The sequence below is a fragment of the Malania oleifera genome, chromosome 12, assembly GCF_029873635.1.
Source record: "Malania oleifera isolate guangnan ecotype guangnan chromosome 12, ASM2987363v1, whole genome shotgun sequence".
Taxonomy (NCBI): Eukaryota; Viridiplantae; Streptophyta; class Magnoliopsida; order Santalales; family Ximeniaceae; genus Malania; species Malania oleifera.
The window spans coordinates 87,344,770-87,409,588 of record NC_080428.1 but is presented as its reverse complement, the minus strand read 5'-3'; the positions used below and the strand labels follow the sequence as shown (position 1 = coordinate 87,409,588).

The 64,819-nt window shown below is 36.7% G+C and overlaps 5 protein-coding genes and 1 long non-coding RNA gene across 10 annotated transcripts; 2 read left to right on the top strand and 4 right to left on the bottom strand.

Annotated features, from left to right (window-relative positions):
* Positions 1 to 15,296: 15,296 nt before the first annotated feature.
* LOC131144056 (uncharacterized) lies at positions 15,297 to 15,991 on the bottom strand. The gene is made up of 2 exons (XM_058092402.1): positions 15,488 to 15,991; positions 15,297 to 15,404 (listed from the first exon to the last, which is right to left on the bottom strand). The coding sequence occupies exons 1-2, from the start codon at positions 15,989 to 15,991 to the stop codon at positions 15,297 to 15,299; spliced, it is 612 nt and encodes a 203-aa protein (XP_057948385.1).
* A 1,335-nt stretch (positions 15,992 to 17,326) lies between these two features.
* Positions 17,327 to 23,704, top strand: LOC131145159 (sterol 14-demethylase). 2 transcript variants are annotated; one of them, XM_058094267.1, is made up of 3 exons: positions 17,327 to 17,474; positions 17,847 to 18,329; positions 22,502 to 23,704. In XM_058094267.1, the coding sequence occupies exons 2-3, from the start codon at positions 17,859 to 17,861 to the stop codon at positions 23,498 to 23,500; spliced, it is 1,470 nt and encodes a 489-aa protein (XP_057950250.1). In that variant the 5' UTR covers positions 17,327 to 17,474; positions 17,847 to 17,858; the 3' UTR covers positions 23,501 to 23,704. The 2 variants fall into 2 exon arrangements, with proteins under 2 accessions (XP_057950250.1, XP_057950251.1); XM_058094268.1 differs by having other exon boundaries at positions 17,339 to 17,479.
* A 1,033-nt stretch (positions 23,705 to 24,737) lies between these two features.
* Positions 24,738 to 30,495, bottom strand: LOC131145058 (peptidyl-prolyl cis-trans isomerase FKBP19, chloroplastic). Of its 4 annotated transcripts, none has more exons than XM_058094105.1 (10): positions 30,341 to 30,495; positions 30,033 to 30,111; positions 29,508 to 29,636; positions 29,081 to 29,166; positions 28,926 to 28,976; positions 28,176 to 28,256; positions 28,050 to 28,094; positions 27,664 to 27,719; positions 25,411 to 25,486; positions 24,738 to 25,321 (listed from the first exon to the last, which is right to left on the bottom strand). In XM_058094105.1, exons 1-10 carry the CDS (start codon positions 30,413 to 30,415, stop codon positions 25,229 to 25,231), a joined length of 771 nt encoding a protein of 256 aa, XP_057950088.1. In that variant the 5' UTR covers positions 30,416 to 30,495; the 3' UTR covers positions 24,738 to 25,228. The 4 variants fall into 4 exon arrangements, 3 of the variants coding, with proteins under 3 accessions (XP_057950088.1, XP_057950090.1, XP_057950089.1); XM_058094107.1 differs by having other exon boundaries at positions 29,508 to 29,561; XR_009133957.1 differs by having other exon boundaries at positions 25,249 to 25,321; positions 25,411 to 25,494; positions 30,341 to 30,484.
* A 6,246-nt stretch (positions 30,496 to 36,741) lies between these two features.
* On the bottom strand, positions 36,742 to 38,276 carry LOC131145050 (uncharacterized). Its single transcript, XR_009133955.1, has 2 exons — positions 37,635 to 38,276; positions 36,742 to 37,058 (listed from the first exon to the last, which is right to left on the bottom strand). It is a non-coding gene; the product is annotated as an uncharacterized LOC131145050 (long non-coding RNA).
* Positions 38,277 to 41,801: 3,525 nt separating this feature from the next.
* Positions 41,802 to 44,858, top strand: LOC131145048 (laccase-11-like). Its single transcript, XM_058094089.1, has 6 exons — positions 41,802 to 42,307; positions 42,417 to 42,568; positions 42,876 to 43,120; positions 43,201 to 43,329; positions 43,461 to 44,384; positions 44,488 to 44,858. The coding sequence occupies exons 1-6, from the start codon at positions 42,143 to 42,145 to the stop codon at positions 44,616 to 44,618; spliced, it is 1,746 nt and encodes a 581-aa protein (XP_057950072.1). The 5' UTR covers positions 41,802 to 42,142; the 3' UTR covers positions 44,619 to 44,858.
* Positions 44,859 to 45,117: 259 nt separating this feature from the next.
* On the bottom strand, positions 45,118 to 59,659 carry LOC131145047 (syntaxin-112-like). Its single transcript, XM_058094088.1, has 2 exons — positions 59,322 to 59,659; positions 45,118 to 46,342 (listed from the first exon to the last, which is right to left on the bottom strand). Exon 2 carries the CDS (start codon positions 46,302 to 46,304, stop codon positions 45,780 to 45,782), a length of 525 nt encoding a protein of 174 aa, XP_057950071.1. The 5' UTR covers positions 46,305 to 46,342; positions 59,322 to 59,659; the 3' UTR covers positions 45,118 to 45,779.
* Between the last annotated feature and the right edge of the window lie 5,160 nt (positions 59,660 to 64,819).

The window sequence follows — 64,819 nt, the reverse complement described above, 5'->3', positions numbered from 1 at the left end:
TATAAAAATTGCCATCATATATGACTTTCTAATCACCAGTTATAAAAATAAATATCATGAAGACTTTAAAAAAAATTAAGGGTCTATTTAGTTATGGAAAATATTTTTAATTTTTATTTTTAGTTTAAAAATATATTTTAAAAATAGCTAATTTTTCATTTTTTAGAATTTTTTTTCTAAAATAAATTAACAGTATAAAAAATTTGACACTATTTTCTTGTAGAAATAGTTCTATTTTTTTTTATTTTTTAAATAATTAAAAATGGCGTTCTTTAATTTTTTAAAGTCATATAGAAAATGTAACAAATATTTTTTACTGTTTTTAGATTTCTAACTCTTATTTTGTTAATTAAGACTTGAGAGCATGCACTCATATATTAAATTTTGATTTGTGAATTTAAATCCAAAATTTGTGATAAAAAATATTAACTTATATAATTTAATTTTTTTTTAAAAATTACTTTAATAATTATTTAAAAATCTAAAAATTACAAATAAAAAATTATTTTGACTTTTTAAACAAAATATTTATTTTCTAACTATTTAATATGAATCTTAAAAACTAGAAAATCAAATAAAATTTTTATAATTTTTAAAAATAAAAATATTTTCCACAACTAAACTATGGTGGTGCTTGATAATTGAGACTATAGGAATTGAAATTGAAATAATTGATTCTCGTTCCTAATGTTTGTTTATTGAAAATCTCATTCCAATTCCGCTTGTACAATGAGACTTCCCCTTTTGTCTATATTTTGATTCCTACCTCTTACTCTGGAATCAAATTCTGATTCTTGAAAACACAATATTTATTATAATATGACAATTTATATATAATATATATTACATAAATTTTAAAAATAATATTAACATTATGATATCATTATTAATATTTTTATTATATATAATAATATTATAGCATATAAAAATTTATAGAAAGTATAATTCAATTTGAATGTGACTCCTGTCAATCAATGTTATTTTTGTTTCATTTCCTTTATGTACTAGTAATACCATTAACTAAATCCAGCAGACAAACTAACGCATTTTTACCCATGACTGATTGTGGCAAGCTAATGCGTAATAAATTCTTCTAATGGTATTTCTGGAATGACACGTGGCAAATCTCGCTACCATAAAAGAATTTATTTCCCACTTTATTACGCAAAAGAATTTATTACACAGAAGATTTATTTCTCGATTTATCATTTATTTAAAAAATATATTAAAAGAATTTATTTCTCGATTTATTACGCAAAAGAATTTATTTCCTGATTTATCATTTTTTAAAAAAAATATATTAAATAAAATCTTTTTTGGGAAAATAATTCCCGAATGACATGTGGCGAAGTAGCAAGACTTGCTTGTTTAAATCTCGCTGCTTCAAGTAGTGAGATTACGTCAGAGTTATTTAGAAAATTATTTTCCTAAAAAATGTATTTATTTAATATATATTTTTTTAAAAAAGGATAAATTTGGAAAAAACTCCTTAAGATTTAGTATTTATCATAACAATGGTTTGACTACTTTTACACCTTCATACATTCTTTTACATATTTCTAATGTTTATGTTAATGGTTATTAGTTGAATAACTCATCATTTAATGCACATAGACCCACAAATCTTACCATTTGGGCCTTAAGTAATGTCACCAATGTATGGTGAAGATGACATTAAAAATTTGTCCCTCGTAAAGAAAAATTCAGTGAAAGTTATTGTAAGCCAAATCTATTTCATATTGAAACTCTTTAGTATGGCTCAGCATATAAGAGAATTAATGGAATGCTCAAATTTGAAAGTAAAATCTCCCAATAATCTATGGTTATATATATGCTCAAACAGATAGTTATTGTATTCAATATCTTCTTTCTGGTAACATATTATGCGTAGTAGAATTAGGTTCTATAGTTTCTACCAATTACAAGTATCCTATAAGCTTCTCTTTCCTTTTGAATGCACAAAATCAAGTTAATTCATTTTAAAAGCCTGCATGGAGGTATTGACTCACTTATTTCCTACAGATTGCCGAGATGAATGAAGTTATAACAGACTTATTGTAAATTACGATCTTCATCCACTATTTAAGGCAAAGGGCAGCAATTTTGAGTCTGCAAAAAATTTAACTATTTATTAATTTTCTTTGTTCAAACTGAGAAGTGTTTTTCTTTTACTAATTAATTCATTTTTATGTCGTTCTTTATTTTTATTGTTTAGTTTATGGAGATAATTTATCATTTATTTTGGCCAAATGAGGGCACCTTTTTAGGAAAAAAATTGCTATTTTTTGTTCTCCTAAATATAAATGATAATTTAATTCATTTTTTTCATAACATGTTTTTTGGGTAAATTTTTTGTTGGGGCAAGTGAAATTTATTATGAGAAGTTCTATTGGGAGTAATCTTACTATAATTTTATTTTCAAAATGATCTTTCATCTTGAACATGCTAATTTGAAAGGGAAAAAAAAAAAAAAAAAAAAAACCCTTCTTAAGTGTCACCACAAAATTATAGTTTTTTATGAAATATTGTTTGTTTTTTGCTTTTTTAAATATCATAATTTTTACTTTACAAAAAAAGTATACTAATGGGTAGGGTTGTAAATGAACCGACTGCTCATGAGCTATATTAGTGCTTGACTCAAGAATTGCTTGCCTGAACTCATTTATTAATTTAAACAAGTTGAGCTTGAGTTCAAATTTTGACATCGTCAACTAAACGAGTCAAGCTCGAATTGGTTCATACTCGATTTGTTAGGCTCACAAGTCGATTCATTTAACAACTCGTTTATCAGTTTGTTAGTAACTCATGAACTAACCAGATATTAGACTCGTGAGCTGACTTGATATTAGACTCATAACAAACTCAATATTAATCACATTAGGTATTTAATTTTAATTTTTTTTAATTTTAAAAGTATTTTTATCAAAATGTATTTATTATTAATTAGGTTGGTTGCTTGATTTGTTTATTAGTTTAAAACGAGTTTCAATCGAATTGAGTTTGAGCTTAAACTCAAGTTCATCTCATTTATGTGTAAAATTTGTTTTAGCTCGAGTCAAGCTCGAATTTTTCATAACTTAACTCAACTCAGCTCGTTTGTAGCCTTATTAAATGGGTCATCAACATATATATTAGAACGACAGTGAACATGCACGGTGCCCTTTGTCGTGGTGAAGAGACTATGATCAACATTAGATTGACAAAAACCTGCCAAGGTAAGGATATGAGACAGTTTGGAGTGCCATTGGCGAGAGGCTTGCTTAAGACCATATAAAAATTTATGCAAGTGGCAGAATCGTTGCTTCCCCTGAGGATAATAATTGGGAGGTGGATGCATGTAGATATCTTCATCAAGATCACCATGAAGGAGGGCATTGTGAACATCCAATTGGTGTAAAAACCAACTTTTAGCTGCAACTATAGCAAAAAGACAACGAAGTGTAACAAGTTTAGCAGCAGGAGCAAAAATATTATGATAATCTAAACCTTTTATCTTGGTATAACCTTTAGCAACCAATCAAGCTTAATGACATTCGATGGATCCATTAGCCCTGAGTTTGGTTTTGTAAACCCACTTACAACCAATTACTTTTTTGTTGGGAGGAAGAGGTTCGAGAGTCCAAGTGCGGTTGGCTGCTAGGGCTTTGGTTTCATCAGTCATAGTAGCTTGCCAATAAGGAACCAAAATAGCTTTAGAATAAGAGTGAAGTTCATGAACATTTTTTGAAACAGAGGTGAGAAAAGCAAAGTGGTTAGGGCTAAAAAAACGATAAGAGAGAAAATTAGGTAAAGAAGGAACTGTACTTGAGAAAGTCTGTGGAGCGGGATTGGAACATGAAGACCTCGGGAGATATGAGCAAATATAGTCTTCAAGATAGGAGGGGCGAGTGATCTAATGGTGTGGCTGAGAAGAGACAGTTGGGGGGTTGGTTTCAACGGGTTCAAGAGAGAGACTATCGGTGAAACTATCTGTTGGACTGTCTTGGGTTGGGTTAGGAAAACGATCTTGGGAATGAGATTTAGTAAAGATAGGATTGGGGTCAATAGGGACAGTAAGGACAATGGGTGGAGTGTCTGTGACATTATAGGTTGTAGGGTCAGTATAAGGAAAGACAGTCTCAACAAACCGAACATCACATGAAGAAAAATTTTTCTTGGTCTCTATGCTATATACATGATAGGTGGAGTGACTGAGGGAATAACCAAGGAAGATGCAGGGTGATGCCTATGGTGAAAATTTGTCACGATGAACGTTCAAAGTATGTGTATAGTATAGACAACCAAAAACACGAAGATGCTTATAAGTAGGGGTTTTATGAAAAAGAAGTTTATACGGAGTTTGATGGTGTAGAGAGACTGACGGGGGTACGATTAATCAAATGTGTAGCTGTTAGGATACATTCACCCCAAAAAGAGATAGGTAAAGAAGCTTGAAAACGTAAATAATGAGCAACATTTAAGAGGTGACAATGTTTTCGTTCGACAACACCATTTTGTTAAAGAGTTTCAACACAAGTACACTAATGAATTACACCATGATCAGAAAAGATTTTTTGCCTGCGATGAGCTAAGAATTCCTGATCATTATTGATGCGAATTCGTTTTATGTCAAAATTGAATTGAGCTTTTATCATGGAAAAAAATTGGTGAGTCAGGAAAAAGTGCTTGATTTAAATTTCATGAGATAAGCCCAAGTGACACAAGAATAATCATCCACAATGGTAAGAAAATAATGTGCACAAGAATGAAAGGGTGTGGCATAGCCACCCCCATATATCACAATAAATACGATCAAAAGAACTAGCACTTTTATTCTCTACCAATGAAAAAGGTAAACGGTTATTTTTAGCACGAATACAAATATCACAATGAGCATCAAACGATTATTTTTAGCACAAACAAAAATATCACAATGAGCATCTTTATTCAAATGAGAAAAATCTTTCAGAGTACAAGGAAGGGATGGATGACCTAAACGAAAATGCCATAACGAGCTAATAGTAGAGTCGGTGTGGAGAGCAATGGGGCCTGGAGACCTCCACATTCCTCACCCATTCCAATTAGCTTCCTCGTGTGTTGGTTCTTGATATGCCCATAATAAATCACGCTAATAAGGGCAGGTCAACGCCTGCCCTTATACTTTCTCCAGGTTTGACTTTCTGACGAGTGATTAGCTTCAACCTAAAGGAGGAGCGATCCATGCCAACGCCCTTAATAACCGAGTAATAGGCGCACGCACTTATGGCTGGAGAGCAATTCACGCCCTCACGCAATAAATCCGAGCCAACCAGTGGTCAACTCAAGCCCCTATAAGAAGGGATTTGGAGTACAGGCAAAGGTAAGTCATAAGACACTACTCTACTGTTGCATTAAGCCTCCTTAAAAGCTTTCCTCTTACTTAGGCATCGGAGAGATCCCCCGGAGTACACCCCGGGTCCTTCAAGCCTCTCTTCTCTTCCTATTTCAGGTCAACGAGAGTCAAGGAGCATTCCAACCATTTTTTACCCCGCAACAGTTGGCGCCGTCTGTGGGAAGATAATTTTAGGAGGGGATATTATCTGGCTCTCGACTTTCAACATTCAAACAATGCCCACCTCACGCAATTCTACCTCTTTCCCTGATACCAAAGAACCATCCCAATCCATCCAATGGACCTCCGCCGACTCATCTGGTGTCAGTAGGGAGGAGTTCCTTGCCTTCCAGAAGGAAATGAAAGATATGCTCAACCAACTCTTACAACAGAAGAGTCAAGAAGGGCACGTCCTCCCCCAACCGCAAGAGAAACCCAGCGCAGACAAGCAAGCTAACGAAATAATGGAGAAAGAAGAGAAAACTCACCTCAATAAGAAGGTAGAAGATGCAAATAGCGTGGATGTCAACCAACAAAGATCCATCGAGCTCGAGGGAAGAATAAAGAAGATAGATTACATAGAGAAGATGATGAAAGAGGGTAGAGCCAGGCCCTACTATGCGGAAGCATCCCTAAAGCCCGCGGAGTCTCCGTTCAGCAAAGAGATCATGGAAGCTCCATTGCCCAGTAGATTCAAGATGCCTACCTTTGAGAGATACGAAGGTTTGTATGACCTCATTGATCACCTGGAAAATTTCAAAATGTTAATGCAGTTGCAAGGGGCTCCTGAAGCCATCATGTGCCGAGCGTTTGCTACCACCCTTAAGGGTACCGCCAAAGACTGGTATCGAACTCTTCGACCAGGATCTGTTGGTTCCTTCCAAGGGATGGAGCAAATGTTCATCGGCCACTTCCTTAGTAGCTAGAGAGTTTCTAAAACAACAGGCCATCTAATGAGTATGGTGCAAGGGGACCGGGAGACTTTAAAGAACTTCATGCACCGGTTCAACACAGCGACCCTAGAAATCCGCAGCTTAGATATGGGGGTAGCCTTGGCCGCCTTGACAATGGCTCTCCAACCAGGAAGTTTCTTATACTCCCTAGGGAAAAAATCGCCGGTGGATATGGGGGAGTTAATGATCCGAGCAGAGAAATACATAAACCTGGAGGAGATGATGGATACGAGAGGAAATCGTCTAGAGCGGAAAAGGGGAAACAATGGGAGAGAATCTGGAGACATGTATAGAGCTATAAAAAAACACCAAACTAGTGCGCTGCAAACAGGTCAAAAGACGAGAGGACAGCACAACAAGTTTTCCACCTACACACCTCTAAATGTACCGCGCTCAGAGTTGCTGATGCAGATCAAAAAGAAGGACTACGTCTCATGGCCTGAACCTATGCGAATGCCTCTACATAAGAGGAACATGTCTAAGTTTTGCGCATTCCATAAGGATCACGGCCACGACACAGAAGAATGCATTCAGCTGAAGAAAGAAATCGAAGTCCTAATAAGAAGGGGACATCTGTCAAGGTTTGTTAAGAAAGAAAATCCACAAAGGGAACCATTCGAGCAGAGGAGGCATGGCGCAAAAGAGAAGGAAGAGCAAGCTATTGGGGAAATTGCGGTGATCTTTGGAGGATCCGCCAGTGGAGGAGATAGTGGGAGTGCACGCAAAAGATATGCTAAACAGGTGCTGACGATGGAAAAAGGGGAAACCAGTAGCAAACGAAACAAGAAAGGTGACGCCATAACCTCTGACAGCGGAGATGAAGAGGGAGTGCAGCAACTGCATGACGACGCACTAGTGCTCTCCCTACTCATAGCCAATTACATGGTTAGACGTATACTGATAGACAACGGGAGCTCGGCCAACATCATGTTCTGGTCGATCTTGGTAGGGATGAAGATAGGCAAGGAACGATTGAAGCCCGTCTCGACCCCCTTGGTAGGATTTGGGGGAGACACTGTTCACCCCTTGGGAACAATCACGTTACTAGTGACAATAGAGACGACCCCGCAGCAGGTAACAACGTTGACAGAGTTCCTGGTGGTTGACCGACCTTCGGGTACAATGTCATCTTGGGTCGCCCTTTCCTTAACGCAATTCGGGCGGTAACATCAACTTACCACCTCAAAGTTAAATTCCCTACACCACAAGGGATAGGATATGCCAAAAGAGATCAGGCTGCTGCCCGGAGTTGCTATGTAATGGCCTTGAAAAGGAAGATGGAGGCTAAAGAAGCTCTAACGGTGGAAGACCTAGAAGTCAGAGGAGAGTATCCCCAGATTAGTACATTATACGGAGATATCAACCACATACCACTGCGAGGCCACCAGGAGAGAAGTATACAGATTGGGAATCACTTGCCCGACACCTTGAAAGCGGAGTTGACGGAACTTTTGGACGAATTCTCTAATTTGTTCGCATGGTCGGCAGGAGACATGCCCGGCATCGACCCTACTGTGATAGAGCACAGGTTGCAAGTCAACCCCAACCACCGACATGTGAAACAAAAAAAAAGGAGCTTCGCGATGGAGCGGATCAAAATAATTGACGAAGAGGTGACGAAACTGTTGCAATCCAACTTCATCCGAGAAGTGGACTACCCCGAGTGGCTGAGCAATGTGGTCTTGGTCAGGAAGCCCAATGGAAAATGGCACACCTGCATAGACTTCACGGACTTGAATAAAGCGTGCCCAAAGGACAACTTTCCTCTCCCTCGAATTGATCAGCTAGTGGATTCGACCTCGGGGCACGAGCTCCTCAGCTTCATGGATGCTTACTCTGGGTACAACCAAATCCCTATGAATCCAGCTGATGAAGAAAAAACTTCTTTTATCACCGAAAGGGGTCTATATTGTTATCGGGTGATGCCCTTCGGCTTAAAAAATGCGGGGGCCACATATCAGATATTAGTGAACAAGATTTTTAAAGAACAGCTCGGAAAAACAATGGAAGCATACGTGGACGATATGTTGGTGAAGAGCATGGAAGCAGGGCAACATTGTAAAGATCTGAGGGAAACGTTCGAGCTCCTCCGCCGGTACCACATGAGGTTGAATCCCTCCAAGTGCGTGTTCGGCGTTTCTACAGGTAAATTCCTGGGCTTTATGGTGACTCACAGAGGTATAGAAGCAAATCCGGATAAAATACGAGCGCTTTTGGAGATGGAGGCTCCAAGGACTAAAAAGGAGATCCAAGTTCTGACCGGGAGGATAGCCTCCCTCAGCAGGTTTATCTCCTGCTTAGGGGACAAAGGCTTACCTTTCTTTAGAGCACTACGGAAGAAGGGAGGATTCGAATGGGGGAAAGAGCAGGATGAAGCCTTCGAGCAGCTTAAGCAATACCTCGGATCCCCTCCTCTCTTGACAAAAGCAAGGAATGGGGAAGACCTCTATCTATATATAGCTTCCACAGAGAATGCCGTCAGCTCAGTCTTGGTCCGGGAAGAGGGTAGGAAGCATCAGCCTATATATTACACAAGTAAGGTGTTAAGTGGCGCCGAGAAGAACTATTGTATGGTGGAAAAAGCCGCCTTCTCCATCATCTGTGCAGCGCGGAAATTAAGACCCTATTTTCAAGCCCATAGGGTTGTCATGTTAACAAACCTGCCCATGAGACAAATTCTACAGCGACCGGAGAGTTCGAGAAGGATGACGAGGTGGTCGATAGAATTAAGTGAATTCGACATACAGTATCAACCGAGGCCCGTAGTCAAGGCTCAGGTACTCGCGGATTTTACAGCAGAAAGGCTCCCCGAGTCATCCACCAAGTCAGAGGAGTGGACATTGCACGTTGATGGGTCCTCTAATGCTGCTGGAGGGGGAGGCGGATTCATTCTTTCTGACCTTGAAGGCAATGAAACTCTCTTCGCCCTAAAACTGGAGTTCATAGCAACCAACAACGAGGTGGAGTATGAAGCCCTGTTAGCCGGCCTGCGCCTGGCGGAAGCATTAGGGGTGGCACAGATCAAAGTACTGAGTGATTCCCAGCTGGTGGTAGAGCAACTTAAAGGAGAATTCGAGACTAGGGATCCAAGAATGAAGAAATATCTCTCCAAGGCAAGAGAGTACATAGAGGCATTCGCCCAGTTCGACATAGAACACGTACCGAGAGCAGAGAATAAAAAGGCGGACGCACTCGCGAAGTTAGCCTCGGCAACCAGTTCGGAATGGAAAGACACTATCAATTTTGAACGCATAGGGAAACCCTCGTACGAGGAGGAAAGAATTAACTCAGTGGCGTCCGAATTCAGCAAGGACGATTAGAGGGCGTCCTTATTCCTATACCTCCAGGACGGATCCTTACCAGAAGATAATAAGGAGGCTCACAAGGTGAGGAGGAAAGCGGCAAGATATACGTTGATGGACCAGGAGCTCTACAGGCGATCCCTGACATTGCCCTACCTTCGATGTTTAAGCAAAGACGAAGGGGAATACATACTACGGGAAATCCACGAAGGAGTATGTGGAAACCACCTTGCCAGTAGGGCTCTAGCTCACAAAGCTATGCGACAGGGATTTTACTGGCCCACAATGAAGAAGGACGCAGTCAAGCTCGTCAAAAAATGTGACAGATGTCAAAGGTGCGCAGTGGTACCACACGCACCCTCTAGTCTACTCTCCCCTCTAACCAGTCCCTGTCCTTTTGCTCAGTGGGGGATAGATATCCTCGGACCTCTTCCATAGACAACTGGCTCGAAAAAATTCTTGTTGGTAGCAATAGATTATTTCACTAAGTGGGTAGAGGCCGAACCTCTAGCCACCATAACAGAGCAGAATATTACACGCTTCGTGTGGACCTCATTGGTTTGCTGCTATGGCATTCCCTCAGCGATAGTTACAGACCACGGGAAGCAGTTCGACAACGACCGCTTCAAAAAGTTCTGTTCGGACCTATCTATTAAGCTTCTCTTCGCGTCAGTGGCGCACCCCAAGAGCAATGGACAAGTAAAGAACATGAATCGGACGATTCTGCATGGACTGAGGACGCAACTCGAATCCTTGCAAGGTAGATGGACAGAGGAACTCCCTTCCCTTATGTGGGCGTACCACACCACCAAGAGAGCAGCAACAGGGGAAACCCCGTTCATGCTTGTCTTCGGTGCAGAAGCAGTCATCCCAGCAGAGGTAAGATTACCCTCTTGGCGAAGGCAATACTTTAACGAGCAGACCAATAGCGAGGAGCTCAGATCAGAAATACCTACTGGAAGAGAGACAGGATCAGGCGAGTGTAAAAGTTGCCGCGTACCAGCAGAGGGTAGCAAAGTACTACAACTACCTCGTGAAAGTACGGAATTTTCAGCCAGGAGACTTAGTCCTGAGGAAGAGGCGAAACAACCCGTCCGAGCTAGGGTCGCACAAGCTAAAGCCTAACTGGGAGGGCCCATACAAGGTCACCACAGAGATAAAACCCGGGACCTACAAGTTGGAAGAGGTAGGGGGGAAAGAAATCAAGAACACGTGGAATTCCGAAATGTTAAAGAAATATTATTCTTAAGAACCGCTTTTTGTAGCGCTGTAATAAAAGTGTATTTTACAAAAAGTTGCATTACAACAATAAAGGTTGAAAAATTCAAAATACATGTTCGGTTCCTACATACTAGTTTGCTTTACTCCCCTCTCCAACTTCCACCTCCTCCCCTTCTTCATCCTCCTCTAGGTCCTCCGCAGACTCGGGACTCTCGTCGCCATAACCATGAGAGCTTACACCGTCAAGAGGAATCTCAGTACTTCTTCACCGCAGTTCGAGGTGTCGATAACGAATTGGTTGGACTCTTTGTACTTCTTCACCGCAGTTCGAGAAACAGAAGTAGCAGCAACAGCCTCTCTGGAAGGAAGTTCCTCCCTACAAAGGTGATCGATCTCTGCTTGCAGAGCCCGCTCGCGGGCCTCGGCCTCGTGCAGTTCGTTCTGAGCAAGGACATATTTTTCTCGAGCATCGAGGGTCTGGCGGTACATCTCCGCGACCTTCTCCTCCTAGGCTAGAGCCATCGTCGCCAGCTGCAGAAAATACCAAGTAAGGAACAATTAGCAAGGCTATGCATAAGTCCACAAGTATAAAGCCCACTTTAAATAGACACCTGGTACGAAGTATGGCGGATTTTCTCCGAGAGGGCGTCAGGAAGGGTACACTGGGCCTGCACAAAATCCTCAGCATGCACAGCCTGACGGAGAGCAGAGGCAGAACGGGTCGGCTCGTGGAAGATGGCTTCAACTTGAGCCTGCGAGTTCGTAGGAGGAGCAGCATGGACCTCATTAGTAAGGGCGCCGGAATCCCCTACTGCGGGTGCATCCCTGTGAGAGGACTCTCCTTCGACCTCCCTTCTCTTCTTCCTGCTCCTGCTAACCCTTTGCTTTCTAGCCTCTCCCATTAGAGATTCATACTTGGTGAAGTCCATATCTGTAAGGATAAAAGAGTAAGAACACCAACAGCAAAGACGACAACCAAACATACACATATACATAATCAGGGGGGGAGAATGACTTGAGGAAACGGGGTTGATCCCCCACTGCACGAGGACACGCTCCTGGAGCAGCTCCTCGTGAGGGATAATCCCCTGTGCACCGAGGGCACGAAGTTCTTTAAGGATGGCCTGCTTTTCGGGGGAAAGTCTGGGGAGGAGATGGCGCACTCGAACTACAAAGGAAAAAGGGATGAAAGGAGAAAAGATGAGTTAGACGGATCACCTACGTGTAAGCCCTGCAAAAAAGGGTGCAAAAAGATAACCACGTTATCATCAAGAGGAGAAGACCAGACAAAGGAGCCTGTGTAATCCAGCTCTCCCGACGCAAAGAAGTAACGGGTCTTCCAGTTATGGATGGAAGAACTGCCTGGTGAGAAGAGTTTATAACCTGGTAGAGAGTTGAAATAATATAGCTCCTTCTTCGCAGAGTGAGATCGCATCTGGAAACAACTTCTGAAGAGGGGGACGGTAGGCTGATGGCCCAAGCGGAGCAGAAGCACGGCAAAACAGGTGAGCGAAAGATAAGAGTTCGGAACAAGTTGAGATGGTGCTATGCGATAAAAACGTAATACGTTAGAAACAAAGGAGGGAAAAGGGAGCCTAAGACCCAAATCTAGATAATCGGTGTAGAGGTAGAGCTCCTTGGATTTTTGGTCAAGGGCTGATTCGGAAGCAGTTGGTAACCTAACAGTGACATTGGATGGTATGACAAAAAAATAACGAACATTTTGCAGGTCGGAAGAGGTGAGCTCACAACGAGGGCTCCGAACTGTTGTAGGAACCCTTAATGGCTGTGAGGAGGTCTCCATAGAAAAAAAACAAGCCTGAAGGAAACATTACTTAAACCTAAGGGTCAAGCAAGCAAGCAACAGCAAAGATCAAGAAGAAAGGATACCAAGACAGATCAAGACAGTAAAATTTCACACAAACAACTAGGCAATCTTACAAGACAAGATCAAACATACAAAACTAGCGCAAGAACAATGAAGAACATGAAGAACAACAAGACAAAAATGCTATAGAGAGGGAAAGCATACCTAGCACCAAATAAGGGACTTGTGGAATGGAGAAGAGTAGAGAAGGAAGCAGTTCTCTTGGAATGAAGACGAGTGTGGAATGAAGGAGTCCACTGGCCTATATATAGAGAGGAGGGCACGAATCCCTATGGCGGGAATCTCAAGAATTTTCATTTACGAGAAGGATTGCGTCTCGAGGGAGGCAAAGGACACAAAAAATCTCTGACAAGTGCACAGACAAGGCTTCTCGAGGACAAACGCCACCTCGGAAACACCAAGTTGCCTCGGACACAACGTTGGACGGATGGCCATCAATAATGCTTTCCTCCAACCCACTTTCCGAGGTAGAACGCATTTAAAACCTGCTTTTATGTATCTCTCGCAGGACAGAAGCGTGCAACGATGCCTCGGGAAAGTGAGATAGACGCGAAGGACGACCCAACAGATGAGCACGACTCATCAGGCGGGACGGCCCAAAATGACGAGCACGACTCGTGAGGCCAGAGTAAACCAACAGATGAGCACGACTCATCTGGAGGATGGCCCAAACTGACGAGCACGACTCGTAAGGCCAGAACAACCCAACAGATGAGCACGACTCATCATGCGGACGGCCCAAAATGACGAGCACGACTCGTGAGGCCAGACCAAACCAACAGATGAGCACGACTCATTTGGAGGATGGCCCAAACTGACGAGCACGACTCGTAAGGCCAGAACAACCCAACAGATGAGCACCACTCATCACGCGGAATGCCCAAGCAACGAGCATTAGTTGTAATGCCACACAGCCGAGTAGGTTGGTTAGCTCAGCCAATCTCCCTCCATAGGACAGGTCGGACTAATTCCCCTAAAGAGTCGAACAGTTCGGCCTGATTATTCAAAAAGCTCAGAAGAAACAGCTCGGCCTGATTCTCTCTTCAAAGAGCTCGGCATTCTCATACAGCTCGGCACGAGTCACTCTTCAAAGAGCTCGGCATGAAGAGCTCGGCCCGAGTCTCTCTTCAAAGAGCTCGGCACGAAGAGCTCGGCACGAGTCACTCTCCAAAGAGCTCGGCATGAAGAGCTCGGCACGAGTCTCTCTTCAAAAAGCTCGGCACGAAGAGCTCGGCACGAGTCATTCTTTAAACAGCTCGGCTCGAGTCTCTCTTCAAAAATCTCGGCACGAAGAGCTCGGCATGAGTCATTCTTTAAACAGCTCGGCTCGAGTCTCTCTTCAAAAAGCTCGGCACGAGTCATTCTTTAAACAGCTCCGCACGAGTCACTCTTCAAAGAGCTCGGCATGAAAAGCTCGGCCCAAGTCTCTCTTCAAAGAGCTCGACACGAAGAACTCGGCACGAGTCTTTCACCAAGGAGCTCGGACAAAACTGCTCGGCACAAACAGCTCGGACAAAAACAGCTCGGGCAAAAGAGCTCGGCACAAACGGTTTGACACGAGCTGCTCAACTATTCTGCCCAAAATATATATATATATATATATATATATATATATATATATATACATATATTAAAAAAAAAAAAATTGGAGAAAAGAGAAACAAACACGATGGAGTGTTAAAGGGAAAGACGCAAACACAAACAATTATTCAAAATTCTATCCAGAAATTTGAAACTGAGGGGGGGACAACTGATATGCTCATAATAAAAATCACGCTAATAAGGGCAAGTCAACGCCTACCCTTATACTTTCTCTAGGTCTGACTTTCTGACGAGTGATTAGCTTCAACCTAAAGGAGGAGAGATCCACGCCAACGCCCTTAATAACCGAGTAATAGGCGCACGCACTTATGGCTGGAGAGCAATTCACGCCCTCACACAATAAATCCGAGCCAACCAGTGGTCAACTCAAGCCCCTATAAGAAGGGATTTGGAGTACAGGCAAAGGTAAGTCATAAGACACTACTCTACTGTTGCATTAAGCCTCCTTAAAAGCTTTCCTCTTACTTAGGCATCGAAGAGATCCCCCGGAGTACACCCTGGGTCCTCCAAGCCTCTCTTCTCTTCCTATTTCAGGTCAACGAGAGTTAAGGAGCATTCCAACCATTTTTTACCCCGCAACAGTTCTAAAAAATACAAAGAGATAAGAGTAAAAAAAACAAGACACGATGAGGCTTTAGTATGATGGCTGACAGAAATTAGATTGTATTTAAAATTAGGAACAAACAACACATTAGTGAGCTGGAAGGAGGGTGTTAATTGAAGATTTCCCACGTGAGTGACTTGAGTTGTGGCCCCTATGGGTAATATAAGAAGCTGCGAGTAAGTGGTGACATGGGTAGCATGTGGCAAAAATTTCATAGAGGCCACATGTGCTGAATCACCCGTGTCAATAACCCAAGGCAGAGAAGGCATAGAAGTAGTGAAAGATAAAATGGCAGAGATACCATAGAAATCATCCGCACGACTTGGCTGAAGAAGACCCATCAATTGCTGATATCGCTCAGTAGAGAGGCTAGGAATCACACTTGCAGTGGAAGGAGAAGACTCCCAAGAGACTGCATTGGCTGAGACGAGTGGAGCAATGGCAGCGGTGGTCTTCTATTTGGGCTTGGAGGCGTTCCAGTGGGCTGGGTACCCAATTATTTCATAGCAGCTCTCAATCATGTGAACTTCTTTCCCACATTTTACACATTTTGTTTTTGTTTCTTACTCTATTGAGGGTCTGATGGGAAGATCGAGTAACAACTACAGCAGTGTTGTCGGGTGTGGGTAGGAGTGGGAGATGAAGATGACGCCAGGACTCCTCTTGATGAACAGTAGCATAGGCTTTGGCGATGGAGGGTAAGGGATCCATAGCAAGAATTTGGCTCCTGATGTTGTGGAAGGAATCGTTGAGCCCAATGAGAAATTGGAATAAATGTTCTGTGTCTTCTCTTGCCGTGGCATTTTTTCGAGCACTGCATGTGCAAGAATTAGGCTCTTGTAGGGTCTGCAATTCGTCCCAGAGCCCTTTGATGGTGTTGTAGTAGGCTGTAACAGTCATGGAATTTTGATGGAGAGTAATGAGATCGCGCTTGAGGTGATACAATCGTGGGTGATTGCTTTGAGAGAATCGGTGATCTAAGTCTTTCCATACTTTAGAGGGATTCTGACAATAGAACAAGCCTTGCCTTAGAGATTTGTTGATGGAATTTAGCAACCATGAAAGGACCATGTCGCAACATCTCTCCTATAGTGTAGCAATGGAAAGATCTGTAGGTTTTGTTAGAGCGCCATCAACGAAAACAAGTTTATTTTTGGCGTTGAGAGCCATGTGCATGGAACGTCGTCGTAAGGGATAGTTGTCGCCGGTGAGGAGTTCTGGAACCAAGGTTGCTCTAGGATTGTCAGCAGCAGTAAGGAAATATGGTGAGGTGAGAATGAGATCACTAATTAATTGGGATGGAGTTTGGTTGGGTGGTGCACCCATGGTATTTGCGTAAGCGTTTAGAGATCTCAGAAGGAGCGGCTTTGATTCCATGATAAAACCGCAGAAGGAAGGGGAAAATTTTATATTGAACTGATTCATATTTTTACAAAATAATCACACTCTATTTGTAAGAGTAAAATGATGCTATATATGGAATGTTACGAGGCTTGATTTTCTATAATTGATCTTGATTGCTGCAATTAATTTTGATGAAATCCATTGTGCTTGATTTGAGACTTGATTGCTGCAATTTGATTGTTGTAATTGATCTCTGTAACTTTCAATATAAATTAATCTATTCTATTGTGAAGTTAATAAGGTGATGATATTAGATTCATTAGCTAATCATGTCATTTATATATATATATATATATATATATATATATATATATATATATATGCAATCTTGCTTTTTCCATCAACAACAAAGGAGAGGGTTGTTTTCTTTTTACTTAAAAAATAGGAGCAGTGACTATCTTTAGCAACCCGAAGAAAACTATTAGACGCTATTAGAGTAAGTACTATCTAGACACGAACACACCAAAAAAAAAAAATATTTGTGTTAATATAACACGAAAAAAATATAATAATCAATAAATATATACAATTACATTTAAATATATATTATGTATGATAAATACTGACTTTTTAATATAGTTGTAGCATTCTATAATATAAAAATGTTTTATTATATGGCCTTCATTTATAGTAAATACACACAACTAAGGGTTATTATTATAATTATTATAATTCACAATTAAAGGTTATTATTATTATTATTATTATTATTATTATTATTATTATTATTACAAGTGGGTCTTTTATTAAAACTGATTTTTCATACATACATACCGATAAATTTATTATTATTATTTTTATGTTCAAATTTGTCTTTTCAATTCATTATTGAGATTGGGGCCAACTCTTTATTTCTTTTTATGTTTTTTTAATTTTTAAATAATAATACATTATGATGTAAAGGTTGACGTCATATTATTGATCCAGATCGGTGGACCAAGGAACCGGAACCGGAACCGGTTGAGCTTCCGGTTCACCTATCAAACATCGATAAAAATCAAAACTAGGCGACACAAACACTAGCTGTACGTGTTCACTCCCCTCCTCACTTTCCATATCACTTTTTAAAATTCGGAGATGCTGTGCCTCCAGCCCCTTCGCACCATTCTCTGATCTCTCTCTTTCGTCTCCGTTCATCGCCGAATCTGAGGTAAGGTTCGATACTCAATTGTGCTCTATTGTTTGTTTGATCTCAATTTCTAGGGCATTTTTCTTTGATAAATTCGTTTGCTCTGTTCATTCCCTGCATTCTGTTATTGATTCGGCTTTTCTCCTCGCTTTTTAATCATCATTTTTTATGTAGTAGCCTTTAGGATCCGTACTCTCACTCCTCAAGTTCTTCTCTATATTCCTCTCTCTTTGGTTGATTGCTTTCAAATTTTTTTAGATTGCCAAACTATCTTTTCACTTGTAATTGCAGAGATTTTTTTTTTTTTTTGGTATAAAATTCAATCTTTAACGACGTTCTGACTTCTTCTTCTACTACCTCTATTTTTGGTTATTTATTTATTTTTATTTTCAGATTTACAAAGCAATGTCATCGATGGATGTGGACAACAAGTTCTTCAATGTGGGCCTTCTCCTCGTGGCCACTCTGGTGGTGGCCAAGCTCATCTCTGTGCTTCTGACGCCGAGATCCAGAAAGCGCCTGCCTCCAACCGTTAAGACATCACCTGTTATCGGCGGTCTTCTTCGGTTCATGAAAGGTCCCGTGGTTATGCTCCGTGAAGAGTACCCCAAGCTCGGAAGTGTATTTACCTTGAATTTCTTGAACAAGAACATCACTTTCTTGATCGGGCCGGAAGTTTCAGCTCATTTCTTCAAGGCTCCGGAGTCTGATCTTAGCCAGCAAGAGGTGTACCAGTTCAATGTGCCTACTTTCGGACCCGGGGTTGTTTTTGATGTTGACTACTCAATAAGGCAGGAGCAGTTCCGGTTCTTTACGGAGGCTTTGAGAGTCACCAAATTGAAGGGGTATGTGGACCAGATGGTTATAGAAGCTGAGGTAACTGTACTGCTTGAAGCTGAAGTAAATATTTTTAGTATTTGGGAACATGAGTCTGGAGATGTGAAATTAAATCTGGAGAATTTAGAATATATATATAAAATTTTTGTGAGATGTTGTCCAAATTCAACCAATCTCAAATTCATGGCCCAAAATTTGTATTCTCAGATACAATTTTTTTTATATTTTAAATACAATAAAATTTTGTTAAGAATGGAAACAATGTAAAGTAAAATGAGGACGAGGTGTCCTCAAGGACAAAGAGCAACAACCAAGAACATTACAATAGAGCTGCCAACTGATCCCTGTGAAGGTTGGAGAGTGAAATCTCAAATAAATCCAAAAGAGACGGAAACTTAAACAAATGAGGACCTATTAGCTCCAAAGAGTCCTCACCCATCTAAACATCCTCCCAAAAATGAATGTAGTTTCCATTATCGGGTGAGAGTAAAAAATTGAAATGCCACCTACGTCACAAACTTCTGTGCCATGCATGAGAAATAATGTCTTTTCCTTATGGTTCCCACCCATTTTAATGGAGCGCATATTTACGTTTAATCACCTTGTGCCATAGGGAAACCTCCACAACTAGTGAATGTTTTTGAAGATGGGACACCTCTTACCTATGCAAAGACCTTTGATCACCCCCAAGCATTGAGCATGCACCAACATTCTATTCAAGGTACCCACCACCCAAGTAAACAAAAATGGGGGCAAGTGATCTCCTCGCCTAAGCCTCTAGGTAGCCCTAAACCAGCCTCTAGGTTGACCATTGGTTGAAGTCAAGCAATCTATAATCCAATTTTGTTGCACCTTCCCAAAATCTTTTCTACTCATCACCTTGCCCAGGGAGCCCCAACTAATCATATCATAAAATTTTTGGGAATATATCTTAAATTAAACTCCCCTCCTCCCCTCCTCATGTTCTCCACCACCTTGTTAACCATGAGCACAATGTCTAAAATTTCTTTGTTTTTAATAAGCATTTAACTTTTTTCCATGATCATTATGTCCCCCAAAACCTTGTGCAGCCTCTTAGCTAAGACATTTGAAAGAATCTTGTAGTGATAAGACTAATAAGTCTAAAGTACCCATGGTTTTAAATAGAGGTAGGGGGTAGCGTAACATAACAATAACAAGTGTTGTTGGAAGCAGGAGTAGCGTATGTTACCTAATGGGAAGTGGGTGTAATGGCCATTTTATATTTTTCAAGCAAACACAATCTTATGTATATTGGGAGATTTGCAAGTTTGAAGCTCTTAACTCTTCTTAAAAAAGATGCTCGAAGCACTTCTCCATTTTACTGTTCCTGCTTTAACTCATAAAATCTTCTTTGATTTCTCTTTCAACTTCGTAAATGATCCAAGGTATCGAAATCTAGTAATGCGATTAATTTCTTGACCGACAAGTTTTATAAGACCAGCTATGCTATGTTCATCAGGATGTTAGGCATCTAAGAAACAACATATCCAAAAAGTAGAAGTTGTTGAAATAAGAATGCTAAGGCGGATGAGCTGTAAAGTATTAAAAGATAAGTTAAGGAATGAAAACATTTGTGTTTAGGCATAACACTGAAGATAAGGTGAGGGAGGGACGTCTTAGATGGTTTGGGTGTGTGCAACGTAGGCCAAATAGTGTATCGTTGAGGAGGAATGAACCAGTTACTATTAGCCACAATAAGAGCAGGAGTAGACTTAAAATAACTTGGAATGAGATAATAAGGATTTAATAGCCCTTAAATTGTTGGAGGAATTTGCCCACAATTGTGTAAATTGGCATAAAAGTATTTCATATAGCCGACCCCACCTAGTGAGACTTATGACTTGGTTTGTTTTTGTTGTTGTTGATGGTTTCTAATGGTCATTTCTTTGCGTGGGACTTTTATTCCATAGAAATCTTAATGCTAGTAAGGTGGAGGAGTTTTCTTCCTTTTTGATGTTATTGGGGAATTGTTGTCCTTCTTTAGGGTGATAGTCCTTCTCAGTCTTTTGATTCTTCAGGGGGTTTATTCTTGCAAACCTTTCTTTGATTTTTTGACTAATGCCTAATATTTCTTTTCTACTTCATAAATTATTTGAAAGGCCAAAGTTCCTTCAAGATCAAGGCTTTTATTTGGTTGGTTCTTCTTAGTAGAACTAGGATGAATAATCTTTTGCAAAGGAGATCTTCAAAGGCACTTTCTCCTAGTATCTGTTCTGTGCGTCTTGATAGTTCTGAAACAGTGTCTCAGTTGTTCCTGCACTGCTCTTTTGCTTGGGATATATTGAATAAGCTTTTTGGTATTTTGGGAGAAAGTTGGGTTTGTTCGGAATTGGTGGAAGATCTGCTAGTCACTTCATTTTCTGGTTTTGGCAAAAGGAAAGATGCACGTGCTGTGTGGACTTGTGTGCTTTTTGCAGTACTCTGGGATTTATGGCTGGAACTGAATGCTCCTATGTTTATGGGGAATCTTTGTTATGGGAGAAGATTCATTATTTTGCCTTGCTTTGGTGTGCTTTTGCTGTTTCTTTAAAGGAGTGAGGTTTTCTGATTTCCAGTGGGATTTCCTTGCTTTGTTATTCTGCTTCTTGTTTCTTTATATACTGTTTTATTTGTATTTTTCCTTCTTTTTTCTTCCTTTCGTTGAGGACGATTTCCTATTCTCCTTTTTGCATATTTGTTCTATTCTAATGAATTCATCTTCTTTTGCTAAAAAAAAAAAGGTTTCAAGTTCCAAACAGGGCTTTAAAGTTTAAAGTTTCTCGCCTTTATTTCTTTCCCTTTTTTCCTTCACTTGTTGATGTTCCTTGCCTGTTTCTCTCTCCTCCATTCATTCCTTGTTTCCTCACCTAACTGTGCATGGCACAAGATGCAATTGATTTGACATATACAGAACAAACAAGAAGGCAAAGCTGTACAAAAAACATAAAATGGTCAAGCCAAGAAGCATGCTCTAATATAAAGTTTCCATAGCTCCTAAACTAGGATATGAATTTAAACACATCTTTCAGCTTTATACTGGTATCTTTTTCCCTTAAAAAACTCTCTTGGTTCTTTCTCTCCAGTTGCATCATCAAGCATAGTGCCATGTCCTACATCCCCTTCACTTTCTGATTTTTACCCCTGCTCTCCAACAACACAAAATATGTTTTACTGAAATCCAGCCTAACCCAAGAAAATATCAAATCGCTGCGATATCAAACACCAAAACACTCCATGTCCTTTGCATTGAATGAGCAGATGGTTTATGCTTTGTCCCACCTCTTTGCAGATAAAAAATGCCATTTAATTCACATGGACAGTGCCCCCTCATAATATTATCGTCTTGCAGAATGGCTTCCCTGTTGCTTCCGTCATTTACAAATTTGCAATGTATGAGCTTGTTTATGTGTGATGCCATTTTCTTCCGTTCAACATTTATTGATTATATCTTATGTCTTGAGGTGGTGGCCTTCAACTTTGAAATTTTTTGCTTTGCACATTTAATACCTGATTTCTTAAAATAAATTTTTTGAAGTCTCTTTTGTTCTTTTTCTTTTTTTGGTTGGTTCTATATCTTCTCTCTTTAATATAAATATTATAATTCCTCACCTATCCCCTCCATCCCCCTTCCCCTCCAAAAGAAACATAAAAAGGAAAAAGAGAGGGTCTCTTAAGCGTGTGCATATTATATGATTCAAATATGCTAACATATAATGAAATTTTACAGTCATGATATCATAACTCCTTATTACAATTTCTTTTGAAACAGTCTTTGCTGATTTTCTTTGTAACCAGATGCTTTCATTTTAAAGATTGATATGTCTATCTCAAATTTTGAATTTTCTTATCACAGTCGGTGGCAATTAGTAGTTCATTGATGTCCAATTGGCAAGTTTTTTAGGGAACTGATAAATCATTTGGTTTAGAGTGAGGCTTATTGGTAATCAAAATCCCATAGAAGGGGTCTTATAGAAAATATGTACAGTTAAATGATTATATGTTGGTAATACATAAATGTTTTTTGTCATATCTTTGTTTTGTGGTGGATTTTCTTCCGTCAAATTTTATTTAGCATCATATTGGGCACTAGTTTATACAAGTTTTTTATTTCAAATCCTGTCCCTGAATTTCTGTGGTATGGAATACATTAAATTTGAGTTCCTTGTACACAATTTCTTGAATTGCCTTGTTTTCATGCTGGAATTGGGCAGGACTACTTTTCTAAGTGGGGAGATAGTGGCGAGGTGGACCTAAAATATGAGCTAGAGCATCTAATCATCTTGACTGCCAGTAGATGTCTCTTAGGTCAAGAAGTCCGTGATAAGCTCTTTGATGATGTCTCAAGTCTCTTCCACGATCTTGACAATGGAATGCTTCCCATCAGTGTTGTCTTTCCATATCTGCCAATCCCAGCCCACCGTCGCCGTGACCAGGCTCGCAAGAAGCTTGCAGGAATTTTTGCAAACATCATAGCCTCCCGTAAGAGTGCAGGCAAATCAGAGAATGACATGTTACAGTGCTTTATCGACTCAAAGTATAAAGATGGTCGGCCAACTACTGAATCTGAGGTCACAGGCCTTCTCATTGCTGCTCTCTTTGCTGGGCAACACACCAGTTCCATCACTTCCACTTGGACCGGGGCTTACCTCCTCTGTCACAAGGATTACTTATCGGCTGTGCTTGATGAACAGAAGAACCTGATGACGAAGCATGGGAACAAGGTTGATCATGATATCTTGTCCGAGATGGAAGTACTGTATCGGTGCATCAAGGAGGCCCTGAGACTCCACCCTCCTCTTATTATGCTGCTCCGAAGCTCACATAGTGACTTCAGTGTCAAAACCCAGGAAGGAAAAGAATACGATATCCCGAAAGGCCACATTGTTGCTACTTCTCCAGCTTTTGCCAATCGGCTCCCCCATATTTACAAGGACCCAGACAGGTATGATCCTGACAGGTTTGCACCTGGGAGAGATGAAGACAAGGCAGCTGGGGCATTCTCATATATATCTTTTGGAGGAGGCAGACATGGCTGTTTAGGAGAACCATTTGCATATCTGCAGATAAAGGCAATATGGAGCCATCTGCTTAGAAATTTCGAGTTAGAACTCATCTCCCCGTTTCCAGAAATTGACTGGAATGCCATGGTGGTGGGTGTAAAAGGGAAGGTTATGGTGCGCTACAAGCGACGAGAGCTTGCTGTTAACTGAGGGAGACAACTTTCCTTTCATGGCCCTCATAAATGGTTGGCAGACTTAAATTAAACTCAGATCTCTGAGGCTGCTTGGATAGATAGCAATGCTGCTGTTGTCACTTAGTTTAGCCTTCTTTTAAGGCATTGACCTTGTGTTTATTGGATGATTTATTGGGCTGTCATTTTTGGCCGTGATAATTTTAGCTTCTTTTTTTCTCTTTCTTTTTGGGTTTTTTTTTTTTTTTTTGGTTTTTTTTTTGGGGGGGGGGGGGGGGGAGGTTGGTGGTGTTTGGGTTGGTTGGTTGGTTTGAACTATGGATTTCTCCATCTGTTTATGATCATTATACCTTGTACCAAGTACTCTGGTTTTTCGGCACTTAATAGGCCAACGCCACCTTTCTGTTGATATCCTTTTTTGAAGTTTAATTTTGGTGCAAATTGCAGACAGTTGGAATTCACAGGGATATGACCAACAGCCTTAAAACCATGTTTTGATGAATTCTTCAGACCTCTTGATGTTTCCTTGTTGTAAAGGTTACGAAAAGCTCTTTATGAGAATTTGTGGAATGTTTGGACTAGCGAGCTTTATCATATTTTTAATATACTATTGCGTCTAACAACCAGTATTATTACCTACATTATTGTCTTCATTGCATAGCAGATGCTCCATTGCACTAATACATCATTTTCATGCTTGGGTAGGTTTATTCGTTTGCAGGCTTACTTTTACGAAAGATGGCTAATAATTTTGGTCAAATTGGTCCCCTGCACCCGCAGAAGTTTCAAACTAGCACAGCAACATAATTTTGTTTCACTTATCCTTTTAACAATTTTGTTACTTAATTGTTCCCACTTAGCTTGCCATGAATAACACAAAATGAATATTTTGAAAAAATTAGATCTTTACCACCTTTCTAGTGGGGAAAAATGATTTCCAAAGATCTATTTGTTTATTTGTCTGACTTTTTAGCAGTATATCCAAACAGTTCATTTGGGGTTTAAACTCCTCAATTTATACCCATAAAAAATTACTGCTCCCTTGAAGGGAAGCTTAGACAAAATGGTAAAGATGTTGCCGTGTGACTTAAGGTCACGGATTTGAGGTGTAGAAACAACCTCTTACAAAAATGTAAGGTAAGACCGCGTACTATAATAAATCCATTGTAGTCCACCTCTTCCTGGACCCCGCATACACAGGAGCTTTGTACACTAGTGTGTACAACCAGTGCACAGTATTGTTGATTCATTACTCGTGGGGAATATAATTATTGCTGATTCATTATAACACAAAGTTCAATCCATACAATCTTTTTCCATACATATTTAGGTAATAAGTATATACTAAATGAGGACTGAATAAAGCAAAAAATATTTTGAAATCTCCTATAATTTTGCACACCCATTGGTCTTTTAAGTGGGAATACCAGTTAGCACAAACCATGTACTGCTCACCATGCCAGTTCATCTTAAACCATGTGCTGCTCATCATGCCTGTTCATCCCAAGGGTAACAGAGAGAACCAACCATTTCTCACCTTCTCATCAATGATTCCCCACGCTCAAGAAATTAGTCAGCATCTACAAAATGGGTGTCCTGGCAGCTCATAATCTTTCGGCACCATCGACACAAGCGACTGTTTAAGGACTCTTTTTCCTACTAGAAGATCTGCCTCTCAGAAGGCCAAAAGTAATATTGATGCGCTTAGATGGTGCACCCATGATTGAATGCTGAACTTGACAGGTTACTATGGTAAGATTTTGAGGAGCTCAATATCAAACAGTAGGGTTTTGTCGATCAACCCTTGGTTTCTCAGCACAAAATCCAAAGCTCGTTGGCCCTGTGAAACATTTTTTATTGGCTGGATTCATGGAAAATACACAATGCAATACAAGCATCACCAATATTGATGATGACAGCGATAGTTACCGAAAATGTTGTTGGTCTTGGGCCCATCTTGTTGAAGTCATTCTCAGGATATCCCAGCTCTGGGGGCACTATGATCCTGCATCACTGCAAAATAGTCTCTGAAATAATTTATACATTATGCATGCAATTTCACCAATCTTGCCATCCTAATTTTCTAAACGAATTCAGGAGAAAGAAAAGTACTGCATGAACATTTCCCAAGAGTTTAGTAGGAAAATGTTAGAACTCCCTCAAAAGAGTTTCAATGGAGAGAGTGCCCATACTGATCACTGATCAGCTAAGATGCTGCAATCTCAATCCATTGAAAGGGTACCCAGACACTCAAAGCATTGTGTTAGGGGGTGACAATGTACTGAGGATTTAATGGGGGAGAGAGATGGCTTTACACATATTCTACACGGATTTGTAAATGAATATCAAATTACTTGTGTTATGGTTTGTATGGTGTTCTCTTACTTGAATAAAATAAGTAGTCTCTATTTTATCATTGAGCATGAATGTCTCTTGCCTTCCTGATCCATCCGTGTCTATATTGATATTTCATGATTATGAGTGGTTGCCGAGACTTATGTGATGCCACGTTTGCAGGTTCGAATAGATGATTATTGGCAACCTCTATTGGGGAGAGCCACGACGGCTGCCGCGCGGCCCCTTAGTTGAGCCTAATCTGGGGGTCTGTGACGGTTGGTATCAGACCACAATGTGCATGAGCACCATAAACGGTAGAATGAAAACTTCAATGTCAATAAAGATAGAGCGCATTGAGGCGCTAGAGGCAAGAGTGGCAAACCTCGAAACCTTGGAGATGAAGTTCTTCGAACTCCAAGCTATTGTGACAAAATTGTCAAAAGAGAGAGGCGTGCCAATAGAGCTTGAGGCCACCCGAGAGAACACTAGAGGAACCCTCTATAGTGTATTTGAGCTTGAGATGAGAATTGTGGAACTTGAGAAATTCATTCCACTTATAAAATCCCTGGAGAAAAGATCAATAGAGCTTGAGGTCTTCCAAAGGAACATTGAGCAATTGGAAGCATTCGAGAATAGGCTGAAACAAATTGAGGGCATTGTGCTATTTCTTACATCTCAAGGGGGAGAGCCAATAGAGCTTGAGGCCTCCCTACGGCAATTAATTGATGATTTCCATGTGCTTGCAAATGTTGTCAAAGAATCTATTAGCACCATGAAAGAGGATTTGAAGGAGGTGGGTAATCTTCGAAACATACAGATCAATTTCAGAATGACTTACGAGAGGTGAGTACTAAGCTAAATGTAGTGGCCCAGATGTCTCGAAGGCCCATAACCAATACTTGTGCGGGAACTCGGATAAAGGTGCTAGAACCTAAATGTTTTGGGGGTGCTTGAGATGCAAAGGAGTTAGACTACTTCGTCTTCGATTTGGAACACTACTTTAAGTGCTCAAGGATTGGCATAGAGGAGGACCGAGTTAATATTGCAATAGTATATCTTATTGAGGATGCTAAATTATGGTGGAGAACCAAATGTGAAGACATGCAAAACAACCGGTGTACCATCATACTTGGGAAGAGTTGAAACATGCCTTGAAAGAACAACTTTACCCAAGGAATACAGAGTATATGGCATGTTGCAAGCTATTTGAATTATAGCAGACAGACGCGATAGGGAGTTATGTACGGGAGTTCCAGGCCCTAATGCTTGACATCAAGGACATGGCGGATTCTGATAATCTTTCATTTCCTTTGAGGACTCAAATCATGGCCAAAGAATGAGCTACGAAGACAAGTGATTCGTGACCTCCCCTCGACTCTCGTAGCCGTTGAACGATTGGAGGATTTCTCAAGTTGGGCCCTTGCAACAGGTGGACAGTTAAATGACCTCCTTCGAGTTCCGCACGGCCCCTTAGTTGACGCTAATCTAGGGGTCCGTGACACATTGCTTAACATGACTAGTAATAAATTTTCCGTTTGTGGTAATCCCTCAATTCATCCTTCCCATGCCAACAATCAGGGGATGCATCCCATGGTGGACAGGCTGCTGGCAATAAGCAACTTCAGGCAAGAGCAGGGCAGGTTCTTTAAATCATGTTACTTAAGTGCATGAACGCAAAGCCATCTCTCTCTCCCTCTCTTTGGCGATTAAAATAAAGATTTTAAATAATGTATATAACAAGAACACCTAAATACTACTCCAGAAGAATGCGCATGTGTTATTTTGATAAATACTGTCGCTCCAAAAATAAGAAAAGCTATTTGTTTTAGAACATCTGTACAGTACCTTCTAATGCCACCCAAGGCCATGCTCGAAACAGCTTCTTCAAAAGCTGGTATTACCTGAACATTCAATAAGTAGGCAGTACCAAAACCTTCCATTGTTAATTCCAAATATATGCCACTAAAACATCAAAACTGTCAAACAGGCAGCATGGCAGAATAGTATGACTTATCATTACAGCCAACTAAAACTTGGGCTGTGGATTGCATATGCATATGGAAAAAAACTCGTATACCCATGGATAATGCACCACAACAGAGAAATGAAATCTATAACTAGGCAAAGAACCGACTCTGCATTTCAGAGAGACATGAAAGCATTTTCGCATATAAATCTCTCATGTACTGCAAGAGCAGATTATCAAAACCATCACACTGAGACCTACCCACCTGTTGGGACCCTATTCTAAATTTGAAAAAGTCCTTGTCATCCCCCTGTACATTAGGAAACCAGAATTTGCTTTAGCTGACTTGTATTAAATGAGAATCACTTTAAATGACGAAATCAATTCATACCTCAAATGATCCACCTTTTGTCTTATTTCGAGCTTCAAATATGCGACCATAGTATCCTATGGTGTAACCATCCCAATTAACCTTGAAATGCAGGTGTCATTGTATAAGCTTTAGAGATCCACTATCTTATTTATAAACTGACTGCACAAACTGCTCACATATACACCAAAGGCGAATTAAGTTCACCCCACCAGGTCCCAATACTATGTAAAAATTCATGCCATAATTTTTAACATGTGATTTTTTTTTGCCCCCAATATTTTTTGCTAAGCCCAAATTTCCCAGTTCCAAAAATTTCTAATTTTATTCCCTAAAAATTGAGAAAGGATGACTATCTAGCAAATATTGTTTGAGCTTCCCCATTGCACATTCCTTTACCCTTAGTTTGGAGAGGCCTTAGATTTGGAGTTGTATTGGATTTAAATAAAATGTAATATAAAATTGTATTGAAATTTGTTACACATCCATCCAAATCCAAATTCACGGTCCGAAATCCATGCTCCCAAATGCAATGTTAGAGATTTTTTTTTTTGTGTATTAGTTCATTCTGTCTGAGTTTTCACCCAATATAATGAAACTATGAAAACTGCTGAACTTTACAGTTCATGCAACCAATATAAAGTCAAATTTCCTTGCCCAGAGTTGTCTTCAGTCCAATTCAAGCATACCTTTTCCTAATGCAATCTGGTCAGCCTTGTAGAAATTTACACCAGATTATAAAACTACACAAACAGAGGATTGTTGCCTTACCACTACAGTCTCTCCCATCTTTGGGATGGCCCCATTTCCTACTCGCAGATCCTGTGCTCTATCAAATATGGGATTAGAGCAAAATATTTAAAACATGAGTACCTCATGCATGTGGAAATACAAGGTTTTTTCACATGTTCTTTTCAGTAAGTGACCTTATATTGAAGGCCTGATCCTGTTTCAACGTAGTCTGGGTACCGCATCTTTGACTTGCCATAATCCTTTCCCCTAAGTGCAGGCACTGCAAGAAAAATTCAGCCCTTACGATCACAACATGTTGCATGTACTGATCAGCAAAATCCTAAGCAAAGACAGATAACGCAGTGGCCCAGAGCAATAAGAGCATGCAAGTAAGGTTTGTGCCAGATGCTATAATTACTGAAGGGGAAAAATTATACAGGTTAATCACATTTCTATTTATAGGTGAAGGAGGCTCGAGGAGGAAATAACTTATGCTTCCAGCATCACCAAATTTGAGCACACAAACAGGATAAATGGCATGAGATTATGTGAGCGTGCACACACACAATCTAAGAAAATGGCATGCATTTAAAGAAAAGAAGAAAAGATGCCAAGAATTACTGTCAGCAAATTCAGAAGCAACAGCTACTCCAGCCTTTGAAGCACTCCCGGCTCCTGCTAGGAAACCAATGGATGAGATTAAAAGATCCCTTCTCTGAAAGACTTGTCCACCACCCACGGCACAGCTTTCTTCAAAAATATCACAACCCAAAGAAGGAAAGAGAAAATATATATATGAGTGAAACCCCTAAAATTATGCAGAATAAGAAGCTATAAATAAAACAAACTCCACCGAGTACTCGTTTTCTGCTTATGTTATGCAGAATGTGACTCAACTTCATACTATAATACATTCGGATATGCGAGACTTTAGATAAAACTGAATACAATTTAGTACTACGCTGTGTCCAAGTCCACATAAATCAAAATTCAAGCCCCACAACTCCAAGCTTTCACCCAGAGTGCTAATTATGCAGGAGAATAGACTAATTGAAACAAGGGTCTGTAGAATCCTGCCAAATCAAACGAAATGCAAAACCCAATAGAAACAAAGGGGCAAAATATTAAAAGGAAGAAAGAACTAACCACACAAGCTGGATACATTCGAAGTAGGAAACTCGTCTGCCTCCCGAAAAGATATGGGCTTCATTTGGGCGTGCCTTCTCTGAAGGTTCAGACCAGACTCCAAATGAGTGTTGTAAAGAGAGGAAATCACTTCAGTTTAGGAACAGGAAACGGATTTGGAAACGTTCCAGACTAAAATTCGTCTTTTCCGTTTTTCCAAGCGATTGCAATCAAATCAAATGCGAGTAAATGAAAAACATCGGTCGTGATGCGAAAGATTACCGCGTGCTTCAAGAGGAGGGAAATAAAACAAGCAAGGCGATACATACCGCTTGAGAAGCTTTTCCACCACAAGGTAGCGCTAAGCATTGCCGGGGAGATCCAATACATGAAATTGACGCCATGAGAGAGAGAGTTCAGGGAAGAGGGGACTCGCGGAAGTGTTTTGCAGGAAGATAAACCAAACCGTAAACGATCTCCGCTCGTGGAGCTCCGAAACGAAATCTATAATCCATTTAATATTCTTTGAAATAAATTATTAATTAATTAATTATAAATTATTAATATTCTTTGGTTCATTGAGGATGACTTTAAATAGGAAAATTTGCATGAAATTGAATTATTAGTTCTTATAACATCTCAATATTCCAAATTCATTACTTAATTATAAATAGAACTACTTCTTTTAATTATTTATATAACAAAATACATTAGCCCCTGAAATTAAATTTTAAATAATAAAAAAGAGTAATATTTTAATTTTTTCAAGAGTAATGTAAATGAAGTAACTTAAAAGTTAACTTATTTTTCTTTCATTTACTAAACCATTTACTACTATTGTTTTCAGTTAATAAAGTGAATTTTCTCTTCTTTAAGCTCATTTAATAATATTTTCTATTAAAATTCGAATCCAAATCTTTTACATTGAAATTTCACTAGCATTGCAATCCTACTCATTTACTAAATTTGTTAAGAAAGAATACGATTTTAATAGAAGAGACACGATACTCAAGACATATAAGGGTTTGTTTAACTATCGAAAATATATTTTTTGAGTCTTTCAATTTTTAGTTTTTCAAAAAGTTATAAAAAAATTTAGCTTATTTTTTAATATTTCAGGATTTGTATTAAAAATATTGAAAATAAAGAGTTTCTTTTTAAATATATAAACTATTTTTTCTTTTAAGAAGCTCTATACATAATCAATATAAATTAAAGTTGTGAGAATTTTAAATATGTAAAATATGAGTTAGAATTTTAAAAAAATAATAAAATATATTTTATATAATTTTTAAAAATAAAAAAACTATTTTCACAAAAAGATAGTGTCAATTATTTGGGTAGGATATAAGGTACAGACGATGTTGCTATTCCTTGCATATTGGCTTACTGCTTACACAACAACAATGAAAAGAGTTAAAAAGGAGAAGAATTTAGTACGGATTCAGACCATTGGATTGCCAAGTCAAATATTCTATTCTCTAACTATTTTAATTCAACATATTTCATTTTTTTTATTGGTGTATTTTAATATTATTATTTTATTTATTATCTTGAAAAAGAGCATGTATCTGGAATTGGGTTGTGTATTTACATTTAATTATGTCATTCATTCATGTATCTCATAAATTCATAAGATTAATTATGTGAGTGTATCTTAAAATTAGGTGTGTATCTATTTAATATATATATATATATATCTTATTTATTAAGTACATAGAAAATTAGGTGTGGAGCTTTGGATTCTTTCGTTTGTATAGAATTAGAGAGAGTCATACGAATCAAATCAGACTGTTGTATTCTGGGAGAGACAAGTCTTAAGGAGTTCTACTGCATCGGTTTGTGGGCTAAGCAAAAAATCGCAGACGACTTGAATCTCCTTAAAGAGAGCGAAATATCTGTACCTCAACCTATTCGTGAATCGTATTTATATTTATATTTTTTTTTCTAAGTTTTTTTTTATTATATTATCAAACAATTTTAAGGAAATTCAATATATGGAGTCTACAATAGTTGAGAAATCGAATGAAAATGTTGAAGATCTCAACATACATTTTTTGAATTAAAGGAGCCCACTCCAAGAGGTCGAAAGGTAAGAATTTGGAGAATAAGTATGATACGAAGGAGGCAAGAGGGCAAGATGCAATTATGCAAGAAAGTGGTAATACCAATAATGGTAATACCATAAAGGTAAATTTAATTGCTTTTGAACATAATACTTTGCCTAAAGGTATTTTTCCTAAAAACCCTCTGTTAGAGAACATGTTAGAAAATTCATCATCAAAACTCAGGTGTCAAGGAGAGACGATGTGAGACTGGACGCACACTAATACTCCCCCTCGAGCTCATGGGGGAAATGAGGAGAGAAGAAGTCCAACCCACAGAGAAGCCAAACAGCCCAAGGCCCAACTCTAATACCATGTTAGAAAACTTATACTCAAAACCTAGGTGTCAAGGAGAGAGAGTTAAGAGGATCTTATACTAACTTTGGAACTACTCACAGTGATAATGTAGGACTGGACACACATTAATACCCTCAATTAAAGCCTAAGAGGAGAAATATGAAAATTAAAGCGTAAGGTAGACCTCACAAAATGAATATGGGCAACCCAAAAGAATTTGAATCAAGGGCCCCCTTACAATCATAACAAGCAAAACAATAATATTTGTTATGTTTGTAGCAAAAGTGGGCATATTGCTCAAATTTACAAATTTCGAAAATATGGGCCTATCATATTGCTCAAATTTACAAATTTTGTGGTGATGCTTACTGATATAAATATGGTCTACAATATTAAAGAGTGGTGGGCAGACTCAGGTGCTAATAGGCATATTTGTTATGATAAATCTTCGTTCAAGGTGTACACTCATTTGAAGGAACTTAGAACTATGCTAAAAAAAAGAACCATTTTGAGACGAGTGAGGGTTAAAGTTATTTTGATCTTGTAAGAACCCGATTCGAGATAAGTGTATTAAATAAATGGGGAAAAGGGAAGAAAATTTTAAAAAGGGAAAAATCTGTAGGGCTAGTCAACGAGGCTTCCTTGCTTGTCGACGAAGTCTCTTGTTTAGCTCGGCGACGAGATTCAGTAGCTTGTCGACGAGGTGATGCCGAGAGATTTTGGGAAATCTTGAAATCTCAGGCTCATCGATGAGGCCACCTTGGCATCGATGAGGACGTCGTCTCGTCGATGAGGTTGGCCAGGTCAAAGGGTTATAAATATTTTTTTTGACTTGCTTCATTGCTAAGAAAACTAAAACTCTCTCTCTTTCTCTAGGATTTCAGGCCGTTAGTTGTCGGAATCAACGATCCGACGTTACCACGTGGATCATGAGGATAATCTCTACGTTTTTAGCGAATCAAAAATTCATTTCGACGATTTTCGGGTTTTGACCCAAAACCGAGGTAAGGGTCTGATTTCAATTTCGTTTCGGTATATATGTAGTAGTAAGAATTATAGTGAAGTATAGTTCTTAGATGTTTAGGTTTTAGAAACTCGGTTCGTAGTTTTGGAGTAGTAGAGTTCGTATTTTGGAGTTCAGGAAAAGGTAAGGAGATTCTATTTATATCAGTTATTTTTGAAATCGGGATCAGTAAATTTGTAGTTTACGATCGAATGTATGTTTTGGTTATTTATTTGGGAAAATCTATCTTGTGAAAATGCGGGATTTTCGGGTTACAATTTTTAGGAAAATTGGGGATTTCGGGTATCATTTCTATTTTTGTTGGAAAATCGTATGTTGTATAAAATTGTAGTAATGAGATGATCATACCTGTATTTGTATTAAACTGTATTTCTCAAATTGAAAATGATATGATTATTGTATACTCGAATAAGTGTGGAATGAAATGTTGTATGTAAAATGTTCCAGATTTTGTAAAACAGCTAGAGGTGGCTAATTGTCGTACGCTGATGAGTATAGGGACATGAGTTCGAAAATTGTTCTAAGTTTTGTAAATCAGTTAGGGGCAACTAATTACCGTACACTGACGCCATGTCTCGGCTAATTATCGTGAGCGAGAGTGTCCAGCTCTATATCCGAGGGTATGAAATATCGCCTGTTTATTTCGATTGGTGTAGTAACCCAAGAAAAAAAATTAATTATTATTATTAATCAATTAATTAATTAAAAAATAGTATGAAAGAAAAAAATATAATATTAATTATTAATAAAATAATTAATTAAACCTTATTAAATTAATATATTAAATAAATGATATAGTGGATATATATATTAATGAAATGAATTAGATGCAACTTGACGAATTGGATTTGAATTTGAAATCCAATTCCAATTTCTCACCTGGGCCAAATTTCATCTCCCAGCGCATTCTCTGTATCTTTGCACCATTTTCACACAACTCTCTGCCTTTCATTTCTCTCTCAGTTTGTCACGTCTTCCTCTGTCTCTATCTTTCCTCGATTTTTTAACGAATATTCGACCGATCAGGAAACAAAAAATACCGCTGGACTCCATTTTCCATCACCGACATTTTTACTAGAACGGATTTGTCATAGGAGCAACATAGACATATCTCTTGGAGTAAACTCAATTCTCACTTTTACCTCAATTTCTCGTAAATCTTAAGCTCAATTGACGATCAGACACTACCATGAGAATCTAAAGATAATTCTCTACAAGTCTAGTGGAGTGAATTTTTCGTGGGATCGTCATAGGCATAACCCCAAAATTAGGCTAAGGGGGTTATTAAGGGGCTAATTATTATTTAATTATTGTAAATTTGGAAATGTTAAATATTGACATTCTGATGATGAATTAGGGTCATTGGAATTGAACTGGGGAGTCTCAACCCCATAAGTGAAATCGGTTTGGTTCTGCCTGAAAATTGAATTAAGAGGTCTCAATCCCGTAAGTGAGATAAGTTGGGTTCAACTTTATAATTGAGTTGAGATTTACCTCGTCCCGTAAGGAGGGATTGTAACGGCTTCTGCTTTACCCATTTAAGTGAGTAGGGATAGTATAATCCTTGTGAGGTATGCCTAAGGCGTGGGCATAAATTGGTTTGATCAAATTTCAATCAAAAATATCGTGTGTTTCTCTTTTCTTATCTCATTTAATTTTCGCACTTTAATTTTCATATGTATATGTCTATTCATTTACAATTATAATTATTTGCATGCACGCATTCAATTTAAATGAGATTTACAGATATGTATGTGCTCATTGTTCAATTATTTTATATACACATATATTTTGAATGGAAAATGATATTTGGTAAATCGACACTTCGTTTAGATTAGTCAAAAAATTTAAAACCTAATTCACCCCCCTCCTGATATCACACCAATTCCAACATCGAGCAACTAATTTAAATAGACTTGACATTACATATGCAGTAGGACTACTTAGTAGATTTTCAAGTCAAGTAGAGAACGTTGAAATGCTTTTAAGCATGTAATGAAATATTTAGTTACAACAAAATTATGACTTATTTTTACCAAGTCCAATACAAATCCAAATCCAATGCCCCTCCAAACATGGGATAAGAAGGAAAAAACAAATACCTCCAAGAATTCTTCCATTTTTAGGGATTGGTCTAGAGCCGCCTATAATACTAGAAGCTGAATCATTTTTGGATAATGGAAATGCATTTACGCATCTTTTAACCATTACATACATAAAAGAGGAGATGAGTCAAAACACAGAATACAAAAGTCTCATATTCCACATTTCCATTTGAATGCTTCATCTGAAGTCATGTTTCATTCTTCTAATATCTACACATCAATATTATTAGGGTTTCATTTTATTTTAATAAGTTAATTATAATTAATTATACAAGAAATTATATTATTACTATAAAATAAATAAAAATATAAAATATTTTTATAAATTTATAATAAAGAATAGATAAGAAAAAACTATTTTTAAAATTCATCATAAAATGTCCATTCTTTTCTTATTTCATGTTGAATGAAATAATTAAGAATATATAAGGAATAACTATTCCTTCAATTCCTAAAATTCCGAGGATTTAAAATTTTCATAAACTTCTTAAAAATAAGTTCAAAGAAGATACTATCTTTTAATCATTAGTTTAATTGTTGGTTTTCTAATGTATATATTTAAAACAAATGATTATCTTGTGAGCCCACATTATTTTATATTAGTTTTGAAGGTAAACGACATTAACATCCCAGAGGTTTGACTTTGACAAAGACACTGATCTCCCCTAAGGTTTTAAAAATTCTAAAAACCTTCTTTTAAATTTCAAAAATGTCAAAATGTCACAAACCCCTCCGAAGGATTTACACAAACCTTGCAAAATACAAGGAGAAGTTTGTGTCATTTTATCAAACCTTGAGAGGGGTCCTTAGAATTCTTGGTATCTCAAGGGAGGTCAATAAAATTTTTTAAATCTCAAGAGAGGTTTTGCAAAACTCAGAGGATATGAATGTCTTTGTCTAATTTTTATTCATTTAGACATGATTTTCATTGGAATTTGTAAATAAAAAACCAACAATCAAACTAATGAACAAAAGAGAGTATCTTGTTGAAAACTTTACATGAGATTCAAATTTAGCAGTGATTCCACAATATTTATTTGAATTTCCATTTTTCATATGTTTAGTTCTCAAAATATTCATATTGTCTATGACAATTTTCCAGTTAATACCCTGAATATATAATAGGTAACTCTGCATTCTCTAAAGATCCAATTGCGGCTCATCCATTATTAGAGTTATGGACAGAGTGGGAAGGAATATGGAATTGGAGATGAGCTGCATCTCTTTCTGCAACTCAAACCTTATGAAAAGTATTGAACCATTTTTAAATAATGGAAATGCATTTAAACAAATATCAGAATACTTTGTTTCCTTACACCCTGAAATAGGGTAATGCTTCAATGATTATATAAGCTAGCATTGCAGTGAATTCATCATCCCTGGTCTTTCTGCCCTTGCCTGTTTCCCCATTATGTGGGATATCAGTGATCAGTATCAGGATCTACCTTCATGTTTGCCACGCTCTCTGCTCAACAGTTCTATTGACATCTCGGCAAATTTTTCCAAATCAAAATAACTGATAGAAACCCAAATCAGAATTGAAGTGTATGAATATTTCTATAAAACTTTTCTAAAGATTACTACACAGATGAATAAGAAAAATATGATCTCACTATCTCAGCACTCCTACATGCAAAAAGTTCCCCATAAATGTTCATGGGATCGTGGAGGAGAAGGCAGGACTGAATGAAACTACAAACTTCAAGATATATCTCTTTCAAATTCTCGATTTACTGCTAATTTGTCATTTACAATTTCATAGTCAGTGGATTATGAAGCCAAAAACTACTTGGCTCACTATGTTGATTGCTGTTTTTGTCAACATTCCATGAAGTGTATTTTAAATTATGAGACTATATATGCTCACTGCTATTTTTGTAGTGTATTCCCTAGAAAGGTCTTGATTTGTATTTGTATTAAATTTAAAATATATATATATAATATAAAATTGTATTACAGTTTACCTAAATCCACCCAAATCTAAATCCAAATCTGACATTCATGCTGCAATGTTTAAGAAGTGAGACAGATCAAAAATCACAAGTGATTTCAAGAATTATAAGCTCAAATGGATTTGAGTTGAGATTTGAACCTTGTATCATCCTGAATATGGAACTGACAGCACCTGCTGGGCTAACAACACCACTAGCTGGAGCTTGGCATAAAGCACATATGGGCATCGCTAAAGCCTTCATATAAGAAAAATCCCATTTACATGAATATTTTGCTTCCAGAAACAATAAAAACAAACGATAACCTTAGTTTCACTGAATTATCACTTTACCAGCCATGCCCTCAATGTTACCCAGATCAATACTCTTTTGTGTTTGTGTGTGTGTGTGTGTGTGTGTGTACAACGTTGCCCATTAATTCATCAATTGAAAAGCACCAAAAACAGAAGGGAGATACAAATAATATATAGATCGGAGGGAAGCATTTCCGAAAGCTCGTGACTCTGAATACAGAAAAGTTTCAAAAGAGTGAAAGGAAAAAAAAAATTGAGCGAAGAAAAAAGAGGGGGAAGTGAAGAAAGACAGAAGGTGCTCAGAATCTGTCAAGAATGGATGGAGACAGTATCCTCATATCACTCTTCTTTGTGAAAGAGTCCTCGGATTAACGAGATTAAACATCTTCATCATCACACCTTCTTCTTCCCCAGAGAGAGAGAGAGAGAGACACATTGAGAGATTTTGATGGGAACAGAGGCCGCGGCCTTCGAGCTGCTTGAATGCTGGAACTAGGGTTTAAGTGGGTTGATTTATAGGACCACAGTTCTTCATTGAATTTTGAAATTGCGAAAATGCCCATCTTTGTTTTTATTTCTTTTGTAATCCTTCGCCCCGTAAAAAATATTTTTTAAAAAAAAAGAAGAAAAAGATACTTACCTTAAATTTTGACAAAATAACAATGATCTTTTCTAAGATTTTAAAAAATTTAAAAATCTTTGTGAGAATTCAAAATTTTCACAAACTTCGTCTAAAATTTGTTGAAAAAACACTACTTTCCATTGTATTTTATAAATAAATAAAAAAAACAAAGTCGAGAAATGTAAGTGTCTGAAAATACGGGTAGGAAACGCTTATGGAAGTTTCAAAACCTTGAAAGAGGATCTTGAGATTTTTGAACTCTCAAAGAAGTTTAGTGTCTTTTTGTCAAACTGGAGAAGGTCAATATAGTTTTTCCTTTTAAAAAAAAATTGGCAATTACCTGAAATTTGATGAAAAGATAAAGATTTTCCCTGAGATTTCAAAAATCTCATTGACCTCTCTTAGGTTTCAAAAATGTTCGAGACTTCCCTTGAGATTCATAAAAAAGATACAAACATTTCTCAAAAGATTTATTTTTTTACAAAATATAATGGGAGATTTATGTCTTTTTGACAAACTTTAGAAGAGATGTTTGAAATTTTTGAAATGTCTTCAGAAGTCAATGTTTTTTTGTCGAACCTTAGAAGAAGTTAATGTCTTTTGCTCTAAGAAGGCAAAAGACTAACCTCCGCTAAGATTATGTTAAAAAACAAGAACCTATTTTTGATTTTTCAAAAATATCACAATCTACCCCTAAAGGTTTTAAAAATATCAGAAACCTCTCCTAACATTTGATTTGTGGGAAACTTACACCCCTCTAAAGATTTATTTGTTTGTAAAATATAAAAAAAGGTTTGTATTTTTTAATAAACCTTAAAGAAGATATGTAAAATTCTTGAAATCTCAATTGATATTTAAAAAATTTTTGAAATCTTAAAAAAAGTTAGTATCTTTTTGTCAAGTCTTAAGAAAAGTTATTATCTTTTACCCAAAATATAAATATATATAATTGATATAATATATAAATAAGTTATACATTAACCTCAACAACATTGTGCAAAGGATTAAAAAAGAAGAAAAAGTGACGTTAACATCCCTACTAAATGTTTCTAATCGAAATGTAACTTTCACCATTCTAGCAACTACCGATTATAATGAAAATTAATGAGGGCATACCCCTAATGCCTATAAAAGGAATCCAGTAAGAACACCTCATTCTCCTCCATACTATTATTGTTTCTCAACATTCTCATGAAAAAAATCATCTCTCCTAAAGGTCTCGTTTAGAACTTAGAAAATATTAAAGAAAAAAATAAAAATATTAAGAAATCTGCATTTTCGCGTTAGGTGATAAAGAAAAAAGAGAGAAAAAAAGTATATACCAAATCTATGAATTTTTTTTATTTTACCCATTTTTAAATATTTATTTTTCTTAATTTTTAGTCGTATTAAAATAAACTTTCATTTTTGATAATATATAATACAAAGGAAAAATATAAGCATAAATTAGTTTCTTCCTTATCTTCCTTACATTTTTTTTTTTCTCAAGCAAAATTCTTGACTGAAACATACCCTTTGTGAATCTAATAAATCTCGAGTATCTATGCAATTTATCTATCAATTCCATTACAGTACAGGTTTTCGATTTGTTGGTGTTGTGGTTGTAAACTAAGATGACTCATATTACAATGAGTCATGTAAGAATTCGTTCTCTACTAAGATGCATGGCCCAATAATCATGAATTGAAACCTATATTCCATTTTATTATAATGAATAATTATTTTACCAAACCAAACGAATCGTAAATCTTTAGAGAGAGAGAAAGAGGAAAATACCTTTAGTGGTATTAAAAATTAGAGATTAGAAAAGTACCACTTTTTATAAATTTAAAAGTAAAAAAAAAATAATCCAAGTAATAAATGATTAGTAAATAATAATGTAAAAATTTGTATTTATCCGGACATAGAATATAATGCACAAAATATTCGCCATCTCACAATTACCCTATAAATAATTATAGTTAATACATAAATATTTCATAGCATGCCCACAATTAAATATAGTTTTTTTATTTCTATTTTTTAACATTCTAAAATATCTCTACACAAGTTAGGGTAAATAATAAATATAAAATTAATGAAATAATAAAAATATATAAATACAAATGTGTATGGAATTAATTAATTTTTTTTTTTAAAGAAATAACTAAAGATACACTACATCTTAATAGCATTTAAAAGGTAAAAAAAAAGAAACATGAAAAAGCCTAATAGTAAGTAAACTATCATATCATTTTATTTAAGTTGTTCGAAATAACATACTAAACCAATATACTATGGCAATGGTTTAATTTAAGGCAAATGACTATGCAATTACTCAAACCAACATGAAATAATTTATTACAAGTAATTATTTCTAAATTTCATCATGTGAATTGTAACATTGCATATTTGATGTGGTCATTTTAAAAAAAATAAAAGTTTCCTAGATCCTAAAGAATTAGAAGAAAGTAAAGGGCACATATTTTGTTCAATAAATTATTTTATTTTTATCCTTAAGCGTTTTTAAAAAGTGAGGTTGACCTTTTCCACCTATGCGGTATTTTCATTTTGAATTAGGTTTCACTTAAAAATGCACTACTCGATACTTGCCTGGAAAGTTTAGACTTAAAAAGTTTTATTTTACTTCTCAAAACTTCAAAGTTGACTTTTTATGAATTTGAATGACCTAGTTTAATTTAATATTCCATTTATTCAAGTCTTCAAAAATCAGGACCTAAAAATTCCGAACTCAAGTTTTCAAAGACAGACTAACGGCTTCCTTGGTTTGATGGAATAACCAATCTTAGAATGAAATAAAATATAATTTAAATTTTGAGAATTGAAGGAATAACTATTGCTCATATAATAAAACATGCATTCTGTAAATCGAACATAACCTAAATGCTAGGGCATGATAATTGCTGCATTGTCTTGTATCTTGTTAGGGTCCTATTTGATAATAGGGATTGGGGGAATCAAATGTAATAGATTTCAGGACAAAAAGACAACTGTGCTGATTCTTGAGTTTCGTTTAACGACCAATTCAATTTTAAAGAACCCATTTCCGAAATGGTACAGTTCTCTTTAATCAATCATATCTCCAACGCACTTTCAGGACTTCGACCCAATACACAGCTTTTAGTGATGCAAAAGAATAGAATGATATAACATGAAATGTAATCAAATTTATCACTTGAATTTTTACATATTTTTCATTATATTTTATTTGACAAACCAAACGTGGAGTAAAATTAATTTTCATATTTAAAATTAAGACGTTGCTGAGCAATGTCTAGAGGGTTCAAATTAATTGTTGTAACAAGGTGAAGCTGTGACCAATGACCATGTTGCTTAACTTTCCAAACACCCCCTCCCGCCACATACCCAAAAAAGGAATAAAGGAGACCAAATTAAAGGAAACTAGTGGCGCCAACAAAAATAGGTATGGTAGACTCCATCCCTTTTCCTTAACGGTAAAGCTCATAGAGCTTGCAAGGTATAGGCATGTTTGGCTCCATGTTGCTCTCATGCTTCTTCATTTCCGTACTAATTTAATAAAAACGTGAGCTTTCTGTTCAGCTCCTGCTGTGGTTTCCTCTTCATTCTTCAAGTTGGGTTATGAGAGTCCCTTTCCGGATTTTGCTTACAAGCTTTGGCCTTCAACCTCTTCTCACTCTCCACCAAATCAATAGAAGCAGTACCCTTTCTTAACAAACTGACAAATAAGCTTGTTCCTATATAAAGCCCATTCATGGCTGACTCCGGTGTCTCTCCTCTGCTCCATACACAAAACCCAGACCAGGAACTTAAAATGGCAAAGCCCAACAGTTTCTTCTGGAGTACTTTCTTTCTTTTCTGTTTTGTGGGGTTCGTATGTGTTCCAGCAGAAGCTGCTGTGAAGCAATACCAGTTTGACGTGGGTACCGGGTTTAAATTATCGCCTTTTATGCGGGCATTACTGTTTTTGTATGTGTATGTGTTTTGGCATTCATTAAGGTGATGGGTATTTGTTTTCTGCTGTTTAGATTCAAGTGAAGAATGTTAGCAGGTTGTGCCATGCCAAGCCCATTGTGACAGTGAATGGGATGTTCCCAGGACCTACAATTTATGTCAGAGAAGGAGACAGAGTTCTTGTTAATGTCACCAACAACGCACAATATAACATGTCCATTCATTGGTAGGAAACTAATGGGCTATGGATGTTTATGGGATAAGAGGGCAGGACTTGAGTAAAAGTTTTCTAGTTTGAATAGTACTAATTTTCAATAACAGCAGACTAAAAACTTAGATAACAATACCATTTCAAATGGGTTTTTCTGTTTTTGTCCTCGCGATATTCTTATTGGAGATAAGGACGAGAAGGACCGAGAAACTTTAAATGCCCTAAACATTCAACATGACAAGAATGTATTGAAATTAAAACATATGGTTTTTTTAACATTGCAGAACATGGGTTCCCTTTTTTTTTTTTTTTTTATTTGCAGGCATGGATTGAAGCAATTTCGTAATGGGTGGGCGGATGGGCCTGCTTATATAACACAGTGTCCGGTCCAGGTGGGGAGCAGTTACACATATGATTTCAACGTAACAGGGCAAAGAGGAACATTGTGGTGGCATGCACATATCTTTTGGCTAAGGGCCACAGTCTATGGTGCTATTGTTATCATGCCCAAACAAGGGACACCATTTCCTTTCCCTCAACCTACAATGGAAACTAATATAATCTTAGGTGAGTTCAACTTACAATCAATTCTGGATTTTTCTACCAAACAACTAGTTCATGATATACTATTCTTATTAATGATGCAGGAGAATGGTGGAATGCTGATGTTGAAAAGCTAGTTAAACAAGGGAACAAGCTGGGTTTGCCACCACAAACATCAGATGCACATACAATTAATGGAAAGCCAGGGCCACTTTTCTCGTGTTCTGAGAAACGTAAGCAATTCTGTCAATTTAGCTTCTTTTTATGATTGATTTTCTTGGAAAGAAGATGGAGATGATTAATTTTCCAAAACCCTTTCCTTAAAATTTCCAAACTGTCTCCCTAATTCTCCCAATTACTACAGACACATTTGCCATGGAGGTTGAGCAGGGAAAGACTTACCTTTTGAGAATCATCAATGCTGCACTCAACGACGAGCTTTTCTTTGCCATTGCTGGCCACAACATGACAGTGGTAGAGATTGATGCGGTCTACACCAAGCCCTTTACAACAAATGCACTGCTAATTGCACCTGGCCAGACCACGAATGTTCTTGTTCAAGCCAACCAAGCCCCTGGGCGGTACTTCATGGCTGCTAGGCCTTTCATGGATGCACCTGTCACCGTAGACAACAAAACTGCCACAGCCATTCTCCAATACAAAGGCATTCCAAACACACAAGTCCCAGTTCTTCCCCAGCTGCCAGCACCCAATAATACAGCCTTCACCTTGAGCTACAATGCCAAGCTTCGAAGCTTAAACTCTCCAGGGTTCCCAGCCAATGTGCCTCTCACTGTCGACCGGCATTTGTTCTACACAATTGGATTGGGAGTAAACCCATGCCCAACTTGCCAAAATGGAACAAAACTCACCGCTTCCTTGAATAATATTACTTTTGTGATGCCCAAAACAGGGCTTCTCCAAGCACATTACTTCAACCTCAAGGGGGTATTTAGAACAGACTTCCCAGACCAGCCTCCAAAGCCCTTCAATTACACCGGTGCTCCACTCAACGCCAACCTTGGCACTTCTGTGGGCACCAGGCTTAGTAAGATTGCTTTTAACTCAACAGTAGAGCTGGTTTTGCAAGACACCAATCTTCTCACTGTTGAGTCCCATCCATTCCATCTCCATGGCTACAATTTCTTTGTTGTTGGGATTGGAATTGGGAATTTTGATCGTGCAAAAGACCAGGCAAAGTTCAACTTGGTGGATCCTCCCGAAAGAAACACAGTTGGAGTTCCCACCAGTGGTTGGGTGGCTATAAGGTTCAGAGCTGACAATCCAGGTATTCTCACTAACATAAAAAGTGACATCCATTGACATTATTTTTTCATTTTCTTCCTTTTGAATCAGCAAATAATACATGTTCCTTTTTCTTCTATGAATAGGTGTGTGGTTCATGCACTGTCACTTGGAGCTCCATACTAGCTGGGGGTTGAAGATGGCTTTCGTGGTGGAGAATGGAGAAGGCCCAGATCAGTCCATTTTGCCTCCACCTAAAGATCTTCCTCCTTGCTAGCACAATTTGTAAATTGAATAAACAGAACCCATAAACGGGATTTGGTTAGGTGATTGCTAACTCTGGCTGAGGACAAAAATGACTAGTAAGAACTTCTTGCAAAATGCAGGATATAAAGGGAGGATGAAAACTATTTAATATAGGGAAAGGAGGAATTGTATCATCTTCTTTCAAGAGTGATTTGAATTCTTTTTCATTGAATAAAATTCTTGGCCCATAGAGGTCCCATATTTTTATTAAGACTATCAGCACAACCACAACCATAATCCTTTAGACCTTATTCTCCAAAATCAGAACATGCAGTTGGTGTGGCATTTGATGGCTAGCATCCATGGATCCCATAAATGAAATCCAATTGTTTAAGATGTCTAAGTACTGAAACAAGCAATATTGTTAGAAAGAAAATTGTCCATTTGAGTTTTTCCTCTAACCTAAAGAAATCACCAGTTCAACAAGTCGTTGACTACACTAGATGTAGCCACATGTTTCGCAGGATCTATTTGATTTTGGGAGGAAAAGCAATACCCAAACCGTTTCATTGATAAAGCAATCTCAACAAACAGAACAGAGTGCATGGACTGAAAACAAAAAACACAGAAAATCCACATTACACTCTTCAAAACCAAAACACCTGACCTGCACTGAGTCACTGAGATCTAACTACACACAAAAAAGAGTGCAAGATGAACAGCTATCATCAAACACATCGCCCTTAAACGACATATGTACTACATTGCTTTGTTGGAATCCATCAGCCAGAAGAAAAGGATCCCCTTCATTAGAACTGGGAAAAGCTCAACTCTATGTGTGTTACTGTATTTACTAAACAAGACCTCCTCCATGAAAGCACAACAACAAAAAGCCCCATCATACCAAGTGACAGTCCGCTGTTTTTCAATTAGTCAAGATTGAAACAAGGCAAATCAATACGAAAATCAGCAACACAATCCCAATCCAAGAAACCCATTTACTTCTCCTCTTCATCTTTTTAGCAGACTGCAGTTTCTTTGTTCCACTGTTGACATAATCTCTGACATGAGACCAATTCTCTTCAATATCATTGATCTTCTCCCCTTGCGTCTCAACCATCACAGCCATATCAAGAAAAACCTGATGGAGTTCTCTCAAGCTTCTACGTGATTCCTTCACAGCCTCATTCCTTTATTGACTCTCCATTGCTAGTTCGGGTAATTTCCCTTCAAAATTTTGAATCAGGTTGCCTCCTGAAATCATCTTCTCAATGGCTTCTTCACTGGGTTCCACCTCGGTAGCATTGTAGTGACTCCTTTTTAGTTCCTCTTTGTGTTCCTTCATAATCTGTTCTCTCAATGACTGAAAATCATTCATCATGCCTCTACGCTTAACTCTCAACCCATTAGTCACCAAAATTATTGTCCGATCAACAGGTCTCCCCCTTTTATAGGCATCGGATAAAGTTCGGTTTACATTATTGGATTGATCAAGTGATTCTATTTTCATTTTGATGAGTTCTGCCTTCCGACATACAGTGACCATGTCTGAGTTTATTCGGTCCCTAAACCCTCCGAGGATTTTAACGCTGCGAGTAAACTTTGCCTCTTCATTCAGGATATGAATATCAATGAGGAAATTGGTGATCTCTTCCATATCGGCTTTGATTGCAGAGGCTTCGCATTTTGTCCAACCCCTCAAAATCTTTTCATCCATCTTCAATTTCAAAAGCCCGTCTTGGACACAAGATCCATCTTGGACATAGTGTTACCAATTTTATTTTAAAACTTCTCTACAAAAAATATATATATATTTTTAATTGTTTTAAGCACTTAAATACTTTCCATATATCAAAATTTATACTTTTTCCTGTCAATCAGTCCAATAATTTTATTTGTCTTGTGGGATTCGTCAACCACCAAATTAAATGAAATTCTAAACAATAATTAGTTCAATCAAGAAATACAAAAAATTAGTTCAATCTAAAATTGTGTGGGATCTTGTCCGACACTGGATGGGGTTCACTAGAGTAATGTCATCCCTAAAAGCTGCTCTGAAGTGGTTGCATAAGGAGGCAAAGGGCACAGGAATTAAATTGGTAAGAAGATATGCTCAACTGTTACTGTGTACTTCCTCTGCCATTTCAGGAACAAAAGCAAGTTTGAAGACAAATCAATTGAACCAGAGAGGCTGTTTAAGGTGATTCAGAGTCACACTTATAGAGCCATTTATGATAAATTTGGATTGTACTCCTTTGATTGAGTTTTGGATTGCTTGTTTTTGCTTTCGGTATCTAAATATTGTCTAGTTTTGATTTGATCTTCTGATTGGGAGCTTGGCTTCCCCTTGCCTGGGTATGCCCAGTCTATATTGTACATATCCATTTTGATCAATACTAGTTACCATTAACAGATCAAATTTTTCAAAAAATTAGAACATTGAGGAAGTACATAGCTTTAATATCTCTTAGGAGGGCAACACTAATCAGACAACAATGATTACTGTAACTACAGAATTAAAGTATTATATGATATATACAGAATTATTGCATATCTACTTAACCAAGAAACTTAAAAGCTTTTTAACCTACCTTTACCTTTATTTAGAAAGACCTTTAATTTGTATTTATACTAAATCTGGACAAGATATAATGCAAAATTGCATTTCAATTTATCCAAATCTATTCAAATCCAATTTTAGAGTTCAAAAGTCATGCTCCTATATTACAAAAAATTAAGATCGTTCCTATTGGCAGACAAACACAGCATATTGATTATTGATTGCGGCTGCAACCAAATCTATATAACTCCACGTACTGTGCCCTAACTTACAGTACCAACCTTCCTATTCTAGTATCTCTATTATATATGTGAAACTCTCTCTTTGATTTTATAACTTCAGAACAAATTAACAATGACTTTTTATTTATGTCTTCGGCACTTCAACTTATACATGGTTTGATCAAAATATCTATTTTTTTTTTAGCCAATTATTCCGCTACTTCAATTTATAGATTATCTTTCCTATGGACGACCAAATTATATTAATGTAATTCCAAGAAGAAAAAAAAGAGTTGAATCAAGAAATAAAGCTAAAAGTTAAATATTATCTATTTCTCATAAAATTAGAACACTAATTAACAAACTACATAAATAATGTCTTAATTCATCATACCTACCTTCACAACATGAAATTGAAACCTTAAATTTGATTGACTATGTATCTACTTAAATAGAATACAATATAAAATTGTATTTTATTTTTTAAACATATTCAAATTTGAACTTTTAAAACCTATATATTTTGCAAAAACATAAGTTCTTTTAGGGTAGATCTGTGTTTTTTTGACAAATCTTAGAAAATGTATGTAGCATTTTTGAAATCTCAGAGAATGTCTATCATTTTTGAAACCTTAGAGGAGGTCTCTATCTTTTTGAAAAACTTCAAGAGAGGTAAATGTCTTTTACCCCAATCTTTATAGGGACAGGGAAGGAAGATCCTTTCTACAATTAAGAGCGTCTTTAACGGGCCAATTAATATATATCTAATCTAAACTACCGATCTAATAAAAAATTATTAAATAATCAGTTCCTATCTGTTTCCATATCAAATGGCGCTATTGATCTCCTTAATCCAACCAAATCATGATGCATTCCTAGACCTTATGAAGGTTGGGTAAGCAAAAGCAAGAGTCTATTAGCAGCATAGTAAGAGTCATTTAAAAGAAAAGGTAGTGATCCAACTTTAGCCCTTGAAATTTTAAAAACTTAAAAAATTGAACACAACGCACACAACTTATTATTCTTCCAAATATTCCAAGTGATAATTCGTTCAAAAAATAATCAGGTGATATATAAAGAATGCTGCTGATATCACAACTTGTCTTCAGTAATTTCAATTCCAATAAGCAAATGATTAGCCTGAAAGAAAAAATATATCAATACCACATTAGATCACAAACTTAGTACAACCATATATAGTTTCTTTATAAAATAATTGCTTAGCAAAAAACCTTTGCTTCCTATGAAGCAAATAGTCACATGAATCAGTCTTAAAGCATAAAGACACTGCTATACGACAGCAAAGTTCCAACAAAATATTTAAACCATAAGAAATAGGATGCGTAGAATAACAAACCTCAAATTTCAAAAATCCTTGTAAACATCAAAACCAAAAGACTACTTTCGACATTCCTATTAAGATCGTAGCCATTTTCATTACTAAAAGTACTCTTTCAGCTCAGCTTTCCAAAATGTTTTAACTTCATGCAATTGGAAGAAAACACAACTCAAAACCATTATTGATTACTTGTGCATTTATTATAAGAACATCTAAACCAATGACAATTAAAATCAAGAAATTCACTAACACTACGTTTGGGAGCATAGATTTCACACATTGGCTTTAGATTTAAGTGAACTTAGACACATTTGAATATAATTTTATATCACATCTTTTCCAAATGCAATACAAATATAAATCCAAGATCTCTCCAATTGACTTTTTTTTTTAAAAGTTTAATTATAGCATTATGATCAGTTATTCAATCATACAATTAGGTTACCAAAAACAAAAAGTTAGGATTGACAATTAAAATATAGATCCAAAATCGAACAAAAGTACATGCTAGCTAATATAAGCTTGCCATAAATTTAAAAGGTAACCAAGATGTGCAAATAGTGTAGCAAAAAATTATATGCAAAACACAGAATATAGGGTGTAACATGTTATATTCAAATATAAAAGTGAACAATTTTTGTAGCGGCTAAAACAGGAGATGTCTCAAATCCAAAAACAAATAAATTAAGTAAAATTTGGTGCAGAATATGCAGTAAAAATAGAAGCAAGAGCATCTAATAAACAAACCTAGCACTCGATGACAAATATTAGATTGCACTGCTTGACTCATTTTGGGAAATTGCAGTACTTTTCTTTAAAAAGCTCCAAATAGTAAATCTTTGGAAATTTACACATTTAAATTCAAACTTTAAAATTTATAGTTTCAAACACTATCTATCTAATTTTCAGAAAATAAAAACAGTACTGAAAATAGAATTAATGTCTCTTTCTAACTTTACTTGGCCAACTCGAAGCGGCAGACAAGACAACAACGACTTCTCTCTAACCATGACAAGATGCAGCCTCAGTGAAAAACATGCAAGCAAGGCAACCGTACCCGCCGCAAAATCTTCTAAGCATATCGAGTAGAGGCTGAGACCTTGATAGTCCAACGCCCGCGCCGCCGCCTAATTTTGCAGTGACACCGCGGGCTCAAGCATCTCCACCACTGTAGGCAGATTACTCCCGTCGCAAATGTGCTAAGTCACCGCGAAGAGCTCGATGGAAAGCGGGAGGGCCCAAGTTGGGGTGCCAGCAGGGGGAGCTTGCGGGGCACAATTTGTGATTGATATACCCCAAAAATATTCTCATTTAAAAGGAGGAACGGTTTCGATTCCTCCATCAAACCACCTTCCATAACCGACGGGAAGATTAAATCACATGCATTGATAAGAGGGGTGGTTACAAAATCATATTCAAAACCCTCACATCAATGTCCATAAAGTTTAATTTACTCCCACAAGTGCAATAATGCACTCATAATTAAATACCGGATCATTGAAGGGTCAACCTCCACCACTATAAAAGGGGGTTTGGAGAAGAAGAAAGACATCTCATTCATACCCATTATTTTACTGTTGCAATTAGCCTCTCAACAAGTCCCTTACTTAGGCAATCAGAGTGATCCCCTGGAATACACCCCAGGTCCTCCAAGTCATCCTTATTTTCTCTCTTTCAAGTGGTCGTGATAGAGGAACGTTTCCAAAGATCGTTCAATTTCATTCAACAACAACGATCATCTCGCGGATAGCTAGGGAGTGGAAGGCGCGATCGACTTGGAGGGCAGAGAGGATGCGGGAGACGGCGCGGGATGCATCCGCATAAGACACAAACACCGGGGCTTGCACGAAGTCTTCATGTGATGACTCGTATTGTTTCCTCACGAAAACTTGGGAGGATGGTCTGTTGTCAGGAGCAGAAGCCCACCATTGCTCCCTCAAGAGTTTGAACTCGAGTTTAATAAAAAGGTTGTCGAAAGTATCGGCAATATTGGACTGTTCTGGCTCCAAAATAATACATTCATGCAACGCAAGACGATGAGTTGTGAAGTAGCGATTCATGGCGGCCAAACCTAAGGCAGTGATCATGATGAAACTGATGAAAAAAGGTTAGGCCGTTAGGGTACTATATGAAATTAAATAATAACTGTTATTTATGTTGGAAATCTATTGAATTGCTTGATTTTTTAGCGGCGGCAAGGCTTTCCTAAAATTAAATTCATTTTTTTTAAAAAAAATAATGTTAGTTTTGACCTATCAATCTTACCATTTACATATATTTTGTATTGAAATAATCCATAATAGTAGAGATTCTAATAGCTGAACAAAAGAGGACCACATTTAATTTGCAATAAAAAAATATATCAACATTTAGCCACCAAATTTCTTTCCAAAAATGCTCTTCCCTTCCATCTTTATGACATAATATCTCCTCAACAAAAAACACGAGGAATTTATTTTCCAAATTCTTGGCTTATATATATTTTTTCCGTAAAATACATTTAGGAGGTTTTTAACTCAAATTATTTGAAAGATTCCCAATAATTTATCTTTTTTGACAATTACTATTTAATCAATTTCCAATTCTTTTCCACGATAAAAAAGTTCTACGCACTAAAAGTTACAAAAATGGTAAAAAGGTCTAGACTTTTTAGAGTAATTGTAGCATTCTCAACCTCTATTCATTCACAAGGTAAACTGAATTTGGAGTGTTTATATTAAAAATCACAAATTCAGGTACAAGACATATAGGTGGGAAGGGACTTGATATGAATTTAGGCTACTTCCGGTGTACTTCTAAGTTTTAACCTGATAAGACTTCAAGTTTATCAAAAAACTATTTTCCACCTCCACCAATAATAAAATTTGCAATTAATTTTAATTGAACAAAAGATGACCAAAATTAATTTGCAATAAAAAAAATATCAACATTTAGCCACCAAATATCTTTCCAAATTAAGTATTAGTTAAAATACAACAACGGGAGCTAGGAACCATAGCTTTGGGCTTTTATTGGTATAAATCATCAGGACAATGGCAGCAGTAGAGCATTCTGGAAAGTGGTATAAATATTTTTAAATAAATAACCTTTTTCAAATTAGTAGAAAGTTTAGAGATATTTTTACTTTTAATCACATGGTCATTTTATTTTAGTTTTAATTAAAAATATCGTGTATAAATAGAAACATGAATCCACTTCATGTTAATTGTTGCTTGCCACTGAGTGGGACATGAAGATGATGGCGTCTGCCCTGGGCCGGCTGGGAGTGTAGAGTGGCGGCGATGAGGATAGTTTACTGACTCAATTCGCAACCCTAGATTCTCCATGTTCAGCCAGACAGAACAGGGGCCGCCTTGCCGAAGGTCATGAAGTTAAGACAACTGCTACTACAACTAAGAAGACTGCAGCTACTACTAAGAAGACGGTGGATGGCACCATGGGATCGTCGTCCTCGCCCTCATCATGTTTGGCGGGTCAGAAGGGAAAGGACAAGTAGCTAGGGATTTGGAGAAGATATTAAAATGGCATAAAATTGTTTTATAAATATATTTTTTCTATAAATTTATATAAAAGTTTATAGAAATATTTTTTCCTCACATAAATTATGTAAAAGCTTTTCTATAAATTTATATAAATTATTATTTAAATAACTTAAACCAAGTTTTTTTCTCCTCTGTTTTTTTGGTTGAGCACTATTCTACCATGTTGTTTATTAAGTTCTAGGCTCCTCACATATATCCAAAAATGAAAAAAAAAATCTAGTATTGCAAAAATTCTTTTAATAACTAAAATAACTCACTAAGCTGACATTTTATGTTGTTACACCTTTAAATACAATAAAAATTAACAAGAACACTTTAAAGTCATTTACACTCATGTATTTATGAAATAGTTTTTTTTTTTCTCAAAATGGTAAGCGACAATTAACATGAAGTAAATTCATGTTTTTAGTTATACACCATACTTTTAATTAAAACTAAAATAAAATGACCATGTGATTAAAAGTAAAAATATCTATAAATTTTCTACTAATTTGAAAAAGGTAATTTATTTAAAAATATTTTTACCACTTTTCAGAATGCTCTACTGCTACCATTGTGCTGATGATTTCCACCAGCAAAAGCCAAAAGCTATGCTTCCTGGCTCCCTTTGCAGTATTTTAACTAATACAGCTCTCCTAATTAATTGTTAAATTAATTGGAAAGAAATTTGGTGGCTAAATGTTGATATTTTTTTTTATTGCAAATTAATTGTGGTCCTCTTTTGTTCAATTAAAATTAATTGCAAATTTTGGTGTTTGTGGAGGTGGACAATAGTTTTTTGATAAATATGAAGTCTTATCAGGTTAAAACTTAGAAGTACACTGGAAGTAGCCTAAATCCACATCATGTCCCTTCCCACCCTGTATGTCTCGTACCTAAAGTTGTGATTTCTAATATGAACACTCAAAATTCAACAATTACTCTAAAAAGTCTAGACCTTTTTATCATATTTGTAACTTTTAGTGTGTAGCACTTTTGTATCATGGAAAAGAATAGGAAATTGATTAAATAGTAATTGTCAAAAAAGATAACTATTGGGAATCTTTCAAATAATTTGAGTTTAAAACCTCCTAAATGTATTTTAGGGAAAAAATATATAAGCCAAGAACTTGGAAAATAAAGTCCTCATGTTTTTTGTTAAGGAGATATTATGTCATAAAGATGGAAGGGAAGAGCATTTTTGAAAAGAAATTTGGTGGCTAAATGTTGACATTTTTTTTTATTGCAAATTAACTGTGGTCCTCTTTTGTTCAGCTATTAGAATCTCTATTATTATGGAGTATTTCAACACAAAATATATGTAAATGGGAAGATTGATAGGTTAAAACTAACATTATTTCTTTCTAAAAAAATGAATTTAATTATAGGAAAACCCTGCCTCCGCTTAAAAAACAAGCAACTCAATAGATTTCCAACATACATAACAGTTATTATTTATATTCGCATAGTATCCTAACGGCTAACCTTCTTTCATTAGTTTCATCATGATCACTGCCTTAGGTTTGGCCGCCATGAATCGCTACTTCACCACTCATCGTCCTGTGTTGCATGAATGTATTATTTCAGAGCCGGAACAGCCCAATACCACCGTTACTTTCAACAACCTTTGTGTTAAACTCAAGTTCAAACTCTTGAGGGAGCAATGGTGGGCTTCTGCTCCTGACAACGGACCATCCTCCCAAGTTTTCTTGAGGAAACGATACGAGTTGTCGCATGAAGACTTCGTGCAAGCCCAAGTGTTCGCGTCTTATATGGCTGCATCCCGCGCCGTCTCCCGCATCCTCTCTGCCCTCCAAATCAACCGCGCCTTCCGCTCCCTAGTTATCCGTGAACTTATTTGCAATGTCCGCGAGATGATCGCTATTGCTGAATGAAATTGAATGATCTTTAGAAATGTTCCTCGATCACGACCACCTAAAAGAGAAAAAGTAAGGATGGCTTAGAGGACCTGGAGTGTACTCTGAGGGATTACTCTGATGCCTAAGTAAGGGACTTATTAAGAGGCTAATTGCAACAGTAAAAGAATGAGTATGAATGAGATGCTTTGCCTCTTCTCTAAGCCCCTTTTTATAGTGGTGGAGGTTGACCCTTCAATGATCCAGTGTTTATGAGCACATTATTGCGCCTGTGGGAATTACTTAAACTTTATGGACATTGATGTGGAGATTTTGAATATGATTTCGTCACCGCCCCTCTCATCAATGTGTGCGTCGGTTATGCAAGGTGGTTTAATGGAGGAATTGAAATCATTCCTCCTTTTAAATGAGAATATTTTTGGGGTATATCAATCGTAAATCGTGCCTTGCATGCTTCCCCTCACTACAAAAAAAAGGTTATTATTGACGGTTTGAAACCGTCACTAATAATACAAAACTGTCACTAATAAGTATTAATGACGGTTGGAGTTTCGTCACTAAAAGTGCCCTATTAGTCACGGTTGTTAAAACCGTCACAAAAAATTACAAGTAACGATGCACAAATCGTCACTAATAGTGCACTTTTAGTGACGAAATTCAAACCATCACTAATATTTTCATCACTAAAATTAGTTTTTTTATAGTGTCTGCTGGGACCCCAACTCGCACCCTCCCACTTTCCGTCAAGCTCTTGGTGGTGACCGAGCACGTCTACGACAAGAGGAATCTGCTTGCAATGGTGGAGATGCTCGAGCCTGTGGCGGCGGTGCGGGCGCTAGGCTGTCAAGGTCTTAGCCTCTGCTCAGTATGCTTGGAAGATTTTGCGGCAGGAAGAGATGTGGAACAGTTGCCTTGCTCGCATGTTTTTCACCAAGGCTGCATCTTGTCATGGTTAGAGAGAAGTCGTCATCGTCCTATCTACCGCTTCAAGTTGCCCAAAAAAAGTTAGAAAAAGACATTAATTCTATTTTCAATACTGTTTTTATTTTCTGAAAATTAGATAGATAGTGTTTGAAACTATAAATTTTAAAGTTTGAATTTAACTATGTAAATTTCCAAAGATTTACTATTTGGGGCTTTCTAAATAAAAGTACTGCAATTTCTCAAAATGAGTCGAGCAGTGCAATCAAATATTTGTCATTGAGGACTAGGATTGTTTATTAGATGCTCTTACTTCTATTTTTTACTGCATATTCTGCACCAAATTTCACTTAATTTATTTGTTTTTGGATTTGTGACATCTCCTGTTTTAACCGCTACAAAAATTGTTCACCTTTATATTTGAATATAACATGTTACACCTCATATTCTGTGTTTTGCATATAATTTTTTGCAACACTATTTGCACATCTTAGTAACCTTTTAAATTTACAGAAAGCTTATATTAGCTAACATGTACTTTTGTTCGATTTTTGGATCTATATTTTAATTGTCAATTCTAACTTTTTGTTTTTGGTGGCCCAATTGTATGACTGAATAACTAATCATAATGCTATAATAAAACTTCAAAAAAAAAGTCACTTAGAGAGATCTTGGATTTAGATTTGTATTGCATTTGGAAAAGATGTGATATAAAATTATATTCAAATGTGTCTAAATCCACTTAAATCCAAATTCAATGTGTGAAATCTATGCTCCTAAACGTAGCATTAGTGAATTTCTTGATTTAAATTGTCATTGGTTTAGATGTTCTTATAATATATGCACAAGTAATCAATAATGGTTTTGTGTTGTGTTTTCTTCCAATTGCATGAAGCTAAAACATATTTGGAAAGCTGAGCTGAAAGAGTACTTTAGTAATGAAAATGGCTACGATCTTAATTGGAATGGCGAAAATGGTCTTTTGGTTTTTGATGTTTAACAAGGATTTTTGAAATTTGAGATTTGTTATTCTACGCATCATATTTCTCATGGTTTAAATATTTTGTGGGAACTGTGCTTTTATAGCAGTGTCTTTCACGCTTTAAGGCTGATTGCTATAACTATTTGCTTCATAGGAAGCAATGTTTTTTGCTAAGTAATTATTTTATAAAGAAACTATATATATATGGCTGCACTAAGTTTGTGATCTAATGTGGTATTTATATATTGATTCTTTCGGGCTAATCATTTGCTCATTGGAATTGAAATCACTGAAGAAAAGTTGTGATATCTGCAGCATTCTTTATATATCACCTGATTATTTTTTGAACCAATTACGACTTTGAAATATTTGGAAGAATAATAAGTTGTGTTTGTTGTGTTCAATTATTTAAGTCTTTAAAATTTAAAGGCTAAAGATGGGAGTTTTTTCCTTTTAAAAATCTTTTAATAATAAAATATTAAATAACGATTCGATGGAAATTTTTTTTTTTTTTCACTTTGATGCGTTCCAAAACTCGCTAAATGGTCCAACGAGTTTTTAAGAAAAACTAGTTGGACCATCCAACAAGTTTTAAAAGATGAAGGAGGCTGCTGATGATCCGGCAAGTTTTGCATGGATTTTCCCTCTTCTTGCAGCGGAAACAATTTTTGCTCATCACCCCCACCAGTAGTATGTCGGTCTCAACTTTCCATCACTGCCTATGTATATGTATAATTAATTAAAGAACAAAATAAAGAAGGGGTGGGGGTGCATGTGGTATAATGAGTGCGGGTGTCAGTGCATACATTTGATTATGAGAGAGAAAAGAGTATATGCATTTCTTAATCAAACTTTTAAAAAAAATATATTTTATTCCTTCAACTATTAATACAGAGCAAATTCTCCATGGGTGGAAGTTCCAAAAGTTCATCCACCGCCTCGTGCAACAGGCGTTTGTAGTTGTTCTTCGGTTGGTTGCTGCCTCTCCCCTGGCGGAAGCGACGGGGAGACGCTAATGGCAACACAAGCCACCGGAATTGAAGACCCAAGAAGCTACCGAGAGGTTGATTGATTTTGATATTGAATGAGCATTGTTGTGCTGTGTTTCTTATTTGGGCAGCGATTTGGGAACGAAACACTGCTTAATCTGGACGAAAGTAGTGGGCAGCTTCCCGGCAATATCACCTAGCATGCATTCTAGCAAGTTGTATATATATATATAACATATACATGCAACTTATGATATATGCCTTTTGCAGAAGAAAATTAACTGTGATCAATCTCGCAGTCTCCATGGCTTCTCCCATCGTGGATTGCGCAGCACCAATCCGAGGAGCGGACATGGAAGATGACGAAGAAGAGCTCTTCAAGATCAATCTGGAGGCCGTCAACGGCATCCCTCCGCCGCCGCCCCACCACAACCACCGCCGTGAACCCTATTTGAGCAATGTCTCCGCCGCCGCTGCCGCCGCCGCCACCGCTTCGAATAATTACATGCTTCTAGTCAATTGCTTGCTACCGGTGGCGGATGTTTCCAACACGGTTCCAACTGCGGAGGATCGCAATGCGTTGTTGTTTAAGAGAGGAAATAATTTTCTTCTGGTTAGTGCGGCGCCAATGCCAGTGGATGTTTGCTCTTCCCTTCTTCTTTGAGGGATTTTGGTTTGCAGCATAAAGAAACCAAAGTGTGACTTGTTGATTAATTGCATGAATTGAAAACCGGGCAAAAGGTGTTTTTGTGATGTGTAAGAATGAGTGTAGTGGTTTTGCTGTATTACATTTGATTGAGGGGTGGGTTTAATATTAATCAGAATAAGAATTAATGGCTTCCCTCCTCCTAATAGAGATGTCTTAAGGAAATAGGGGTCAATTCTGAAGGCGAAACATTCACCCAAAGCCAACAAGTCGGAATGAGTTATCAGTGAAGTCTAATCCAGTGTCTATTTAATATTCTAAAGATTAAACATTAATTATTACTCATTAATCACTACTTTAATTTATTATCCAACAAATTCATTATCCTTTTTTTTTCCCAATTTCCTACAGAGACTTCAAGGCGAATGAGATCGAATTTGAAGAAGAAATCATCACCGAAAGTGGCCAAGTCCGATTACCCATCTCCAAATCTTGTTCGTACATCAAACATCGATCTTGCTCATGAACAAAGATCGCCCAAGAACAGGGGCAACGAGCAAACGAAGAACAACTGCGAACAGCTGTTGCACGAGGCGGTGGATGAACTTTTGGAACTTCCTCCCATGGAGAATTTGCTCTGTAATAGTTGAAGGAATACAATTTTTTTTTGTAAAAGTTTGATTAAGAAATGCATGTACTCTTTTTTGTTTCTCTCTCATAATCACATGCATGCACTGACATCCGCACTCATTATCCCACATGCACCCCCACCCCTTCTTTATATTGTTCTTTAATTAATTATACATATGTACATAAGCAATGATGGAAAGTGAAACTAACATACTGTCAGTGTGGGTGAAGAGCAAAAATTGCTTTCGCTGCGGGGAGAGGGAAAATCCATGCAAAACTCGCTGGACCATCCAGCGAGATTGCTCACCATATGTCAATCAGCAGCCGCCTTCATCGTTTAAAACTCGATGGATGGTCCTAGGGGCGTGCAATTGGTCAGTTCAGCCAATTCGGTCAATTAACCGAATTATTTCGATTAACTCCACCCCATAATTGAACCGACTAAATTGGTCTATTTAATCGAACAGTACCTGACCGAACGGATTTGTTGGGTAATTCGGTTAGCCGAATTTAACCGAATAAAAATAAATTATTTATGAGTAATTCTCACTTAAAACAACTAAGTAATTCTCAAAAAAAATTCATCCTCCATCCTTTTATCTTCTTTCTATCCTTTATTTTATGCTTTTGTACTCAATTTTGCATCCACCGATGAAGACAACTCATCAGAAAAATTCTCAACACCAAAAAACTTTTCCATGATACGCAAACAAGGGTTATTGGTAAGAGCGGGGAAGAAACAGAAGAAGAAGAAGAGAACAGGGCACTGGACTTTGGGTACAACAAAAGTAAGAAAACACAAATATACAAAAATTAAAAAGGAACAAAACTCAAATTCAATGAACATTCAAACAAATATAAACAAATAATACAAAGAAACCCATTTTAAAGAGGGAGACTGATCAACATGAATATAATAATTTGGAGGAAATATTCTCTCATACATTTAATCAAACACATTGTGCTCATCTTAGGGCATTGTAAAATTTCAATAAACATCAAACTGCAAAGACTTTTGAGTTTTGAACACAACGGAAAGATGAAAAACCTGAAGGACGGAAGGTCCGAAGGAGTACTGCGAGAGTGCAAGCTGCGAAGTTGGGAAGGTGGAAGCCGAAGTCCGAAGGGAAAGACTGGCTCTGCCGATCTGGAACAGGAGGTTCGAACTCGCCGTCGCCGACTGTGTGCGAACTGCTAAGAGGGAAGGGAACTGGGAAGGGAAGGTGAAGCTGAAGGGAACTGGGACTGGGAGTCAGGGAGTGCCGGCAGCCGAAGAAGTTGCGACTTGCGAACTGTGAACTTGGGAAGGGAAGAGCCGAAGAGGGAACAGGGTAGAGAAGAGGGCAAATGGGAAATGGGGATTTAGGAATGGCTGAATCCCGAATGGAACCTAGCGGCCAACCTAACCTAAAAATTAAAATCATAAATAATAAATTTAATCATTTATATTTAATTATTAATTAATTAAAAATTCAGATAATTCGGTCAACCAAAATATAAATTACCCATAACCGAACCAAAAACCAAATACCCAAAATTACCCTAGTCTAAAACCAAACTGTACCGAACTATAAATTACTTCAACCAAACCAACCAAATTCGATCGATTAATTCAGTTAAAACCGAATTATGCTTACCCTTAGATGGTCCAGCAAGTTTTTTTTAGCAACTGTCTTCATCGTTTAAAACTCGTTAGGGAAAAAAAGTTCCCAACGAACTACTATTTAATATTTTATTTAAAAAAAAAAAACTCTTAAAGATGAATCACAACCTTTTCTTTTAAATGAGAGATGAATTTCTTTCGCTTACTGCCAACCTTCATAAGGTCTAGGAAGGTGTCGTGATTTGGATGAATTAAGGAGATCGATAGCCATTTGATATGGAAATAGAGAGGAACTGAAAATTATCTAATATATAATTATTTAGTAGATCGGTAGTTTAGATTAAATATATATTAATTAGCCTATTAAAGATGCGATACACTGAATTATACAAAGGATCTTCCTTCCCTATTCCTATGAATATTAGAATAAAAGATATTCACCTCTTTTGAGATTTGGCAAAAAGATAGTAACCTCCCTTAGATTTCAAAAATGACATAGTCCTTCTTTAGGGTTTAAAAAATAATACATACATTTCCTGAAATTTGTCAAAAAGATGTGGAACTCCCCTAAAAGAACTTATGTTTTTTCCAAAATATAAAGGTTTTTAAAGTTTGAATTTGAATATGTGTAGATTTTTTTTAATACATACATACATATATATATATATATATATATATAATTTTATATTGTATTCTATTTGAGTAGATACATATTTGATCAAATTTAAGGTTTCGATTTCATGTTCAAAAGGCAGGTATGATGAGTCAAGACATTATTTATGTAGTTTGTTAATAAGTGTTCTAATTTTATGAAAAATAAATAATATTAAATTTTTAGATTTATTTCTTGATTCAACTGTTTTTTTTTTCCTTGGAATTATGAACATTTAATTTAATTTGGTCATCCACAGGAAAGATAATATATAAATAGAAGTAGCGGAATAATTGGCTAAAAAATAAAATAGATATTTTGATCAAATCATGTATGGACCCGAAGACATAAATAAAAAGTCCTTGTTAATTTGAATAGGAAGGTTGATACTGTAAGTTAAGGGCACAGTGCGTGGAGTTATATAGATTTGGTTGCAGTCGCAATCAATAATCAATATGCTGTGTTTGTCTACCACTAGGAACGATCTTAATTTTTTGCAATATAGATTTATGATTTGTTGGGGAGCATTGAATAGATTTGAATAAATTTAAATGTAATTTTGTATTATATCTTATCCAAATTTAGTACAAATACAAATTAAAGGTCTTTCTAAATAAAGATAGGTTAACCATATGCTGGGAAATTTAGAAGGAGATGAACAAAAGAATCTTCAAGGATAATTATTCCACAGTCGCAAAGGTGTATGATTATTATTTATCAAACATATACCTTTGGACTAGGTCTAATACCCTATTGTCTTTTTTAGATTGAAAAAAAATTTTCGGTATCTACTCTGATTTGGGAGGATGATCTCGCTCATCTTTCCCCTCTTTGTATTCTTGTTCTGCTTGGGAGGATTTAAGCTGCTTGCATGTTGCTCCTTTAATAAAGCTACCTTTCCAAAAATAAGTTTATTGGTTTAATAGATTTACAATAATTATGTATATATATCATATGATGCTGTAATTTTTTAGCTAAAGTAAGTGTTATTAATGCATGCTTTGTACTTCAATTCCTCAATGTTCTAATCTTTTGAAAGATAAAATCTGCTATCCATAATTGATATGGAAACAAGAGGAAGTGATTATCTAATAATTTTTTAGTAGATTTGTAGTTTAGATTAGATATATATTAATTGGCCTGTTAAAGACGCTCTAAATCACACAAAATGATTTTCCTTTCCTGCCCCTATGAAGATTAGGGTAAAAGATAGAGACCTTCTCTGAGATTTCAAAAATGTTATATGTATTTCATAAGATTTGTAAAAAAGACAGATATTTTCTAAAAGAATTTATATTTTTACAAAATATGAGAAGAAATTTGTCTCTTTTTGACAAACCTCGGGAGGTCATTGGGAATTTTGAAACTTCAGGGAATATCTTTGAAATTTTTGAAACCTCAAGAGAGGTCATTATCTTTTTACCAAACCTCGAGAGGGAGGTTTGTGTCTTTTGTCTTAAAGATTAATTGTGCATTGTAATACCTAATGAAATGTATGCAAATATTTTTTTAGAAATTTAAATTTTAAATGCTCCCACCTCATAACATGGGCTAATGATGTGCTCAATTATCAAGAGTTTTGTATTCTTTTAATTGCATGATTTTCATATTTATACAGATTAGTTTGCTAATTCCTAAGCATTCCAACCAGAAGTCCGAAATTTACCTTCTCCCTTAGCTTCTACAGTTCATGTCACAGGGTACTGCTGTATACGTGAATTCAATCTGCCCTAACCTATGGAGTATTGATTGTATATTGCTAATTTCATATGAGTGTATTGTGTTAGAATTGTTACATGTCTCAAAATTAATTTTAGGTTTCAACATGGGCATGGCCAAGTTCATGGATCCTCTATTGTTCGTATCTTTACCTAATTAATTAGTCCACTCCTCCTATCTTAGGAGAGTTTTTTATTACCAAATTTAATGTAATTTTATGAAAAATAAGTTGAATTTAAAAAAAATATATAAAAAAAGGGACAGATTAAAACGTGCACACATATATAGGCAACTTAGCTTTCCTGCTACTGACTACAATCGGAAAGAACAAAAAAAAAAAAATTAATAATACGTGTTAATAATGTAGCATATTCATATTTCTTTGCTGCTTGAAATATAAATTGGCACATCTATAATTATAACTTATAATAGAGGATTTTAGAGCTCTCTAGTGGACTTTGTTTATGTGTCCATGTGACACTAAAAAAACAAATTCAGCATTTTTAACGTAGACACTTAATGTTTACATTAAAGTCTGGTCTCTCTTTATTTGAAGACATTTCTCAATGGTGCCATTTAATTAAGTAGACCATGTCTTCTCGAAGCAAAATTTTTTAATTTTTCAAGATTTCATGTTGGATAGAAGTTGTTGCATGGTCAATTCAATGCTTCATTATGGAAGAATCAATACTTCACATCGTGTTATATATTCACGGGCACCAATCGATCGGTAGCCCTCTAAGTGTAGTGCACTAAACATAAATGCATTTTTTCATTTTAAAATATTAGTTAATTCTTGTCTTTCATTTGTACTATATTTTTTGACACCTCTTAATGTTCATGTTATCTTCTTTTTTATTGTAACTCTATAATTAAATATTCTACTAAGCAATATAATCTCTTATTTTGATCACTAATTATCTTAAACCCAAACTCTAAAATATAAAAAGAGTTTGTAAGACATTTATATTTATTTGACTGTGTATAGTTATTAACAAAACTACATAACTTCATTATGGAAAAGTTTTATCTTTAGATGATAATATTTTAAAACAATATTTTGGTAAACATCCATACTTGCCCATTTTATGTATTTAAAATTTGCTTATTTATACAGATAACTAAATTTAGTAAATAGTATACAATATATCAAGTCATTCAATTTCTATTTATTATTTCAAAAATTAAAATCAACATTCTCGAGATAATTTATTTTTTTATTTTTTTCATCTCTAAATAGAGAATAAAATTATAATTTTTTTTTTCATTTTTTAAGTCCTATGTAAAGGGCGAATTAATATCTCTCGCCACACACACACACACATAAATAAATAAATAAATATATATATATATATATATATATATATATATATATAAATATAAATTGGGTACAAGATAAAGATCTTAGATTTAATATAATTATGTCAAAGCTGCCCTCCTGTTTAGTTTCCCCAATTAGTATTTTTTTTTCCTAATATTACTTAATTTTTTTGCTTTATAATAAGAAAGAATGGTGTACAATTCGAGGATATTAACCGTAATTTGGAAAACCAAATCTTCCCTATCACTTTATATAAACGTCAATCAAGCTCTCGTGGGTCATCATCGTCATCAACACTTGTCTCTGCGTCCGCTCCCATGGACAACCATAACCCGAGCATCCCCCTCCTCGTTCAGTTTGTGCTCAAACTCATAAACCATCATCGGTGGATTTGTGCTTCTGGATCATCCATCCAAATCTTCTCTTGGTCGCGAGAGGAGTCTTTCCATGAAGACTACGCGGAAGCTCAAGTCTTCACATCTACCGCAGCCGCTTACCGCGCCGTCTCCGGCATCCTGTCTGCCCTCCATGCAAACCTCGCCAACCATGTCTCACTCGTTCACATGCTTATTCAAGAAGCTCGGCACATAATCCAAAACCGCGTCCACGCGAATGGTAACCCCGCCGACCCCCTCCGACTCTCCGTCGTGCTATCTGCAGTGACCGACCACGTGAGGGACGAAAGCTATTATATGGCGATGGCGATGCCCCAACCGGCGATGGTGCAGACGAATGAGGCGGCGGTGGAGGCGCTGGAGAGAGTGACGGTGGCGGAGGACGACTGCGAAAGAATGAGCCGCTGCACCATATGTCTGGAAGCGTTTGTGTCGGGAACGGAGTTGGTGCGGATGCCTTGCTCCCACATGTTTCACGGCGGCTGCATCGTCTCTTGGCTGAAACGAAGTCATTATTGTCCGATTTGCCGACTCGAGATGCCCACATAACTTAAGAGACATTATTAATTCTATTTCTATGTTAGTTAGTTCTTAGCCTTGGGTATTCTTAATTATTTTAATTATGGTAAATAGATCATGACATTGATTCTATGTAGTTCCTAACTAGATATGTTTCAATTTCTAACTTGCAGGGGTGATTTTAACCACGCCTTATTGTTTAAAGAATCCAAGCAACTTGCTTGAATTCTTCCCTTTATAATGATATTATCTATTTTAAAAAAATAATATTAGAGGCATTTATTTCACCAATGTTTCAATTCTTTTATAAAATAAATAATATTTAATTTTTAGCTTT

Bases quoted from the DNA above. Each gene is read 5' to 3' on its own strand.
- LOC131145047 (XM_058094088.1), bottom strand. From the start codon at position 46,304: ATGGATGAAAAGATTTTGAGGGGTTGGACAAAATGCGAAGCCTCTGCA.
- LOC131145048 (XM_058094089.1), top strand. From the start codon at position 42,143: ATGGCTGACTCCGGTGTCTCTCCTCTGCTCCATACACAAAACCCAGAC. The intron at 42,569-42,875 runs GTAGGAAACTAA...TTTTATTTGCAG, and splicing joins TATAACATGTCCATTCATTG to GCATGGATTGAAGCAATTTC. The intron at 43,330-43,460 runs GTAAGCAATTCT...CAATTACTACAG, and splicing joins TTTCTCGTGTTCTGAGAAAC to ACACATTTGCCATGGAGGTT.
- LOC131145159 (XM_058094267.1), top strand. From the start codon at position 17,859: ATGTCATCGATGGATGTGGACAACAAGTTCTTCAATGTGGGCCTTCTC. The intron at 18,330-22,501 runs GTAACTGTACTG...GGAATTGGGCAG, and splicing joins AGATGGTTATAGAAGCTGAG to GACTACTTTTCTAAGTGGGG.
- LOC131144056 (XM_058092402.1), bottom strand. From the start codon at position 15,991: ATGGTCCTTTCATGGTTGCTAAATTCCATCAACAAATCTCTAAGGCAA. The intron at 15,405-15,487 runs GTAAGAAACAAA...TTGGGTACCCAG, and splicing joins CCCATCAGACCCTCAATAGA to CCCACTGGAACGCCTCCAAG.
- LOC131145058 (XM_058094105.1), bottom strand. From the start codon at position 30,415: ATGGCGTCAATTTCATGTATTGGATCTCCCCGGCAATGCTTAGCGCTA. The intron at 28,977-29,080 runs GTCACTTACTGA...GATAGAGCACAG, and splicing joins GATCAGGCCTTCAATATAAG to GATCTGCGAGTAGGAAATGG. The intron at 28,095-28,175 runs GTATGAATTGAT...CCTAATGTACAG, and splicing joins CAAAAGGTGGATCATTTGAG to GGGGATGACAAGGACTTTTT.